This window comes from Astatotilapia calliptera, chromosome 10 (genome assembly GCF_900246225.1).
Source record: "Astatotilapia calliptera chromosome 10, fAstCal1.2, whole genome shotgun sequence".
NCBI classification, from domain to species: Eukaryota; Metazoa; Chordata; class Actinopteri; order Cichliformes; family Cichlidae; genus Astatotilapia; species Astatotilapia calliptera.
This window is the reverse complement of record NC_039311.1, coordinates 32102385-32173420: the sequence shown is the minus strand read 5'-3', so window position 1 is coordinate 32173420 and position 71036 is coordinate 32102385. Positions and strand designations below refer to the sequence as shown.

The window sequence follows — 71036 nt, the reverse complement described above, 5'->3', positions numbered from 1 at the left end:
ATGGAGGCCATTGCCTCCACCTCCTCCGCCGCTGCCGTTACTGCCGGTGGGAGGGGTTGGCGTAGTGGTTGAGGAAGCCGGCTGTTGGAGTTTCTTCTTGTTGATCTTGCGCTCCTTTGCTCGCCGGTTCTGAAACCAAATCTTTACCTGGGATAGAAAAAAGGTCGGACATTGTTTACAGATTAACATGAATTATTCAAACACTTCCAACTACTGCACGTTTTTTTCAGTAACATATTATTGTTTCTGCACGATCAGTAAGAATTTGAACTAATTTGAGATCTAACTTATAATTAGTGACAGCAGTCTGAGCTCTGAAACCTAAGATTACGTTTGGGAAAAAACAAACAGTTCTTCAGTCTTTGTTCTCTGATTGCAGACACTCTACGAGCATCGCAATTGAGGACTTTAACAGTGTTAAAGGCTTCGTTCTTTTTGCTTAACCCTGGAGAACCCATGGGGTCAAATTTGACCCCATGGGTTCTCCAGGGTTAAAGGAACTCGTCTAACGTCTAAGCTACAGGAGATGCCAGAATTAAAAAAAACAAAACACCCCCCACCCAAAAAAACCTGCCCAATGGTCAGAAGCCTCTCTGAGTGTCTCTACATCCATACTGCTTTTGAAAACTGCAGTTTTTTTCCTTTTTAAATTGGATCCAGTCTGACTAATTAATCACCGAATGTATGCAGATGATACAGTCGGTTTTGTGTATATCAGTTCTGAACAATAAGCATTATTTACAGGCTAAAGATCCAGATGTGACACCTTACTTGTGTTTGCCTTAGTGTCAAGAAATGAAGAAGTGCATTAATAAATCCCCTCCTACCCAGTATCCTCCCAGTGCCGAGATAAATGCGAGGGTTTATTGACTTCACCTTTAAGTTGTGCAGTTAAAACAAAGGAGAATCTCAATTGTTTTCTTCATACTTGACAAAATCTATATTTTGACATAATGTCAGTGCAAAAAATCATCGTGTTAGTTTAAAAGGACAATCAAATATTTCAGTGGTCTTTCTCAGTAACAGGACAAAACATTTAGCTTTTGTGTACCTGTCTCTCTGACAGACTGAGTGCCGTGGCAAGCTCCGCCTTCCTTCTGATGGTGATGTATTTGCTGTAGTGAAACTCCTTCTCGAGCTCGAGCCGCTGGTGGTCGGTGTAAACCACTCGGTATTTGTCTTTAGTTCGTGTCTTTCCATCTGTAAAACAGAAACAAAACATTTTTTAAAACTTTTTATATGAAAAGCTTAAGTCTCTTCTGCAGGATGCGCCCCCTGCAGGTAATCACTGCAAAGTTAAAGGGGGCTCACGTCAGTTTAACTTTTCTCGCTGCATCACTCAGCTCATGCTGGATTTGTGCAATGTCAGCTGAATTTCTGAAGCAGTTTTAGCAGAAAGATGAATAATTTAGCTACAATTAGCCAAGCTACAACATATATTTACTTGTCAAGTAATCACATTACAACTACTCCAAGTCCCATAAAAGCATATTACTCTGTTAGAGGCTATTCCTCTACATAAGCAGTGTGCACTGAAGTCATAATTTATATGGCTTCAGTGCACACAGGACATCTCACACCTCCATGTTTAATCATCTGCTTCAGCTACACAAAAATCACACCATCTATTAGTGTGTAAAAGTGTGAATGAAGCGTATGTAGTGGAAGCATTTTATATTATGTGCTATAAACCTGTGAGACAAACTGCTGTAACCCTGATGGAGCTGCGTGTTCTTACCATGACTCCTGCATTCAAATTGACTCCCCGCCTCGGCTGCATTTGCATAAAACAGAGCCCTATCTGCTTTTATTCCTTTATGGTCCCGGAGTTCGTGTGTTACTGTGAATGCTGAAAATGAAACGAGCTGTTCAAACATTCAGTTAAATATTAAACTTTGAAAATTGGTTGTATACTACACTGTTCCCCCACCTTAACTCAGGTGCCTACATTACCCACAATGCAAGTGGACTCCCAAAACACCCAAGAGCTTAAAGAGTGCTTTTAACCAATAAGTCAATGGATCCCATGAATAACTCACACAGTTAGCTTATTTATTTGCAAACACTTCATATTATGCAATGCATTATTTATGTTATTATTTTCAAAAAAGAAAAAGAAAAAACCCCTGAAATGATTCACTCTTATGTAAAAAGATTACACAACACAATAGTTGTTGATGTGTCTCAGAATCAGGACAAAAAGATCAAAGGTTTGAGTTTTGTATGTCGACCTCGAACACCTCGTGACACCTGCTGTGAGAAAAGCACAGTGAAATGTAATCAGTCGTGTTTAGGCAGTAAAGCCTGGTTCCTTTTAGTCAACACAAATATACTCTGTTACCTACATTTGTTACTTTGTTACTTTAACTGTCAAGAAATACATAAATCTTAAGGTCGTGCTGTCTGTTATGAAAAATGATGTATTCATATCTAGGAACTGTGGTGGAGGGGGAAAGAAAAAGAAATCAAACATTTTCATTGATGGATTTTGAGAGAATGGGCCCTGACGGAGGGTGAAAAACAAAAGCCCCCAAACCTCCTGAAGATTAAACCAGAGACTGAAAGTCATGCCAAAGACAGATTAGAATTTGTCTCTTTGCGATTTTCCATTTCTATGTGAATGTATGTGTGCACATAACAGCAAGACGGTTGTGTTAAAGTTAATTAAAAAGGCCTTCATGGCTCTTTAACACGCTCTGATTCAATATTAACACTAAACACACAACAGCTCAATAAGCAGCGTGCCACCCCCGTCTGTGCTCTAATCGCTCACCGGGGCGAATTAAAACTCAAACATTTTAGTTTGAGAGGGAACATCTGTCTGAACTTTAGAGTTTCTGCTTCATTTGTTGGAAAGTAAAAACCAACAGTTTGATTCTCCTTCAGCTGATAAAGAGCCGAGAGAGCGGAGACGCTAATGAAGGAGCGTAAATCAAAAAGACAGAGAGGTTTACTCACGGCACAGACTGAGCCAAAGATGGGCTTTCAGAGGCACCGACAGCTAAAACTGATGAGCAAATACAAGAAAAATAAGGACTTTTTGCTCATTTCCTAATTTCTGCTTTAACGAAACCTGGTTCTGATTCCATGTGTGCTTCTTGTGGATGTTAACTCACAGTTATGAGACGTTGTATCTACAACAGGGAAACTGATATGACTCTAAACAATATGGAAATGTTGGAAAAAGCAAACGAGTCCAGGTCTGTTTTTGAAGGACAATCCACACAAACACTAAACATTCACTCTAAACTTACAGCCAATAAGAGAAAAGTACTGCATTTTATTTTACAGCTTCTATTGCAGAGTTACAGCTGATTACCAGGAGTAAATGTGCAGCTCTTTACTGTATTCTTACATCTTATTATTAACAGTAAATTCCTGCAAATGATGACCTCATCGTTAAATGCTCTAATGCGTGTTTTCCCATGTAGCAGTTTACTATAAAACTACAGCTGAATACAGCTCAGATTTCACTCCAAACACCCGTCGAGACTCCGTGGATGTAAACCACTATTTTATTGTCATAAAAGTCAACATGCATACAGAAGAGTCTTGCGTTTAAGCGCCGCACGCAGCCGTAAAACATGAAAATACAAAGAGTACGGGAATAAAACAGCTCCCCAAGTCTCACCCAATAAAAACAGAAGCAGTAAATTATAATAATAAGAGTACAAAACTAAGTATTCACATCCACAATAGAGTAGAAGATGAAATTAACTTAACCAGTACCTGAGGAAAGTAGTTCATATACTCAGAGAATGAAATGAGATCTAGTGGAGGAATGTAAGATTCACCTGACTGTTTGTTATCCCCTCTCTGTCACTGGCAGAGTCGAAGCGTGAGGTCATTTTTAGTGGTTTCTCCTGTATGTCATGTGCACCTCCAGTTTTGGGATGTTCTTACTGACAAAAATGTTGACTCTTGCAGGATGGCGGTTAATCAGATGTTAGTCTCACTGATGATTTTAGCTTTAAATACATCTGAAAACAGCATCATCTGCATCAAACTACTGTTCTTTGGGCTTTTTTTAGCTTTTGAAAAAAGCCCAAAGTTACTTGCCAACAGCTGCAACTCTCACTCGCCTAAATCTTTCTTTACCGACCTGCACAGCTGCAGACTTCCTGCGGTGGCGGCAGGTCGACAGAGGCCGACTGTTACCTTTGAGTTGGCTTCATGTTCAGAAACACCTGATAGTCCGGCTCTAGCTCCCCAAAGAAAGATGCTTTATCCTCTAACATTACTTATTTATTTCTCATTTATATGTAAAATGAAAAACACATATTTAAGTTAAAAGATAATAGAGACTATAATTATTAATTTTTTTTACCAGAATCTATCAAAATCAGAGAGCTGTGTTCAGGCTTTTCTTTGTGATGTCTCTAAACCTCTATATTAACAGGACCCTTTACGATAAAGAGTTTTTAAAAGGCTGCAAAACAATTATCCAATATAAAGTAATAAATGATGTTTAAAGTCTGTTGCAGTGCCACTTTTCATGTATATGAAATAGGGAATCGGGCTCCCTACAGAACATTTTCTACACCAGATTCATGCATTTTTTATTAAACATTTTAATCACCTGTGGCCCCCGCCTCCCCCGTTCTGTGCCACCCTGCTGTAAAATTCCTGGATACACCCCTGCTTAAAATGGACGGTGGTTAACCTCTTACTGACCTCTCATCTCTGCAGGTTTCTAACAAATCCTTTTTCATGTCCATCACAAATGCAACTTCAGGTCATTTCAGGGAAATAAAGCTGAAGGTAGTTTTTAGCAGGTGTGTGAAACACAGGGCGTATCCCAAACACTCAGGCAGATCTTACTGACCCTGTATTATTTTATATTAGGAAGTAAGATTAAAAAAAGAAAAGGAAACTCCTCCCGTGCACCAGTCAATCCTGCTGTTCAGTTTGATTCACTGATTTTATTGCTTTTAATTATTATCACTAAAAAACGCATTATGAAGCAAGGCTGAAGTTATTTAACAATCATTTCTTTAGAGCTGATAAGATGTTTTGTGACATGTAAGAGCTGCAGAAACCGCGGAGCCTGAGCCAAATTCACACTTCCCACTTCAAAGTGGGAACTATCTTGTCGGCTCTTGTTTTCTCCGCCCAGGGACAAGCGGAGGACAAAGGCCGAGCTCAGCCTGCCCGGAGTCACGACCAGCGGGGCGCATTTACATTACAAGGCTTCAAACCGGCTTCACACGTTTGATCCGGAGACAGGCCGGGACCCGGTGGGAACGCTTCAGCCGTCATGTCCTGACAGCTGCACCAACTCATTCTGCAGGTTCAAACCTCCACGACGAATAAACATCGAGTACCAGTCAAAATCGGTGCAAAGAAGTGAAACGTGAAGAAAAGGTTTCAAAAATAGTCTGAATGGGACGAATGGAAATATTGGGCAAGAAATTTAAAATAAAATAGCGGCAGGAAATCAAATTAAGCCGAACTGAGGTGAAGCTGCGTGACATGGTGATATATGGAGCTTTTAATCTGAAAGTCTGAAGGAAACCAAATCATTAAAATAATGACAGCGGTTTAAAATAAATACATAAATAGAGCGTCAGTGATGAGGTTCAAATTTAAATTAATTAAATTAAGTTCCAAAGTGACGACGATTACATCCAGATAATAAAATAAAAAACAATCTGGGAAATTATTCAGGAATAAATCTGCATAAGTAAAAGGGGAAAACGGAATTTAAGTAAATATGAAATGTAAGCCTTACAAACGTCAATTATGCGGATTAATAACGTTTAAATCATTTTTTACTGTGAGCACGAGTGGCTACATGCAGCTTATTTAGAATATGTATAAAAGGAAAATCATCTCGTCATAAGGAAAAGAAACCATTATCAGGATCATTGCTGCTGAACTTTAAAGAGTCAAAAGGAGGGGCTCGTTTGTCGTTAACCAAACTTCATCTCAGGCCGATCAATCGATTATAAGCGTGTTTCGTGCCGGGCGGCCGCTATCTCCAACCTGAGTACACATGTGCAGACATTTGAGTATCACTGCGTCTCATATCAGCCTCATATTAAAATGTCAAACAGACTGTTGGAGCTCGGTTTGCTTCAGGAATAAAATAAACCACAAGCAGCTGAAAAGTGACGAGTAAGCGGTTAAAGGCGAAACCATGAGCGGGTTAAAGGTAAAAACCTGGCTATTGTTGGGGTGTTCGTTAGCAGGTACATCAGCGGCATTAAGAGGGAACAGGTGTGGGGGTCTTACTGGGGTTGCTGGGCGGCGCGGAGGTGCGGATCCACTCGTACGGGGTCCTCCTCCGCGGGGAGCCGGGGGACAGTGGCCCCGCGGAGGCGTTCAGGGAGGCGGGGATCAGCGCAGGCGGCTGGCCGGGGAACTCCGTGGGCCCGAATCCGAGGGTGGTGCCCACCGCACCGGTCACGGAGGAGGCCGCGGGAGGCGCGTAGGGATGCGAGGACCAGTCGTCCCGCGCGGGCGGAGGAGGCGGGTATGCCGGGCTCCAGCCACCGGCCGCCGGCGGGGCTTGCTGGGCCGGGTGTTGCTCGTTGCCGATGCCGTGGTGGTGGTGGTGGTAGGAGGCGAAGTCCGGGTACTGCGGGGGGGCGGGCACCGAGAAGTTCTGCGGGCTGAGACTCAGGCCCGGGTGGCGCGTGACCGGGTTCTGGTGCGGGTACATGGCGGGGTCCTTGTCCAGCTGCAGGTAGCTCACGTACATCTTTCCAGGTGAGGGGACTCCCTCAGCATACTGCGGATCCAGCCTGCCTCTCTCACCTGGTCTGCAGGTAAACTTCAATCTCTGAGTGCGCGCGTGTCTACCTGTCCACACCTCCACCTGCTCTCGCGCGCTCTCTCTCTCTCTGTGCCGTCTCCATCAGCTGCCCGTTAAAAACTGCAGCAGTCACATGTTCACTTTTATTGCTCTTATCTCCCTCCCTCACCTCTCCTCACCACCCTTACACGCTGCCTCTCTTCCTCTCGCGCTCTTCTTCCTCTCTTCACTTCCACCCACTCCTGCTCTTCCTCCTCACATCATCCTCGTTATTTTAAAACTAAAACCTCTTTCTGAATTAAACCCTGATAAAAACTGAGACTCCACAGCAGGTTTTTCCCACACTCACCTCCGCCTCCTCCCGTCCCAGGCTCCTCTCTATCGGCCTCCATTTGCATGACAGTCCGCTGCTGGACTTCAAAGGCCTCCATCAAAGGGACGGAGACCATCCGACAAAATGATAGAAAACAGCTAATATGTCCTCAGAGAGACGGCAGACCGAGCCATCCATCATTTTTTAATCATCACACTTTCAATATGATCTTTTCTTCAGACACGTTTATTTAGCGAGCTTGAATTTCTTTTTCAAAAAGCTGAAATTTAAATGGAAGAAATCTTAAAATGTGAACTCGAACTGAGAAAAAAAATCTGATATCAAAGTGTTTATAATTAAAATGCATGCAATTACAATCTAAACATATTAAATATCAAATAAATAAACTCATTAAAGGTTTAACAAACAAAAGACTTTGTAAATCATCAGGCTTTAAACGTTTTTGTAAAAATGATCCATTTCTTGATGAATTCTACATTTAAGGGGAAACTTTTTCTTCATGTGGACAAAACGTATAAAGATCATGAACGAAGCATTTCAATTTTGGATTCCTATTTTGTTTAATCCGTATGAAGAGAGTGTAAATAAAACATCATCTGTGTTCATCAAAGTATTTAAAGGGTTAAACTATTTATCTTGAGTAATCAGCTGATCTGTTAGGAGGTTAATATTGATCATGTTCCTCTGATGCCTGTCAGTGAGACACATTTCCCTCATTTTAGTCTCCAGATTTAATGTTTTCTAATAAATGATTCAAATCTGAGTATTTCACAGGCAGATGAACAGAAGCAGCTTTTCGCTTTAGGTTAATAATTTTTTTCTCTGTCAAAGTTCATATAGTGTTTATTTGTGCAGCATCATTCAAATATAATAACTAAAATAAAACTGTGTTTAAAAAGAGGATAACTGGACGAAAAATAAAATAACTAATATTTACAGGTCAAACACATTTTTCCTTTGTTTTATTTATTTATTTATTTATTTATTTATTATTCTCAAATTTGTGTTTTTAGATGTTTTCATCTACCGTATATTTTAATGAATTACTCATATTAATATTATACCTTTGAACTTAAGAAATTATCTGTTGCAGTTCATGTAAAATATGAAATGAAATGTGGAAAAGATTAAAAAACTTTTTACTGTTTTTTAAAAACGTTACTTTTTACTTCAAAGTACAAATAAAGTTAAAATAAAATGAATCCCAATCTGTCAAATTTTGTAAGAAACCGTTTCATATTAAAATCAAGTATTTTTTTCATTTTGTTTTTTCAATTTAGTTTAATTTAACATGGTTTTATAAATATAAATAATATAAAAGCAGATTAAATATATTTTACTCCATTTAATCTCAAACAGAGAATAAAAAAATAGAAACAAGAATCTTAAATGTATAAAAATAAAAAAAATGCAGCTGTGGAGGAAAACGGGGTCGATAAAGGACACATCCAGGACAAAGGAAGGAGGAAGGTCGAGTGGAGGTCAGCAGCAGCTTCGTCTCCTTCCTGATCTGAAAGTAAAAAGAGGGCTCGACCGTTTCACAGCACGCTGACAGAAGCTAATGCGAGGCTTCAGTGGGTTTAAATATCTTATAACATTAAAGTTTGGATGATTTGTGGAGCTGCAGTGTAGGAGAGGAGGAGAAACTCTTCGCTCATTTTACCCTGGAGACGGTGACGATGTTTGATCAAATAGATTTATATGTTTATTGAATTATTGTAGCCTGTATACAAAAGAAAGAGAGGGGCGTAGCCACGGTGACAGCACTCGCTGTCACATTTTGAGGCGTCAGCGTTGCTGTTTTCGATGCTGCCATGTTTGATTTTTGGAGTTAGAGGTTGAGCATATTTGGATGAGAGGGTGGACTGCGAGTGTATCCCTGCTAATATGAAAGCTACATCAAAGTGATCTACATTTTAACGAATCAGTCACTATGATAAAAAAAAACCATGTACGTCATTCTGCACGATGAGTATTTTTACTTTAGGTACTTAAGATCGATTTGGATGCTACAACTTTGAGTGAGAGTCTGAATAGTTACTTTGTCACTTTATAAAACAGTTATTTCATACAAAATGATGCTTAATTATTCCATAAAAATAAAATTATACTAAGAAAAACTTTTCTTTGGAATTATATTAGAATCTGTTGTTTTAAAAGAAATAACAATAAAATTAATGTAAGGCCATTATTAAAAATAGAAGTTGTCATGAAATGTAAGAAAAAAAAAAGAAGAGCTGCATGAACCCACAGACACTCTGAGAGATAAACGTAAACACTGTGTAGATACTTTTGTACTATTACGAGTTATTAGCATGTCCTGAATAATCCTCCCGAGTCTGAGAGTTATTTGCTTTACTTATTATAATCAACCTGACATGAAATGACAGCGTGAGTCCAAAAACTCGTCAGGCCTCTTTATTAGGTACACATTGCTGGTGCCGGTTTAGCCCCCCCCCCCCCTCCCAGGAGCTTCCTAAACTCTGCATGTTTCAGATTCAATAATTCCGAGAATTGGGCTGTGTTGATGTGATGGCGTCCCACGGTCGATGTGTTTTACCATCCACATGATCAGTTTTACTCTAAATTTTCATCATTTATGAATTCATGTTTTGATTGTTGGGAAGTCAAATATATATTTTAGAAACTTCTAAAATCTTCTGTGTCTTGTATTTAATATATTCCTTGAGAGGATTGCATGAACTCATTATGAAAGTGTAAAGACTCCAGGGATCATGTGACCAGGTGCATTTGACCCGGCAGGGACAATCAAAAGAAGCAGAGTGAGGGGAAAAAACACAGTAAGAAAACACTGAGGCCATCCAGTGAGGGCATTACATGTAAAAAAAAAAAAATAAATAAAAAAGGAAGAAGAAGGAAAAGTCAGTTATTTATATCCATTATTAATGCTGATAATTGAACACCTCACCATGAGGCTCAGATCCCCGCTGTCCTGCGCTGAACAGCAGCTCCACTTTTTTAGCAGCTGAACTGATCAGAGCGGCCTGATCAGCTGACAGGCCCCGTTTACACCAACACCTAGCACCAGCATACAGTCAGCTGTGAACAGAAATCTGATGTTTTCATCACAATTTTTATTATTTGAGCTACACATCTGTCTCTGTTTCTTATTCTTCATTGGGCTGAGAATCAGCGCCACCTGCTGTTTGTCTTGTGAACCAAATCCAGATGTTTACAGAACAGAAAACAGAATTCTGGATTAATTTTTAATATTATTTTGAGGATTTTCTGGAAACGTATGTAAAGGTGTGTGACATTTGAACGAAAACATACTTAGACATGTTTCATGTAAAAAGAAATCTATGTAAGCATCATGTGGGGTGCTAAAAAAGTACAAATGTGCTCTGAAAAGATTACTTTGAATGAAAAATACAACTAAAGTTAAACATTTTACTATTTTTTGTTATCATTTATGATCTCCAATGCTTTTCCTTTTCCAGAGAACTGCATTTGTCATTATTAACAATTTACATATAAATATGCTACTGATTTAAAATGTAAATATCTATTTAAGTATTAATCAGGAACTTTTATTACTCTTCAAACCTTTTAATTATTTAAATTTGATTTCAAACCTCTTTTAAACATTTTAAACAAATCTGCAAATAAACAGATTTTGGTCCCTGCCTTGCTCATCAGAACTGTGCAGCAGGGATTTAAACCAGCAACCCTGCAGCAGAAGCCGCCCTCCTCCCTGTCCTCCGATCGCCCCTCCGCTGCCCTCCTGAAGAGGAATTATCTGCGTCTTTATGGATTTATGGGAGATTTATTGTTTTACGCTGATGAGTATTTAGTTTAGTCTGCTGCAGTAAAAATCACATAAAAGCCACAATAATTCACACCAGCATTCATGTTTTCAAGTGTTTGATAGTTCTTATATCGATATCGTGTCATGTGAGGAGCTTCTGATTAAACTGCTTCTGTATTTAGAACATGAATATTTGTTTTCTCTCTCTCATATATATATATATATATATGTATATATATATGTATATGTGTATGTATGTGTGTGTATATATATATATATATACATGTGTATATATATATATATATACATATATATATATATATATATACATATATATATATATATATACATATATATATATATATATATATATATATATATATATATATATCTGTGTGTGTGTATATATATATATATATATATATATATATATATATATATATATATATACACACACACACATATATATATATATATATACACACACACACATATATATATATATATACACACACACACACATATATATATATGTATGTAAAATAGAAGGCAGACAAATCTCATTATCTAAATATAAACATTCCCTAATTTGTGATACTTATTATCGGGGCCTTTTCATGCTAAGATGCTGACAGTGAATGATGAACATAAACATAAAGCAAAGGTCAGTAAATCACCTGATTAATTAAATGGAATATGACATAAACACATTTACAGAACTTTGGGTAAAATTTTACTTTCTCGAAAAAAGAGGAATAATAAAAAAATCTTATGAATTATTAGCATGTTGCACATTTTCAAACATTTCTGACGATGCTAATGTTTGTTGTAAAAGCAGCTACCAGCAATAAACACTGGTGTTTGTAATATTATAGCCAGTTTTATCAAATTAATTGAGGCAGTGTGTAGTAATGAATAAGATAAAAATATAGAACAGCAACAAACAACAATATTTTATATTTAATTGAATGTACCTAAAATAAGAAGAAACTGTGACCCTCAGCGCTTCATCCTGTGTCTATAATAGTTTTCCTTTCGTAGGTTGGTATTAATCTCCCACGTATGATTTCACTCCTATTGTACAGCTGTAAAACTGCAGACTAATCTCAGGACGGACAGGTTGGTTAATGACCTCTCACAGAATGAGCACATCCAGACTCGAAGGTGATCTTTCTTTAGGTCAAAGCCTCTGTGAGGTCAAAGAGCTTTTTTCTGAGCAAAGATGGAAACTTTAATAATGTAAAAACACAGCAAACAAACAAACTGAGGGACGAGTTTAAAAATCATCACGATCTCCACGAGCTTTATGTTCTTCTAAAGACAAAAACAAAATGAGAGACAACAAAGAAGAATTACAGAAAGAAACAAGCGAGAAGATAAGATGTATGTGTGAACTCTCTTCCATTTTCTTTCTGTTTCCCACTGTCACCTGTCTCCAGGTAAACCATTAACCAGCAAACAGCCATAAAACTCCACTTTATGGAAAGTTTGATGATGGTGGTTGTAAACAGCAAAGACTTTTATTGCCTCGCTGGCTGTTGTTGCTCACCTTGACACAGTTTGCATGGAAGAAAGAAATGCAGACGAAGGTCGGGCTGAACCCCACCCACGGCCTAAAAGTAGCTGCTGCTTCCCGTCAGGTTTATGTCTTATTAAAACAAATTGCTTCTAAAATGCCTTAAAATGAGCTAGAATGTGGTTCTAGCTCTGCCTGTTTAAAGCCCACTTCCTCCTGACTGGCCGGCTATATCCACAGTGTTACTGGATAATGAGGTTATTGCTTTAATGTTGCAGCTGGAGGTGATTTTAATGCTGGCAGATTTATCTGTAAGAACACAGAATGTTTATATCAAAAGTCTGTAATGTAAGAAATAATCGAAATAAAGGTTTTGGGTATTAAATCCAGAATATAGCAGCGGGTGGAGGAGAATGGATGGCCTTTTTTGTAATTAAAGTTTTTTTTTTAACATTTAAACAAGCATAACAACACAAACCAGACTGAGTGAGGAAGAAAGACGAGGAAAACGGGGGGCATTATAAATAAAGTGTTGTACACACAAGACCCTCTCAATTCAGACTGTATCTCACATTGTCATCATGCTGTAGACTCATAAAACTGTCACATTGTTCTGTTAGAGTCTGTCTTGCTGCTCAGTCTTCCCAGCATTTTCTCCTTCCACATGTTAGGGTTGGAGTCCGAGGCGCTTTCCAAAGTGTTAAAATAAGACAAACACACGTCACAAGCCCAGTGTTTAACACTCTGAAGCAGGGGCGATTTTAGCCCAAAGTGAATCAAAGCACCCCCACAGATTTCTTACTTTTTTTGACAATATTTGCTGTTTGTGTGACACACTACTAAAAATATAAAAAGCATACAGTACTTTACTTGTTTGAGACGTAACATTTTAACAACAAAAGTATAGATACCCCCCCGCCTCCCAAAGTGGTTTGTTCCAGCTCCCCCCTGCTCTGGCTCTAGCGCTCTGTCTGCCAGAGCGATGGTGGCTGAGACGCAGCGGAGCAGAGGTGGAAGTGTCTGGCTTAAAACAGGACATGTTGGCTGCATTTAACCTTCAGTTACTCTTTATATAGTTGGTAGGAAAAACATTACACCAGGTAACCTGCAGTGTTGAAAACGTGTTTCCTGACGATGTTTGCTGCCCTACAATCCGTCCTGCTCTGTAAAATCAGCCACATCTGACCGTCCTGTTGCTCCCATTGAAATGTTTACAGCCTGTTTAAAATCTAAGACTTATAATTGTCCGTAGCTGCTGTTGTTACCACCGTCCTGTTAGAAATGGATGCTAACTGACCTGGTGTGTGTGTGTGTGTGTGTGTGTGTGTGTGTGTGTGTGTGTGTCTGTGTGTGTGTGTGTGTGTGTGTCTGTGTGTGTGTGTGTGTGTGTGTGTGTGTGTGTGTGTGTCTGTGTGTGTGTGTGTGTGTGTGTGTGTGTGTGTACAGACAGCCAGGTTCATAATGGATATGAGGAAGTTTTTTCAAAAAAGGAGCCACGTCAGGTAAAAGTGTAAAATCAAATGATCCATCAATCAGGAATAATGTTGGATCAGTGTTTCAATGTTTATCTTTTATTAGATGTTCGTGTGGTTTGGTTATTTGCCTTTTGGTTGAAAGTACACTGAGAGGACTTTTTATTAGTGATCTTAATAGTATTTTTTCATATTAATGTAATTTTTCATCTAATTGAATCTATTTGTGTATGATTGTCAGTCCAAAGAGGGAACGTGAGGAGAAAGTACGAGGTGAGGAAGAAGCAGGTAAGCTAACAGACAGGGAGCAGTGACAGGCAGAAACTGTTAACCTGACAAAGAGGAAAACCTGATTTTACTCACAGTCTGGAAGTTGTGTCCTCCCTGTATTAAAGCTGCTAAACAGAATCTGCTAAACAAACTGGGCTGAAACATTTTGACCCTCTTTAACAACATCCCAACATAACATTATCATTGATCGGGGAGAGTAAAATGAATGATATATTTGTATGTGGTTCAGCCACAGCTTTACTGAAACCTCTGTAAAGCTGTAAAGAGAAGCAGATGCTCTGTTTCTACAAATGTTTTAAGCTTGTTTCAAAGATTCTGTACTGCAGCTTTAAATGTTTTCCAAAAGCACACACACACTTATCAGTGATTCTCACACTTGTTACAGTGTGGACCACCTGATAAAAGGTCAAGCTCTCCCAAGCACCACTATGAAAGCATGAAAGTCATAAAAGATCCACCACCATCATCAAGTTTGCTGACGACACCGTCGTGGTGGGCCTGATCTCTGATAACAACGAGACGGCCTACCTGAAGGAGATTAGGAATCTGGAGAACTGGTGCCAGAGGAACAACCTCCTTCTAAACGTCAGTAAGACAAAGGAGCTGATAGTGGACTTCAGCACTAAGCAGGAGAGGAACTACCAGACCCCCGTCATCAACGAGTGCCCAGTGGAGAGAGTGGACAGCTTCAAATACCTCGGAGTTCACATCACGCAGGACCTGTCATGGTCCTGTCACATCAACACCGTGGTGAAAAAGGCCCGACAGCGTCTCTACCACCTCAGACGCTTGAGAGACTTCCAACTGCCCTCCAAGGTGCTCAGGAACTTTTACTCGTGCACCATAGAGAGCATCCTGGCGGGAAACATCTTAACCTGGTTCGGGAACAGCACCATGCAGGACAGACGAGCTCTACAGAGGGTTGTGCGGTCAGCTGAGCGCACCATCCGCTCCGAGCTCCCTGACCTGCACTCAATCTACAGCAGGCGGTGCTGGACCAAGGCCAGGAAGATCGTGAAGGACCTCAGCCATCCCAACAACAGACTGTTCTCTCTGCTGAGGTCAGGAAAGCGATTCCGCTCCCTGAAGACCAACACAGAGAGACTGAGGAGGAGCTTCTTCCCGCAGGCGATACGGTCTCTCAATCACACCACCACACAGTACTGACCCACACATATGGTTCTTACACACACACTGGACTTTCTGGACATTGTTTTCACTTCATTACTTAAATCACGCTGCTGTTATTGTGTATATATTTATTTATATTTAGATTTCTTCATACATTCTTATATAGTTCTATATTGTGTATTTTGTTGTACAGTTATTTTATTTTCAACTTTAATTTATATATTTTATCTTATTCTTCCCAGTTAAATTTACCCTTCATTCTAATTTGTGTTGTACAGTTATTTCATTTTTAACCTTAATTTATATTTTATTCCTTCCTAGTTAAATTTACCCTTTTTAATTTTTCATATTTATTTCCTATCTTATTCATAGCCTTTTCCTTTTTTGTTTTCTTTAGGTCACGAGCAGTTGTCCAAGCATTTCACTACATATCGTACTGTGTATGACTGTGTACGTGACAAATAAAATTTGAATTTGAGATTTTTTCATGCATGGTATACATTCTACCACAGGCTGTTGCCTCCAGTTTTATAGTTTTTATTAATATTTTGTAATAATTTCTTCTGTTTCGGGAGTGTTTTTATGTATCTGTATTATATTACACACACACACACACACACACATTAAAAGTGAATCTCTGTCCAAAAAATGCTCTCAGTTTACTTTTCACTCACTGTGAGCATCATTCATTATTCTCCCAGTAATGAAGGTTAGGATATGTATTTTTATTTTTATTCCAATCCATTCTTCTTTTGCAGCATTTAAATAACCTTGATCAGATTTGATGGTTTTGTTACAGACTTTAAAAAAAGTGTTTTGCTTTTCTTTCACAAATGTGGGATTAAATTGTGTTAAAATGTACAAAACAGTGATGTCACGCACCCAATGCAAAGCTTCTTCAAGCTGCTGCCGTCAGGGAGGAGACTGCGGAGTCTCCAGGCCAGGACCAGCAGACTGAAGGACAGCTTCATCCATCAGGCTGTCAGGAAGCTTAACTCCCTCCCGATTCTGCCCCCCTCTCCCCTCTTCTCCTCCATGGTCTCACTGAACTCTGTCACACACACACACACACACACACACACACACACACACACACACACACACACACACACACACACACACACACTCTGACTCACTCACTGGCCTGCACCAGTTACCAGTCACTTTGTGGAGCATTGGACTGCCACTACCTCATAAGACTTTGTTGTTATACTATCTCTTACTGTACATTACTAAATCTCCATTTGCACTATTTGCCTATTTGCACTACTCTGCCTGGTTTACACTTAATGTCATTTACCCTTACCTGAATATTGTATATTGTATATTGTATAGCTTTCTTGTTAAGTTGTATTGTATTTATTTAAATTTTTACTTTTTAATTATTTTATTTGCATTTTTTAATCACTCTCTTATATTTAAATGTTCATTGCTATTTCATCTAGGGTTTGAGAGTAACGAAATTTCTATTCTCTGTATGTCCTGTACATGTGGCAGAATTGACAAATAAAGTTGACTTTGACTTTGACTTTGATGTCATGTTTTGTGACGAGGACCCAGGCACAGAGAGACTTGATGAATTTAAGAATCTTATGATTTAATAAAGAAATTTGCAGACTTGCACAGAGATGGTAAAATTATGATGACTGATAACAGAGACGAAGACAACAGACGGTGAGGACAGGGAGGAGCAGGGGTTTAAATGCACCGAGGAGACATTCAGAGACAACTCGGGACAACATTTAAGGACGCAGGGACTGACAGAGACGGGGAAGACGTCTTATCGTGACGTGTAAAGTTTATCTTGCCTGGCTGGGCAGCTCTCTGGGTGCTCAGCACCCCTAAAGCTCTGATCCTAGAATCGCCCCTGCTCTGAAGCCTGCTTTGTAACTGTGACACCTCACCTCTGTCCCCCAATAGGCACAATCTCGGTGAGCTAGGTAATTTAAATTTCACCCATCCCTCCATATATTTTAAAACATTTTCCCATGTTGGGGAGACCAGTAGTGATGGGATTTCCGGCTCTCTTTGGAGAACCGGCTCTTTCGGCTCCCAACCGGCTCTTCAGGTTGTTTTGTTGCTTTAATTAATTTATTATTAACAATAATATAAAATTATGCACAAAAGGAATTACTAATGTAAAAAAAAGTGGTTTTATTTATATGTTTATATATAAATATATGTGGTGGCCCCTCAAGACAAAGCACGTACAAACTCCAAAAAACATTTCTAGTGTTAACTGAACTTCCAAACAGAGCTACCTAGATCACTTAAATTACACAATTGAAAGCATGTGTGTATTGTTTGTGTATTTATACACAAGCACTCATATATATTCAAAACTTTAAAAAAAAATGTTCATTTACCTGTTACTACCACACACCAAATCTGGTCGTTGGTACTTCTTGGCTTGTGTAGCCACGAGGTAACAAAAGCTCAACACTGCCCCCTAGCATCGTGGAGCACCTCCGTTGTGTTTGTACGTGCTTTGTCTCTAGAGGCCACCGTAAATATACTTTTATTTATTCACTCCATATAAAATGTAATAAATAAATCATATAATACAAAAGCCAACTATTCACATTACTGTTACTATCTGTCCCTGAAAGTGTGACGTCAGTGAACGGTTTTACGTCTCTCCGTAAAGACGGTTGCAATTTGAAAAACATGGGCGGGGCCTTGTTAAAATTCGCCCTTTTTTCTCTGTTACGTCCGGAGATGGGACACAAATAAACAGCCTCTGCCAAGCAAGCCCTGTTCAACTTTGTTCGGTCAAAGAAACTATAACCATGAGTGGAAGGGGCAAGGGAGGCAAAGGACTCGGAAAGGGAGGCGCCAAGCGTCACCGTAAAGTTCTCCGCGATAACATCCAGGGAATCACCAAACCCGCCATCCGCCGTCTTGCTCGTCGTGGCGGAGTGAAGCGTATCTCGGGTCTGATCTACGAGGAGACCCGCGGTGTGCTGAAGGTGTTCCTGGAGAACGTGATCCGTGACGCCGTCACTTACACCGAGCACGCCAAGAGGAAGACCGTGACCGCCATGGACGTGGTGTACGCTCTGAAGAGACAGGGCCGCACTCTGTACGGCTTCGGCGGTTAAACTCATTCACACCAACTGAAAGAACTCAACGGCTCTTTTAAGAGCCACACACCTCCCTTTAAGAGCTTTGGTTGTAGATGTTGTAACCTTTGATTATATGGGTTTATGTTCTTTTGCTCTGGACATATATGCTGACATACATTTTAGATGGTGGAAGGCTTTATGTTACGATAACGCATGGCTCTATTAAATAACAGCTCTTGTTTTAATTGGTGTTCAGAGCTATAATATGAAATCTGAGTAGGTGAATAAGGTAACTACACTGTTCTCTAATAGTGTCCGACTCTGGAGGTTATTCCTGGTTGTGAGGCAGGGTTCATCCTGGACAGGTTTTCCATTTCAGGGGTAACATGGTCTCAATTTTATTTGCCAAAACACTGGAGTGGAACAAACTTGGCGAAGCGAAGTGGCAATAGTGATGTGTTCACATTAACAGACATTATGGCTGAATACACAATAAGTAAATATTACATAGAGCAATCACTGGAATAACTATTGTCAAATACAGGATTTACATTTATGTTGAATTATGTAATGCATGTTTAAGTAAAAACCTGTTTATATGCTAGGACTATAAAGTCCTTCAATAGTAAAAACGATGCATGTGATTTAAAAAAAATGTCTAGTTTGGTTGCTCCAATAAGAAATATTACATGATGTTTTCAGTTTGATATCAAGAAGAACATCAATACATTTCTGAGAACAATCATCTATGATATGAGGCATCACTAACTGTAGAAGCACAGATTCTTTAAATTCTTATTTCTTCCAAATATCTCATAAGTTTCACTTTAACGTGCGCATTTCAATCTACTTTCTTTAACTAATGCCACAATCCCGACGTGTCGCGTTGTGAATGTTAAATATAGTCCAGTGAATGAAAGCTGAAGGTCATGTTTTTTTTTCCATTGTGAGACTGCGCAGTAGCAATTTACCCACCAAAGAAAGGGAGCAACAGCTCGACCAATGACAGGCGGGGATCTGCACAGCCTTATTTGCATACAGCGGAAATAAAAGAGAGTCGCTCTGCGCTGACGGGCACATTCTCTGCTGTGAAGTAGCGACGAAGGAAAATGCCTGAACCCGCAAAGTCCGCGCCCAAGAAGGGCTCCAAGAAAGCCGTGACCAAAACCGCCGGCAAGGGCGGCAAGAAGAAGAGAAAGACAAGGAAGGAGAGCTACGCCATCTACGTGTACAAGGTGCTGAAGCAGGTGCACCCCGACACCGGCATCTCCTCCAAGGCCATGAGCATCATGAACTCGTTCGTCAACGACATCTTCGAGCGCATCGCCTCTGAGGCCTCCCGCCTGGCTCACTACAACAAGCGCTCCACCATCACCTCCAGGGAGATCCAGACCGCCGTGCGCCTCCTGCTGCCCGGTGAGCTGGCCAAGCACGCCGTGTCCGAGGGCACAAAGGCCGTGACCAAGTACACCAGCTCCAAGTAAACTGCAGCTCTGCCGCATCCACCCAACGGCTCTTTTCAGAGCCACCCACCTCTGCCGAGGAGCACATGTCCTGAGATTTTCCACTGTAGTTGTTTGATGATGATGATGATGACAAATCTTACACACTGTTTGCCTCATAATTAAATGCAGTCTTGAATCTACAAATGACAGATGTGGTGAGCTAGCATCATCATACCCTGCGTTCTGCAGGGTATGATGATGCTAGCTCACCACAGCAGTCAACACCGTTTTTTCTTTAGACTGTTCCCCAAGGCTCTTGGGGCTCTCCACTGGAGTGAATGTTAAAATTCTCACCGGCTGCTTTCATTTACATGTTTTCATATGACACTGTTGGATACTACTATATTCTATGTGGAATTTTTAGAAAATACTCCATAATTCTAAGACAAAGCCATCATTAAAAAAAAAAAACAAAAAAAACCAAAACAACTTTCTACGACAGTTTTGCCCATTTCTGTTAATTTTGTTGTAAGTATTCCATGTCATAATATTCCTCTTGTTCTCCCGAGAAGGAACTGTAACCACATAATTTCCTTTGGGGTTAATAACATATTCTGATTAGGAATTTCTGAAAAAAATATTACATTAAAACACTGTTTTAACAAATTACTTTTTAAAAGACAAGCTTTTTGATAAAACTGCATTCTGCCCAATAATCACCTAAAGCTGGATTCATGGATGAAGAGAGCCGTACGGAAGATAAGGAAAGTCAAAGGACATGTCTGCTTTTGAGCATAGGTAGGGCCAAAATGGCAGCATTCACTACGCCCATTATGTGTAAAAAGTAATGTGTAAACTTGACCTGGGAAAGGAATAATCTGCTCATCTACACAGGTCTCAGCAGACTGAAGCTTTCTTGCACTCTGACAAGAGACGAGCTCATTTGTTAACATGATGAATCTTGAAGAATCTGTCATGAGTTATTTCATTGGCTATAATGAGATCAACTGAGCAGCTGATTTTGTTTCATGTAAAAAATAATTTCAACCCAGATTCAAAAGGGTTGAAATTGGATTGAGATAGAGCAAAGTAATGTGGTTTAGTGCACTTCTAGCAAATATACATCAGTCTGCTGAGATCATGGAAAGCCTGTGTAGATTGAGCAGATGTATTTCAGCTGTGCAAGAGAAACCAAATCCCCCAGTGTAAAAGATCGAGCTTTCACATTACTTCTAATCCATAGTGGATTGTGGGTGTTGTTACTTCGTCCCTAATCCGGCTCCTTGAAAGCTGGTTTACTGATTTACTCGTCCTCAAACATGTCACCTTCCTGCTGCAATGCCTGGATCTGCTCCACCTCATCTCCCAAAAGCTCAAAGTCTAACCCTCCTTCCACAAACTTGAATCAAATCCTTTCTAGCTCTTTCAGCCCTCAGCTTTTTGAAGTATTAAAAATGGAGGTTTTAAGTCCTGCTGTCCACCACAAAGGACAATGAATAAGTTTTATTGTGAAAGGGTTAAACTTATTGTACATCTATGACATCTTAATAAACCAAATTGAAGATTGTAATGTGGAAGAAACAATTTCATCTTTAAGAGAAACAATCTCTGAAAACAGTTATCACGTAACCTCCCTGATTGCCATAGAATGTGGAAGCTGCAGTGCCTGCCATTTTGACAAAAAGTTAATGTTCTCTGTTTCTGTTATTGTAAATGAATGACATTGCAAGAATGTGTACTGCGAATTTTTTCAGTGTATCTGTTTATATTTATATCTACTTACATTTTGGGTTTTAAAGCAGTAAAGACAGCAGGAATATTGTACGAGTTTTAAAGATGCATTTTCATTTGCAGTAAGTGCTTCAAGAACAAAATAAAATGAAAAATGCTAGTTGTTTGAAAACAAAACAGACTTTGCTCAGACATCATGAGGAGGCTTTGGTGTGAGTCTTTATGATAGATGTGTTGATAGTTCACTGGTCTCCACATTTGATTTAGGCCAGGTGTTTAGACTGGATATCATCTTTGATGGAACCCTGTCAGGGATTTGTGTCCGACCTCGAATCATGTGTTAGACTAATGAGTTAATCACTATATTAAATCTTATTAAAAACAAATAAAGCTGAAATCGGTTCAGGTCCACACTGGGGCAGGAAGGTGGACGGGGCTCATGAAATTTGATTCACCAAAAAAAGAAAAAAAAGGCAGCGGTCTTCTATTACGTCCGCCACTCAGAGATAAGACTAGAGAGCTCGCGTGGGAGGTTATTCAACTTTGTTCGGTCAAAGAAACAGTAACCATGAGTGGAAGGGGCAAGGGAGGCAAAGGACTCGGAAAAGGAGGCGCCAAGCGTCACCGTAAAGTTCTCCGCGATAACATCCAGGGAATCACCAAACCCGCCATCCGCCGTCTTGCTCGTCGTGGCGGAGTGAAGCGTATCTCGGGTCTGATCTACGAGGAGACCCGCGGTGTGCTGAAGGTGTTCCTGGAGAATGTGATCCGTGACGCCGTCACTTACACCGAGCACGCCAAGAGGAAGACCGTGACCGCCATGGACGTGGTGTACGCTCTGAAGAGACAGGGCCGCACTCTGTACGGCTTCGGCGGTTAAACTCATTCACACCAACTGAAAGAACTCAACGGCTCTTTTAAGAGCCACACACCTCCCTTTAAGAGCTTCGTTCTTTGATGTTTCTTATCTTGCTAATCTTCTGATTCCCAACTATGACAATTAAAAGGCATTTGATTTAATTAGTCTCACTAGTAAGGCATGTGGTAGTTACAAAGATTATCAAGGGGTCATTTGGCATGGTTGTCTCTGAACCTTCAGCCTTTTCAGTATGAAAAACGCTGGTGTAACATGGAAAAAATGCAAGCAGTGACATGTTTTTCTCTAATAAGCCACACACCACGGAAGTATAGCTTCAGTGTGTTGTCTGCTAAAACTGATTAGTTCAAAATGCCATCATGAAAATTGTTGTCACGTGTTTTGTGGCTTTATTAAAGGATAGAATCAGAGGGACTTTGTTTATTCCCATGGGGGCAATTAAGAAACAACAGAGCAGCATAGCGTTGAAGATAGACCTGGCATAAACAGGCAGTAAGAGTGAGATAATAAATACTAGTGGTGTGCGGATCGATACTGAAATAAGGATTCTTCCGATACCAGCAATTTATGTTCTAGAATCGATTCTCATATTATAATATCAATATTTTAGTACTCTGGGGTAAGTTTGTTGTTTTTCCATTAAAATGAACGCAGTGGAAAGAAACTATACCATTCGGATCGTCTAATTTGGAAGGAACAACTTCCTCTTACGCCTTTCATAGTCATATGCGAAATACGGCTGTATAACTGTGTGGCAGCCCCTGGCGTGCACACTCACAACAATGGCTGAGCGCAAACAGAGTCATGTGTGGACGCGTTTTACCTCCACAAACAGCCCAGGCGTGGTTTGTGATGTATGTGGCAAGACCACTGACCTCGTCAAACACCTCGGAGTAAATCACATCACAGAATATGATGAGCTTATGTTGAGGAACTGAAGAGGAGGACAGTAGTTTATGTATATGGGTGTAGGGAAATGGTCTTAATCTGCTGGAGTTAAAAAGCAGAGTGGCTTTGGGGACAAAGGTGGCTCTCCTCCTTTCAGTCTTGCAGGAAATGCAGAGGTGTCACCCAGAGGGGAGCCATTGAAATGCGGGGTGAAGAATGTGAGAGGGGTCGTTGATGATTTTGGCTGCCTTTCTAAGGGCCTATTGGCTGAAAACCTGTGCCAGAGTTCTGACAGGCAGGCCAATGATTTTAGAGCACACTGCTGCCGGGTGCTGCAGTCTGTTCCTGTATGAAGGCTGAGGGAGTGGAACCAGCAGGTAATGGATGGTCATGATGCTTTCCAGGAAGGCGTAGTAAAAAAGTCATCATGATGGGTGTGCTGACTCCAAAGGAGCTGAGTTTCCCAAGGAGGTATAGCTGTTGGTGGCACTTCTCGAGAATCTCCTCAGTGTTGGCAGAGAATTTCAGAAGGTTATCAAAGATGGTCCCCAGGTATTTGTAACTCAACTACCTCCACTGGCTTCCCGTGGATGGTGGTGGTGACTGAAGCAGCCAGATCCCTCTGCCTACTGGAGAAGGTCACCACCATCTCTTTGGTTTTGCTCACGTTCAATTCAATTTTGGTGCTGTCACACCACTCTACAAACTCCTGCAGAGCGGCCCGTGGTGTTGTGAGGGGATACACAATTAAAGCATATATAGAATAATTAAACAACAATGATCTCTGGTTCAAATTCACAAAGATGGTGGTGGCACTTAAGTTGTTGCTGGAAATTCAAAGGATACTCATTTTGAGGCAGCATCTTAACCGTCACAGTTGTTGAAAGATGTTTTTTTTAAGCCTTTATTTTCAAGTTACATGGCAATTTACATCAAAGCACATGTCAAGACATAACAATTTGCAACACACACACAGAAAGAATAGAGATAAAAAAATACTCAAAATTATTTATCTATTCATATGTTTAAAAGATCCCAAGGTAAAGGACTATTGTTCTTCTGTTTTCTCCTCCTCAGATCTGGAAAAATGTTTTTACCAACAGCCTCATTACTAATCATTTTTTTGTTTCCCAACCACTTTAGTTCTTGTTTTCCAAATGTGGGTATTAACAATACACATGATTAACCAGAAAAGCCATCTTTTACTATCAAACATTTTTCTTACTTTATAGCTTTTATGTTGTTATCAATGTCAAATCCCACCCTAGCCATTTGTTGTCTAATTACTGTTCTATAACAAGATCACAGCAGATGTTCCAACGTTTCATCCCCAGCACACTGTGACTTTGGACATTCCTTAGTAGTAACGTAGAAGCTTCAATGGACTACTGCTCCAAAGCAGTGAAAGAGCAAAGAAAGAGCAACCCTGATACACCTTAAATATATGAATACATAATCTTTTAGGACGTGTTGCGTTGCAGCAAGTAAAGTAAAGGATTATATTTGTACTTTTTTTTTCTCTGATTAGAAATTGTACTACACATTTCTTTCAGTTTGATTTCCAATTAAAGCTGGACACAAACATATGTGGTTTGAGAAATCAGAACATGAACAAGTAACAGTGAAGCAGCACAAATTCTCTTATGTCCCAAATACCTCTCTGTTTCCCTAAAACACTGCATAAATGTCATGAAACCTGCTTTCTCAGCATCACTGAAAGAGGCGAGCCGCATTTCATAGGTTAAATTAAACAGAGGGCTGTTGCCGAGGTTTCCTTTACTTTACATTGTGCGACTGCCAGTAACTTTTCACCCACTAAAGAAAGGGAGCAACAGCTCGACCAATGACAGGCGGGGATCTGCACAGCCTTATTTGCATACAGCGGAAATAAAAGAGAGTCGCTCTGTGCTGACGGGCACATTCTCTGCTGTGAAGTAGCGACGAAGGAAAATGCCTGAACCCGCAAAGTCCGCGCCCAAGAAGGGCTCCAAGAAAGCCGTGACCAAAACCGCCGGCAAGGGCGGCAAGAAGAAGAGAAAGACCAGGAAGGAGAGCTACGCCATCTACGTGTACAAGGTGCTGAAGCAGGTGCACCCCGACACCGGCATCTCCTCCAAGGCCATGAGCATCATGAACTCGTTCGTCAACGACATCTTCGAGCGCATCGCCTCTGAGGCCTCCCGCCTGGCTCACTACAACAAGCGCTCCACCATCACCTCCAGGGAGATCCAGACCGCCGTGCGCCTCCTGCTGCCCGGTGAGCTGGCCAAGCACGCCGTGTCCGAGGGCACAAAGGCCGTGACCAAGTACACCAGCTCCAAGTAAACTGCAGCTCTGCTGCATCCACCCAACGGCTCTTTTCAGAGCCACCCACTTCTTCTGAAGAGCACCTCCTTGTGGCCTTAAATGTAAAATAAGCTTGACAATCATCTACTCAATCGCAACTGTCGAATCGCCATTAAAACGTTGTGTTGCTACAGTATATAACTGTCTTCCCACATACATCGCACACAGCATCATTTCTATGCTGAATGTAAATACATGATCTGTGAACAAAGTCAAGTTTGCGTGTTTTCTGTCTTGGCTTCTTATTGGCTGCACTCTTGCGGAGGAGTAGCACACATGAATAGGAGGCAGAAGGCAATTGTAGTCCCTATTAACAGGGTACTGCCCACTATCCTGCTAAGTAGTGTTTACTTTTATCTGTATGTCGCCTTTACGATTAAAAATAAATGTAATCAAATTAGATATTTATTTTTTCATATGGGAATTGATCTTGCAACATGAAACTACGGTATTGGAAGTATTGATATTTCAGGATCGCTCCTCATGCCTCAGCCAGTGAGTGAGACGGTAGACAACGGTGAGAAGGAGAGTCGTGCCACAAGAGCCGGCTTTCTGAAAACAGCCGAACTTTCCATCAGTAGTCGCAACTGTGGCTTACTGTTTTCCAAGTGCGTTAAATAATCCACATGGCAAACAAGAACAAACTTTTACTGTAAGTAAAATGCCTTCAGAATGTAAGACATGAACATGTCAACTTGTATCAAGTTAGAACAACAGGAAAAACTGGGCTTTGGCAGTAAAACCGGTTTGACTCGGATCGCATTTAAAACCAAAGCAGGATCCACTTCATCTAAACAACAAACCCTTTCTGCAGGATTATTAATCTGATTAAGTTATAAAACAATTGAAGATATTTACTGTATGAAGAAAATTGCACATAAAAATAGCTGGACTGATGTCTACATTTCTTAACCTATCAAGATAAGCCTATCACTTTATTTTTCTTTACACTGGTTTGAATATCACTGTAGTGATATGTTGTTTCCGTGACATAAAAGTATTATATTTTACAATAATATATTATTATATAATATTTATTATTATAAAATTACACATGTAAGACATGAATCCTTACAATAACTACGTTATACAGAAGCCCAATAAAGGATTTTAAACAAAGGTCCATCCAGGCTGTGTTTATATTATTAACTAAACTAATTAATAATGACGACCGTTGTATTTTATTGTTCTAAAATTAGTCTTTAATCTTTTTTAAACGTACTTTTAATCTCGTATCCATAAAGGCGCACATTTCAACCGCCTTGAAGGGAGTGGTTTCCTTTAAATTTTCAAATTCTCTTGGTCCAATAGCTGGGCTGATCCCGAACACGCGGGATACTTGTCTGAACCAATCAGCGCTACCCTAGCGCTGCCTGTTCCTATATAAGCGCGCGAGTCACTCCGCTGAAGTATTCGTCTTTTGCTGAGAAGACAAGTGACTGCATAAGGAAGAAAATGGCCAGGACCAAGCAGACTGCCCGAAAATCCACCGGAGGAAAAGCTCCCAGGAAGCAGCTCGCCACCAAGGCTGCCCGTAAAAGCGCCCCGGCTACCGGAGGCGTGAAGAAGCCCCACCGTTACAGGCCTGGTACCGTTGCTCTCAGGGAGATCCGCCGCTACCAGAAATCCACCGAGCTGCTGATCCGTAAGCTGCCCTTCCAGCGCCTGGTCAGGGAGATCGCTCAGGACTTTAAGACCGACCTGCGCTTCCAGAGCTCCGCCGTCATGGCTCTGCAGGAAGCTAGCGAGGCTTACCTGGTCGGTCTGTTCGAGGACACCAACCTGTGCGCCATCCACGCCAAGAGGGTCACCATCATGCCCAAAGACATCCAGCTGGCCCGCCGCATCCGCGGAGAGAGGGCTTAAGCTGATCTGAGATCAGTTTACACAAAACACAACGGCTCTTTTAAGAGCCACACATCTTCAGTAAGAGAAAAGGTTCGGTTTTTTTTTTTTTTTTTTTTTTTTTAAATTTAAAACTGCACTGGGTTATAACGAAGTGTTTGGGGAAAACACTTCATCAGATTGCCTGAAGCCTTATGTCACCCAGTGGGAGGCAATTGAAATTAATTACATAAGTGAAATTTCCATTACTTAAAATTGTTTTGTGATTGATGCTTATGACAAATATCTTAAGATGGCCAAGAAAAAAGGTTGGGTGTTTGTAGTGTTTAAGAACCAGACCTAGTCAAGTTAATTTGTTAGTACTTTACTGCAAAGGATGATCCTGCAGGAAGGGTGCTAAATGAAAAGGGGAAGTCTAAGATGCAAGTGGCAGGGAGTCTGTCAGAAGTTGCCCCACAAGATGTTTGTTTTTGTTGAATATGATGGAACGAAGAATTGCACTTTTTACCTCGTGGGATAACATAATTGAATAATACAAAATAAGCTCTCAAGTAAGACGGTGTGCATGCAGTTATCATTTCTTCCAAAAAATGCTAAAATAAAGAGAACACTAAAACAAATTGCACACAGTGTGTACAAATTTCCTGCTCCGTCTTGGTCTCAGGATGTATAGAGGCAAGAATCAGGTGCACCCAAAGGGAATAAGTGCATTAGCACTTATTAGCTGAGCACGAAGAGGGAGCGTGAGAGACTAACAGAGCTGCAGTAGAGCATCACATATGGTCAATGGTAACTTTATTGTCCCCAGTAGGAAATTGATTTGCAGTCTGTCTGTACAGAGAGACAAAAACAGCCCAAATTTTATCATCAAAAATGTGCAGTGGCAACACCCTTATGGTTTAGTACAACAGCAGCTGGTATAAAGAGACACTCTTTGTCTTCACTGCAGGCACTTTACACCAACGACCTGAGGGAAGCAGCTGAAAATCAATCAAGAGAGGACGCTCTGAGCATAATATGACAGAGGTTGCCTTCCTCAGCACCTTTAGCAACTTGCAAGACCAAGATTATTGTTACAACATAAATGTAAAAGTTTTAGAAACCCATGGTTTTTATTCTAAGTTAATAAACTGTTGCAACCAGCAGAGCATATAAGCAATAATTTTATATCTCTACAAAGTCAGCTTCAGGTGTTCCTTCATCTCACCAGGTGTATCAATTAGCAGATGAATTGAGGTAACGCCTGAAGAGTATTTCATTGACGCCGACATGCAGGGGTTGCACAAGATCATAACACTATTACAGGGGTATGGGCTCAAAATGTGGTCATAAATATTTTGTACTTGTAAATCGGTGGCACGGTGGTTAGCACTGTTGCCGCACAGCAAGAAGGTCCTGAGTTCAATTCCACCATCAGGCCGGGGTCTTTCTGTGTGGAGTTTGCATGTTCTCCCCGTGTTTGCGTGGGTTCTCTCCGGGTACTCCGGCTTCCTCCCACCGTTCAAAGACATGCAGCTTGTGGGGATAGGTTAATTGGATAATCCAAATTGTCACTAGTAGTGAATGTGAGTGTGAATGGTTGTCTGTCCCTGTGTGTTGGCCCTGCGACAGACTGGCGACCTGTCCAGGGTGCACCCCGCCTTTCGCCCTATGACAGCTGGGATAGGCTCCAGCGCCCCCCGCGACCCTGAAAAGGATAAGCAGAAGCGAATGGATGGATGGAAATTGGTTTTGTATGTGTAAAAAAAATAAAAAAATAAATAAAAATAATAAAAAAATTTGTGTATGTGTAAAAAAGATTTGTATGTGAACTTAGCCAACCCCCCCCCCTGCAAGTTACAAGTACGAATTTTGACCCTATTTTTCTTCCTTTTGTCCGATTGGTCAATGTCATGTCAATCACAAATGTAACAATCCAATCAGAGAACAGATGGGTTTGGCTGTCGGAGGGGCGCTTTTTTTGAACTGCAGTCAAACACTGAGCTTCAGTACAGATTCAAGTTGCAGCTATTTATGTCTTATCACCTTAAATCTCCACTCAAAGACACTCAAGTATCTTTGACAGTGTGTATATAGATGTATCATAAATAAGAGACAAATGTTGTTCCTTCAGTATGTTGGCATCACTAAATTTGGTTCAATGCTTACATATATGTATAAAAAAACAAAATGTACGAGCTGTGATAACTGTGTCTGATAGAATGAAGAGTAGACTGATATATGAAATATTCCTTTATTGGGTGAGAAAATCAGACCATGTCATAACTGCTTTAAGTCACACAGAATAGACATCAGAGCCTTAAACAGGCTGACGTCTGCTAAATGGGTCAAACTGGGCAGAAAGTCTACAAACACATAACATCCTTATAGAATATGATGTAACACTATAGATCAACTTAGCTCAGAATATATAAAGCATATAAACAATTACAGCAATATGATGCAACAAACACAGCAGCTACTGATCCAAAATACTCAAAGCTTCATAGAACTGAAACCAACATTTATTTTAGCTCCATTCTGCTGCTGATACAGACTTTAGGTTTCTGAACATTAAACTTGTTGCTGCCTTTCATAGTGTGTAGCTTGAAGGCCCTGAGTACTCTGAGTACTTTCTCCCACACTGGAAACACTGGGATGATCACATTATTTGAACATTACCTAATAAGACTGATTCAGCACAGACAGTTATGTTAAACTTTCCTAGCAGTCCTTCACAAACAGGGAACAGTCTGTCTATTCTCTCCATCTGTCAGCTGCTGCTGGCTCTTCCTCCTCCTCTTCCTCACACACTGCTGAGTTTGTCCTGGTGGATCATCAGGGCTGCAAAGCCTCACAGATGATGTGCAGCAGTGGGTCCCTCAGTCTGTCCTCACTCTGGACACTTGCAGTCGTCACACATGGAAATCAAATGTGTGATAAGCTGCAGGATTCAAACACAAGTGTAACTTATAAACACATGTTCATACTTTTATTCCACAATCAGAGAGAAAGAAACAGAGAGAGAGTGCAGGACAGACAGACAGGTGGCAGTCTCAGGTGTACACACTGCTACACAACAGCACCAGAGAAGCAGGATTTAGTGTTTGTGTCATTACGAGTGTAAACAAGAAGAGTTCCAGATGGTGCAGTGGACACATGTGTGACTGCTGTGATTAAAGCATCTTTCTTTCAGCTTAACGAGTGAACCGTCAGCTCGTTCAAACACACGTTAAAGTCCGTTTGGCTCGACACCACCGAACAGAGGCAGCAATATAACATAGCTAACATTAACAGTGCAGTGAATCCTGCTTGTGCCGTGATGTTCAGGACTGCAAACTGAGCAGCATCACTGACTTTCAGCTTGTTGTGTTTGTGGATATATGACTGACTTTAATTATCCATAAAATCATCACATTCTCTGTAAGATTAAGGTCGACTATTGTAATATTATATTTTAAAGGCTTTAAAACCAAATTAATGCTGAACGTACAAACATCGCTAATGGCAAATAACTTAACCGACATGTGGCCAACAGTACTGTTTTAATGTTCCTCATTATTAAACATTTGCACATAAATAAGTGACATAATATTCAGTACTTAATTTTATCAGTTTACTCTTCGGCCGCTCCGCTTCTGCCGTCTGCGGCAAAATTATCCACACCGACTGCCGCGCTATGAATTGTGGGATATGTTGGGCCACGAAGTCTGCACCGCCACATCCTTAAAATTCAGGGAAATGAAGGACGCATGTGAGGGCCGCATTTCGAGCAGCCTTTGAATTGGGACAGCCTTCGGCGCGCCGCTGTGACGTAATCGGCCTTAAAATGCGGCCTTTAAGGCTGCAGACCCTGAATAGGGATACAGCCTTCAAGACATGTTGAGGAGGCCATTTAGCCATTTCAATCAGCTGTGTTGGATCAAGGACACATCCAAAACCTGCAGGACATTGGCCTTCGAGGCCTGGAGTTCGAGACCTGTGTATTAGAGCATAAGAACAAACTTAAACCTCCCATTATCCTTATTGTATTGTATTTAGTTAGCACAAGTTGGGAATGTTTTATTTAAACATCATTTATTTGGACTTTACATGGAAACCTGGTAACCTGCACAGTTTATTGTTGTTTTTAAGACTACCAATATAAGAGTCAGAGAGAGTCAATATGACTTAAGGGGAACAGATTTCTTAAAAAACAAACAAGATAAGGACAAATATAAAGCAGAGATGTGTTTCTGTTAGAGGAGTTAACCTGTGGAATAGTTCTGACAGTGATTAAAAAAGGTGTAGTTCATTTTCCTTGTTTAAAAATATGTTTAAAAATAGAGTAATAGAAAAATATATATATCAAGAATGAAAAGAGCAAAAAAACAAAACAAACCCCCCCCCCAAAAAACCCCTCTTGATTCTTTTGCTTTGATGTAGTTACTTATCTAAGGTGGAAATTTTTTTTTCTTGTTTGTTTTGATTTTGCTTTGTTTTATTATTTGTTTCGAGCCCTGTGTACAGGAGCTGCATGCAGAAAGATCTTTTGTGAAAAGGTTTGGCGTAATAAGCAAATGCTTCAGCCAATACCTTTTGATTAGCCTTGTCTCATGCTTTCTTGCTTTGTGGTAGATCTTTGTTCTGTCTTCACTGAGATATTTGAATGCTAATCAATAAAATCAAATTAAAAAAAAATAAATCAAGACAGAACACAGTGTCTGTCTATCTATAGATAGATAGATATAGATAAATATTCTCACACAGGCTCAAACACCTGTTAAAGTGAGATAATATTGAATGCCTGATATGAGGTACTGAGATACAAATTTAAAACCTTTGTTGGTTTGATGTTATCATTGACTCCTTGATGCTATTTTAGGTCATGGTGATAAATAATGTGTGTGATCTAAATGATGAGATTCAGTGTTAGGAATTTTAAAAATACACTGTAATAAATGTGAATGTTCAGAGCTGTTTTCGAGCTAGAATATAACAGAAGAGAAAAAAAATAATATGCTTTCTGGTCCCTCATTGGGGAGATTCCAGTTTTCCAACTGCAAAGTAAGATGAAGAGTCCAGTTTCATACACAAGTAAAGAATATGTGTGTGTGTGTGTATATATATATATATATATATATATATATATATATATATATATATATATATATATATATATATATATATATATATATATATACTGTTATATATTTCAGTATTTCCAGGGTGAATTACTAAAATCGTTTATAGCATATCAGTTCGTACAGTATAAAACGGAAGTTAAATGTGAGGTTTGACGTCATCTCTAATCTGATTGGACGCTGTTTCTCACGATCCCTATAACCAATGAGCGAACACCTGAAGTAGTATATAAGGCTGGTATTGAAGGCGTGTTAGTTATACTTTTTTCCTGTCAAGAAAAGAGAAAACAAACAAGATGTCGGGACGTGGAAAAACCGGAAAAGCGAAAGCGAAGCCGAAAACTCGTTCCAGCCGCGCTGGATTGCAGTTTCCCGTTGGTCGTGTCCACAGGCTGCTGAGGAAGGGTAACTATGCTCAGCGTGTTGGTGCCGGCGCCCCGGTGTACCTCGCGGCTGTGCTGGAGTATCTGACGGCTGAGATCCTGGAGCTGGCCGGAAACGCCGCCCGCGACAACAAGAAGACCAGGATCATCCCCCGCCACCTGCAGCTGGCCGTCCGCAACGACGAGGAGCTGAACAAGCTGCTGGGCGGAGTGACGATCGCTCAGGGCGGCGTGCTGCCCAACATCCAGGCCGTGCTGCTGCCCAAGAAGACTGAGAAGGCCAAATAAAATCCCACGACCACCTTTAATAAACTAAAGGCTCTTTTAAGAGCCACTCACAACCTCAAAGAGCAGCGTTTTCTTAGATTTTAGTAGTACAACAACGGTGTTTTCAGTTTGGCACTGCCAAATTGTTCATGTGAGTTTGATAACTTGGATTTTAAAGCCACAATATGTATACATATTGTGATGTGCTCACGCTGGTGTACGACTTTAGCATAAAAGCTAATGAAACCCCACTCGGTCAGCATAGGCTGACTTGCGAGTTTGCTTGCACCCGTGGTCAGGGGTTTTCTATTACGTCCGCAGATCACTTGTAAAGACAGAGTCCGCTGCTGTGACTTTCATTCGACGTTATTCGTTCGAGGAAGAAACAGTAACCATGAGTGGAAGGGGCAAGGGAGGCAAAGGACTCGGAAAGGGAGGCGCCAAGCGTCACCGTAAAGTTCTCCGCGATAACATCCAGGGAATCACCAAACCCGCCATCCGCCGTCTTGCTCGTCGTGGCGGAGTGAAGCGTATCTCGGGTCTGATCTACGAGGAGACCCGCGGTGTGCTGAAGGTGTTCCTGGAGAACGTGATCCGTGACGCCGTCACTTACACAGAGCACGCCAAGAGGAAGACCGTGACCGCCATGGACGTGGTGTACGCTCTGAAGAGACAGGGCCGCACTCTGTACGGCTTCGGCGGTTAAACTCATTCACACCAACTGAAAGAACTCAACGGCTCTTTTAAGAGCCACACACTTTTTTTTTTAAGAGCTTCGTTCTAATACGATGTACTAGTTATAATATGGCAACAGTAGAAATCTCACATTTCGGGCATAGTCTTGATTTGCTGAACAAAGTATGTTAAACTATAACTGGTTCAGACACTTGCATTTTGTTTGTCTGTAAGCTGTAGCATTACATAATCGTTTAATCCAGTCAAAAAGGGATCTTGGGAATTTGTGTGTTCATCAGCATCATCCTCTGAAGGAGATATTCCCCTTCATGTCATAGAAGGGAATCATCAAAGAGCCAAGGGGTTTAGTTTCTCCCTCTTCCCTTTGATAAAAATACTTGTTACATTGTATACTACATCACAATAGAACATGTACAACAATTAAATACCTCATATGACCATGTATGAGTTGGATTTCTTTACCAGAATTCTCTTTAGGAACCATCCAGTGCTCTGTAACTCCTTAACCTCTTAAGCCCCAAGAGGGTTTCTGAGCTTCCTGCTCAAAAATGTAATGCCCAAATTTAGTTGATTATTTCTCTGCAATTACAAACTGTCCTTACAATCTTGGTATCAAAATAAAGCTAACACTTGGGAAATTTCATCAGAGATGTAAATATTGAAGCAGATATTACTATGTATTACTGGAACACAGAAAAAGTAGATTTTTATTCTCGCCTAATTTATTTTTAGCATATAACCCTTTGAATAATATGCCTCAGATCACATTTGGTTCCAGAAATTCAGTAACCAACATATAAACATAATCTGTGCAAAGATTCATGTTTCTAAAGTGAAACAGTGAAAAATTACAGCCCTGTCAAGACATGAATATCCAGACGTTGTACAAAAATGTCCAATTTCGGCACACAATTGGACACCATGCCAGTTGATTTTTTTAGGTATTTAAAGAGCAGAAATTAATAAAATTTATTAACAGACCTAAAAATGCTTTTTTTAAAATATATTTTTGAAGAATTAACCACACATTTACATGGTAATGGCCCTTTTCTGCCGTGTGCATAGAGCATTCAATTGGCCTCTGGCCCTTTAAACTCCGAGGGCCTGTAACTTTGGTTTCTTTTGGTCAATTAGCATGATTGACACCTCTTTTTAATCGTTTGAGCCAATAGATTCATACTAACGATGCTACGTTCACGTCACTTCAACCAATCAGACGTTGTGATGCTAAAACCCACGTGGGCCCAAATTTACTGCATGTGACGTCTGCTCAGTCACGTGTCTGTAGGTGGGTCTAAAATGGAGGTTGTTGACGGAAAACTGCTCTGATGTGGTTGGGTAGGCATTGTAACTACTGTTAGTCATGTGGCTACAGGCTACCAGCGAAAATACCTGAGGAAATCGGGAAGGTAAGCCAATTTCTGTCTTAGCGCATTTGCGCCGCTGTGTGTTTTTGTGGTCTTCTTTTGCGGCTCATTCAGTGAATTTTGGTCTGATCGTGGTGAAACTTGGTGTGTGGAGTCAGTGATAGCCCTGGAAGCTAACCAACCTATCTTTAGCCGGTTACACAAAGTCTGAAGAATTTCTGGTTCGGTTTTGTTTGTTTAGCGGACGTCTGCGCATTTACGAAACTGCTCGTTTAATCACGGCTTGTTTTCTGTGTGTTTGGTGTTTGTAGAAATGGTTTATATGACATTTTAGCTGAGATTCTGAGGTTTCTGTGGATACCACACATGTCTGGATTTATATTTCTCAACCCGCGTTATAACCGATTAAACGTGATCTCCTCCTTTTTGCCCTCTACCGGGGCGTGGGGCTTATTAAATAATAATAACTGGACGTCCATTATAGAAAAAAAATAACAGAGACACTATATTCATAAATCTGGAAAAACTCAATGGAAAAAAGCAGCTACATTTTAGTTATTATTATTATTATTAGTAGTAGTAGTAATATTAAATATGCTTATTATATACCTGTGATATTTATATTTAAATGTGAATAGAATAGAATTCAACTTTATTGTCATTGCACATGTCACAGGTACAGGGCAACGAAATGCAGTTTGCATCCATCCAGAAGTGCTTTAGCCGTGATATAGATATATTACAATATATATTAGCAATAATATAGATATGTAAGTATATTACAGAAATGGGTCTATTATGGTATGTTATAATGTACACGGTATGAGGGTATGTTATGAATATGCTATAACTATGTATGTAGGCTGTAGTGAGTATAAACTATGTACAGGCTATGAACAGGATATAAATTAAAAAAAACTATACAGAAATATGAGATATACAGCTATACAGAAATGTGAACTATGCAAGTTCTAAACAGCTGTAGAATTAAAAATGATCGTATGTACAGAATGATTATTTACACATAATTATACAGTAGTGCAAGATAAGTGAGATATGTGGATAGTTTCTAGAGAGGCTGTATAAAGTGCTGGTGGTTGTGAGTGGTGGTTCAGTCCATGTTATTATTGTGTGTTTGAGGGTACAGTTGTCCATTGTGTGTATGTGTAGGTCGTTGTGGGTGTGTGTATGTGGATAGTCATTGCTTCATAACATGTACTATTAGGTACATAAGCATCACCTCTGTGGCTAAAATTATCAGTGCAAGTCTGAAGCTCATCAGGTTTTTGAAACTCGAAAAGGAATGAGAATACAAAGAAAACTTAGACATAGATGAAAATATATGTTGGCTTCTAAAACAGAGAATGGGATACAGAGGGACCTTCAAATGCCTGCCTTCAAGTTGGAGCATCAAATGGCTATTTTTTTCTGTAATTTGTAACATTTCTTTCTGTCATTGCCTCTCTCCACACATTTTCTTTCTTTCTTGTTTTCTTATGAAGCAGAAAGTTGAAAGAGCCCTATAAACCGGCCTGTCTTCTTTAAACCGTCACAACTTCCAATAGGCTTCCAATGTCTTCAAATCGCGGACTCAACAAGGCTCCGAGGGGCTCTTAATAATACAATTGTGTGTTATAATCCCCTGTAATGTTCAGTATTTCTCTCAATTCGTGATAAATGTTCTTAGCAAAAGAAACTTTTAAAGCGAACAGCTCCGGTATGAAGCCTGGCTGTCACCAGCCTCCACCTTCATTAGTGTGTTTGCTGCAGTCACAATATCTTCATTTTATTCCAAACTGACTGCCAGCAGGTGGATGTTTTCACTTTGAATGTGTAAAAGAACATGTGGCTCAGCTGGAAAAGTGATTTTGGTGCAGGTTTACTTGATTTGAAGTCCTTTTATGGGATAAAAGAAGGGGCGAAGCCGCTAAGCTCCGCTGTGACTCGCCGAGGTTTCGGAGTTTCAGGGAAAAACTGCAATAAGCACCGGGGCTCAGCATGGGCTAAATTTGAAGACACTCGTGCCCGCTTGTCAGCTGCTTTACTGTCAGTCCGCATCGTTGCCTCTTGAGCTACTTTTTAACGTGTTTATCTGGAAGAGAAAACACAGAACACGTTCACTCGGGCTGCAAGCGAGAGCGGCGCGCTGGATTGAGTCTCCACGGTTCTCATGTTGCATTGAAAAGGCGACTCCTGCTGCGAGTTTCTCATCTCGTCTCTCGGACTCCAGTTGGATCGCGAGAGCAGCAAAGAAAACAAAAGAAGGAAAAATGGCAGAAGTAGCACCAGCGCCAGCCGCCGCTCCCGCTAAACCAGCGAAGAAAAAGGCTTCCAAGCCCAAGAAGACCGGCCCTAGCGTCAGCGACCAAATCCTTAAAGTAGTGACCGCTTCCAAAGAAAGGAAAGGGGTGTCACTAGCTGCCCTGAAGAAGGCTCTGGCTGCCGGAGGATATGATGTGGAGAAGAACAACGCCCGCGTTAAGATCGCCATCAAAAGCCTGGTTTCTAAGGGCACTCTGGTTCAGACTAAGGGCACCGGCGCTTCTGGTTCTTTTAAGCTAGGCAAGAAAACCGCTGAGACCAAGCCTAAGAAGCCAGCGAAGAAGGCTGCTCCTAAAGCCAAGAAGCCTGCCGCTGCCAAAAAACCTGCGGCAGCGAAGAAGGCTAAGGCAGTAAAGAAGCCCGCAGCCGCGAAAAAGTCTCCGAAGAAGGCTAAGAAACCAGCTGCTGCCAAGAAACCCGCCAAGAAAGCCGTGAAGAGCCCGAAGAAGGTCGCCAAAAGCCCGAAGAAGGTGGTCAAGAAGGCGCCCGCAGCCAAGAAATCCCCGGCAAAGAAGGCTGCCAAGCCTAAAGCGAAAAAGACCGCAGCCAAGAAGAAGTAAGCTGTCATCGCTGTTACGTTTGAACTCAAAGGCTCTTTTAAGAGCCACCACAATCTTACAAGAGCCTGTTCCTAAAGCCATCCATCAGTTATACAACTTTATTGCGAGGCATGTATAGCAGACAGAGCCTAGAGAGGAAGCAAATCTCTTCACATCTGCTATTATATTAATTAACGTTTTTAATTTAATTATTACTTGCACATACCAGCTAGCATCCTAGTAAAGATTATGTAGTACATCCGGTTTTTAATGCCAGCTTTGAAAAATGCAGAAACTGCATGTAAAACTTGCACCATAAAAGCAGCTTCTAGAAATTTAAGCATCCCCAAAAAATTAGATCCACTTAAGTGCTTACACAAAATATTTTTGGTATGTGTTTATGCATGTGCGCGCGCTGTAAAGTCATTAAAAAGCTCCATGGCATGCTAGACTCCAGGAAAGTGGCCTCTTGGCTCTGCCCAATTTTAAAAACTGCTGTCAAGGGCTTTCTATTACGTCCGCACATCAGACAGCGAGTGGTAAGACCTTTATTTGACTTGTTATTGAAACAACTGAGCAAGATGAAAAGAGGTGTGCTGTGATGCGTAACATGGAATCACGTCCCTATTCTACAGAGAGTAAAGAGTAATACGAGTTAAAGGCAGTTAAGTATAATGAACGTGAATTAGAAAATATTAGCTACAGGTATAATGAATAATGTTTGATGGTGGGCACCAAAGTGAACTAAATAAATACACCTTTAAATAATTGGGTCAAAATATATATTTCATTAAAATAGGAAATCAATACATTTACTTATTATGTGTGCTGGGGATATACGATAAATTTTCAATAAAACAAATGTCCATTAAGTGATACATTGGCTTTCCATACAGAACCAGTGTCCAGGCTTGGTTCCTCTGAACAGTCCCATGTTCATTGACTTCCTGAGCTACATTGAGTCCTAATAATCAAATACGACAAACTTTTCTTTCCACCCCCCAAAATACATGTTCAAACCACCTTATCAATATCGCAGAGAATTGTCACATGATATCAAATACAGTGTATCAACTCAGCTGTGCAGAGGCAAACATAATGAAGTAGTTCATTTCAAGTTGTACATTCATGCGCCTCTTCATATTTTTGTCCACCAGAGGGCAGAAAAGCGTTAAAAAGCTTAGAGTAACTAACCCTTCTTCAATACAAGCTTCACTGCTTCGAATACCTTAATTTGGCCACCACTACGCTTAATAATGATGGCAATATTTTGAGCAAACCTTTTAATATTACCTTTTAATAGTGTCCTTTAATGGTTAAACTACAACAAATTCATTAAGACTGTTGTCTTCTTATCTCCAAAAGTTGATTCTGTTCATCTGGACGTAGCATTTTGTTGGAGAAACATTTCGTCACTCATCCAAGTGACTTCTTCAGTCTCAGCTGACTGCAGGTTCTTCGCCATCTTACAATGCTGTGATTGCAGCCATTCCCCAACTCTCTGTGAATGGTACTCATGGCTATTGATCAGTGGTCATGAGAATTTGCATAATTAAGATTGAGGAGCTGACCTCCCAGCCCATTGTTCCTTCACTGGGCTGGTTTCAGTCATTATGCAAATGTGCTGTTTATAAAATTTGGAGAAACCTGCAGTCAGCTGAGACTGAAGAAGTCACTTGGATGAGTGACAAAACGTTTCTCCCACAAAACGCTACGTCCAGATGAACAGAATCAACTTTTGGAGATATATTTACCTGGATGATTGAGCATCATCAATATGTTTTCTTCTTAATGTGTTTTAATGCTTTGTGTTTTAAATAGTGCTTTATATCCCTAAAATAGTCAGGGATCACTGTCAGCATCTCTGGGTTTTTATTAGAGATTTATTAGCATGTTTTAAAGCTCAGTTTTTAAGAATCTTATGATGTAACTACTGCCAATAAGCCAGACACAAAAGAGTCAGAAAAGAATCACTCTGAGGTCAACAAAGATTTGAATGGGCATGCGAAGCTGAGGATCAGCAGTTCTCATAGCTAGTAATCAAAATCAAATATTTAAGAAAAATTCAAGTGGGAATTTACAGGATGATATCTATATATAGTTTAAAATAGACATTATATGTGTGTGTGTGTGTGTGTGTGTGTGTGTGTGTGTGTGTGTGTGTGTGTGTGTATGTATCTATCTACCACCACTATGTCCGGTTGGTTAGCCACCAACCTAGTGCTCCGATTACCACGGGGACCACATAGTGGTGGTAGACAAACAGAAGAAGACGGCCGTAGTGATCGATGTAGCGGTTCCGAATGACAGCAACATCAGGAAGAAGGAACACGAGAAGCTGGAGAAATACCAAGGGCTCAGAAAAGAGCTCGAGAGGATGTGGAGGGTGAAGGTAACGGTGGTCCCCGTGGTAATCGGAGCACTAGGTGCGGTGACTCCCAAGCTAGGCGAGTGGCTCCAGCAGATCCCGGGAATAACATCGGAGATCTCTGTCCAGAAGAGCGCAGTCCTGGGAACAGCTAAGATACTGCAGGACCCTCAAGCTCCCAGGCCTCTGGTAGAGGACCCGAGCTTGAAGGATAAACCGCCCACAGGGGCGTGCTGGGTGTTTTTTTATATATATATATATATATATATATATATATATATACATACACACATACACACACACACACACATACAGTGACCTCCTTGGTTGTTTTCTGAACACCGTTGGCTATGGTGCTGGTATCCCTATCTGTAGTTACAGAGACCAGTGGTGTTATCCACAGACTTCACACATGGATTTGGTGAATGCATGGATTATTGTTCCTATAGCATTAATCAAAGCAGTACTTGAAATATCGTGATTTGCAATGTTGCCTCACAGGATGTTTCTGAGTTTTAATCCAGCTGCCTGCTGCTTTTCTTTCAGCAATTGCATGTTCTCCCTGTTGTTGCGTCCTGCAGTCCAAACACTGGTTAGTTTAATTGGTGATTCTAGATTGACTGTAGCTGTGAATGAGGGTGTCTGTTTCTCTGTGTCAGCTGTGCAGCTCCCCCACAAAGAATAAATGTACAGATTCAGTGAGTGCTGTTCTTCAATCTGCAAAAGCCATTCATTCATTCTCAGCTATCACACCTCAGACAAAGAAACCCTGGTCAAGGTGTTGGTCTGTCTCAGGATGGGGCTACAGATTGTGTGGAACTAAGTTTAAACGTATGTTTATTTGAGTTGTTTATAATGCTTATGACAATGCTGAAGCTCGGAACTGGGAATCAAACCAGAACGCTAGAGGTTACTTGATGCTTTCATCTTCTTTCCTCTGGTCCCTTCTTCAGAGCAAATATACAGCAGTAACAGTATCAGTGGCACAGGTTTACATTTTTTTATTTATGTATTTGTTTATTTATATTAAAAGACTGAGAATCAACCTTTGCATTGTCATGCACAGGACGTAAAATGTTCAACAAATGTTTAACACTTGATGATGAGATCATATGCAAACTATAAGCTTTCAAAATTAATAGAAATTAAATATTTATGACAGGGCGCCACATTTAACTGATTAATTGAACTGATTGAAGGGGGAGGGGGACTGACGCCGACAGGAACTTCCAGCTTTCCTTTTTGGTCTTCCGTGTTTACACGGCACGCCCAATCTTTCGACCAAAGGCAGAGCCTCGACCAATGACAGGCGGGGATCTGCACAGCCTTATTTGCATACAGCGGAAATAAAAGGGAGCTGCTCTGCGCTGACAGGCACATTCTCTGCTGTGAAGTAGCGACGAAGAAAAATGCCTGAACCCGCAAAGTCCGCGCCCAAGAAGGGCTCCAAGAAAGCCGTGACTAAAACCGCCGGCAAGGGCGGCAAGAAGAAGAGAAAGACCAGGAAGGAGAGCTACGCCATCTACGTGTACAAGGTGCTGAAGCAGGTGCACCCCGACACCGGCATCTCCTCCAAGGCCATGAGCATCATGAACTCGTTCGTCAACGACATCTTCGAGCGCATCGCCTCTGAGGCCTCCCGCCTGGCTCACTACAACAAGCGCTCCACCATCACCTCCAGGGAGATCCAGACCGCCGTGCGCCTCCTGCTGCCCGGTGAGCTGGCCAAGCACGCCGTGTCCGAGGGCACAAAGGCCGTGACCAAGTACACCAGCTCCAAGTAAACTGCAGCTCTGCTGCATCCACCCAACGGCTCTTCTCAGAGCCACCCACTTCTTCTAAAGAGCACATGTCCACACAAAATTTTAAAGTAACACGAACTGTTGAAAACTGTGTAGTACTTCAAAGTCAAAAGCAAACAGACAAAATCAAGTATTTGTTTTATGTTGTAAAACAGCGCGATTATATCGTGTGTGTGTGTGCGCGCGCGCGTTTTCTCCCCTCCCTTCAGTTGCGTTATACATACACAATGTACATTGTGCTTGACCACAAAGCACATCTAATGTTTTGTTATCCCAAACTGAGCGAATTACAGACTAGTGCACTTCATATATATATTTTTCGAACTACCTAATATACTTTGAAAAAAAACTTGGCGTTTTACAGTTGATCAGAGTGTTTAATATGAACTAAAGATTCTAGTGATCATGTGGTGTTTTTTTTTTTTTTTTTTTTTTTTTTTTAAAGTGAACTAGATTAAAATGTCAACATTTGGACAACCGAAGAGTGGGCGGAGCCACAGAGCTTCGATCCGCCCAGCGAAACTCGTTCGTACCGTTTTCTTTTACGTCCTCAGAGCACACATAAAGACACAGGACCTGTGTCACTGACTTTCATTCGTCTTTGTTCGGTCAAAGAAACTATAACCATGAGTGGAAGGGGCAAGGGAGGCAAAGGACTCGGAAAGGGAGGCGCCAAGCGTCACCGTAAAGTTCTCCGCGATAACATCCAGGGAATCACCAAACCCGCCATCCGCCGTCTTGCTCGTCGTGGCGGAGTGAAGCGTATCTCGGGTCTGATCTACGAGGAGACCCGCGGTGTGCTGAAGGTGTTCCTGGAGAACGTGATCCGTGACGCCGTCACTTACACCGAGCACGCCAAGAGGAAGACCGTGACCGCCATGGACGTGGTGTACGCTCTGAAGAGACAGGGCCGCACTCTGTACGGCTTCGGTGGTTAAACTCATTCACACCAACTGAAAGAACTCAACGGCTCTTTTAAGAGCCACACACCTCCCTTTAAGAGCTTTGGTTGTAGATGTTGTAACCTTTGATTATATGGTTTTATGTTCTTTTGCTCTGGACATATATGCTGACATACATTTTAGATGGTGGAAGGCTTTATGTTACGATAACGCATGGCTCTATTAAATAACAGCTCTTGTTTTAATTGGTGTTCAGAGCTATAATATGAAATCTGAGTAGGTGAATAAGGTAACTACACTGTTCTTTAATAGTGTCCGACTCTGGAGGTTATTCCTGGTTGTGAGGCAGGGTTCATCCTGGACTGGCACTGCATCATTCCATGTTTGGCACTGATCACCACCTGCACTCATGTATATATCTATCTACTTAGCACTTTTAATTCTTATTCTCATGTTTATTTTCAGGTCTATTTAAGCTTAATTTATAACAGTATGTTTGCACTGAAGCACCGCAGCAATTTCCTAATGTTGTAATGTAGTGTTTCTACACGGCTTCGAGAAAATGAGTGGACGCAGCAAAGGTGGCAAGGGTTATTAGTATTGTAACCATGCCCCCGTATGCCCCATTACCTTTTGCTTCAAACTTCAGCAATTTATGGGTGAGACTTAAATTCATCGGAGACGGGGATCCCCCGACCCGTGATTATGTTGCTGAAGAGCTGTTATTACAAACATCTTGGCTGAATGTGCAGGACATATACTCTTTCATTGCTCTGCCCAATAAACGGGACTTTGAGCTGTGTTTCACCCAAGAGGCGCCCTTACGTCGCTTCTTGGAGATCTCTTTTTCCAACGCTTCACATCCGAAATGGAAAGACTGGCAAGTGGAGTCTTCTGTCCAGGTCGAGGTAGTGACTCTTGTTGTTAAATTCTGGACTGGAAGGATTCCAGACCAAGATATCGAGCTATATCTTAAAAGGTATTGCGAGATTCTTCAACCCCCAGTCAAGCCAGTAGATAAATTCGGATTCTGGTATGGAGTCCAAAAATACAAAGTTCGGATGCGTAGAGATGAAGTTGGACATATAATCTCCATCCCTAATTCCATCTCGTTGGGCCCCTACAATGGCAGGATTATTTATCCTGGCCAATCGGCAAGGTGCTTTATCTGCCAAGGTCCAGACCATCAGGCGAGAGAATGCCCCACTATCAGATGTTGGAAATGTGGTGAGTTGGGCCACAAGGCTAACATTTGCCAAAATAAAAGTGAGTGCTCACTCTGTGGTGCGAAAGGACACACTTTCTTTAAATGTTCCAAATCCTTTGCAAATATGACTAAAGCTTCCCAGCAGCCCTCCACGAGTGCTTTTCGCACGAACTTTCCAACCACCTCAGCGCTGTCAGTGGCTTCAAATCCAGCCCCACTACAGGAAAGGCCCACACATGGAAATGTGTCCTTGATAAATCCTTTGGCTGTCTCAGATGTTGCCTCAGGACAAGAACCAGGCAGTTGTAACACAACAAATCTTCCGGGAGTAACAGAGCCGCAGACACACAATAACAACATAAAGGAGGATTTGACGCCTTCAAGACAACCCGAAGAAATGGCAGTTGGAGGTGGAGAGGAACCGGGAGACCAATCCTTCTCACAGACCTCAGATGTGGAATGTGAGAGCAATGACGAGCGACGGAAAAGCGAGGATGAATATTCGTCAGAAAGCTACCTAAGTGCAAGTGATAGTGAAGAATCACCCATTTCGACTCCTGTGGAGATTTCTCCTACGGATGATCCTGCAGGACAAGATGATGTGGATCCACAAATAGGGATCTTTCTTAACAAACAGCATCCTGCGATGGAGGAATTGGTCAATGAAACAACGACAGGAGGAAGGAAAAGAAGTGTCTCGATGGCGTCTTATGGCAGAGATAAGAGAAAAGACGATCGATCCAGCCCTCCGCAAGGTAATGTTGAATCTACAATGTTCCCTCCCTCTACCGAATAACCTCCTATTACATAAATATGAGTACTCTTAAAATAATAACATGGAATGTTAGAGGGTTACAATCAGAAAGACTAAGGAAGAAGAAAGTGCTTTTTCTGCAAAAACTGGACTATGACATATTATGCCTACAAGAATTAAGATTGAAAACCAAGGAAGATATTGAAGAACTGATTAAATTATGGGGTCCAAGCCACTCAGTAGTCTCAATAGGGGAAGATAGTGCAGACGGGGTGGGCTTTTTCTTCAAAAACACTCATGTGAACATCATAAAGAAAAGAGATATAATACCAGGACGGCTTTTACTTGTTGATTGCCATTATGGTGGACAAAAATTTCGGTTAATTAATGTGTATACCGCACCAGAAAGAACAAAGAAAATGCAATAACTAAAGAAAATGAGACATTTGTTGGAATGTGGGTTTAATACTGTTTTATGTGGGGATTTTAATATGGTTACGGAAGAGAATGATAGGATTGCTAGTACGATTTTCAAAGAGTCCAGGGAAGGCAAACTACTTACACAAATATGTAATGACGCATCTCTTAGGGATTTATATAGGATCTTAAATCCTCAGACAATTCATTTTACAAGGTTTGACTCATTCTCTAAAACTAGAATAGATAGGATTTATATATCTTCCGAGATTGTAGCTTTAAGATATAATGATTTCGTAACTGATTTCTCTGATCATAAGGTAGTCAGAGCTACGATTTTGTGTGGCACTGACCCCCCTTCCACTAATTGGAAATTAAATACGAGCTGTCTAAGTGACGGGGCACTAGTTTTGGCATTAAAGGTAGAAATTGAGAAAGTTTTGCAACTTAAAAAACTCACAACATCTGATGTACAATTGTGGGAGATACTGAAAGAACGGATGCAAAACTTTTTAAAATTTAAATGTAGAGAAATAAATTATGCAAAAAATATAAAGTATAACGAACAAGTAAATCAATACATATTGTTGAAGAATAAAAAATTTAGAAAAGAGGATGAAGAGAACCAGACTGAAGAACTTAGAGTTAGTATTGAAAAAGTAAATAATGAAATATTATTTAACATACAAAAAACAATGGGAGGTGATATAAATGGTAATAAAGATTATATGATTGGTGCTAACCAAAAGAAACGTAATAATGATTTCATTTCTTCTATAAGAGATGAGGGAGGAAACTCCTTCGTAAAAGAAGTAGATAAAAGGAGAGTTATCAGAAGGCTATGTGCCCATATGTTCTCTCCGTTATCTACAAAAACAAGTGCAGTAAAATATTTGTTAAGTAAAATAGAGCCTCTGGACTCCATCCAATATACCTCACTTTTAGGAAATATTACTAAAGAGGAGGTAGAATGTGCGATCAGTCAGTTAAACATAAACAAAACCCCTGGTTTAGATGGGCTTCCGTCCGAATTTTATAAAATAGTTGTGAATGAAATATCCAAATTTTTAGCCACTGTTTTTAATGAAGGCATGCATGAGGGAACTTTGGGTGACTCCTTTTATAATGGATTAATGTGTTTGCTATATAAGAAAGGGGAAAGAGATAATATAAATAATTATAGACAATTGACAATAATGAATGTTGATTACAAAATATTTGCTAAAATAATTATGAATAGGTTTGAAGAGGTATTAGATAAAATTATAGAAAAAGAGCAAACATGTGCAATAAAAGGTCGTCTGATGTGGGATAATTTATGTACTCTGCGTGAAATAATTTACAGTAGAAAAGACACAGAATTTTTTATTTTAAGTCTCGACCAAAGGAAAGCTTTTGATTACATCTCCCACTCTTATTTGTAGGAAGTAATGAAAGCATATAATATGCCTGAAACCTTCATCTCCATGATTAAAGTATTATATAAAAAAATCCCTTGTCCAGATTAAAGTAAACGGAAGACTGACCAAACCCTTCCATGTCGAATGTGGAGTGAAACAAGGATGTCCTTTAAGCGCAGCCTTATATGTTCTAGCAATAAATCCATTACTTAAAACAATCAATAGTGATAGCCGTTTTACTGGATACATCCTAAATGACACCTACAAGGTGACAGCCCTTGCTTATGCGGATGATGTCTCTGTAATTATTAAAGATCAAAAGGAGATATCAATACTTAAGGATTTGCTAACAAAATACGAACAAGCTTCTGGTGCTAAGCTAAACCAGGAAAAGACCGAAGGAGTTTGGTTTGGACAAAACTTAAAAGAACCTGTAATTGATTTAAAAACTAACAAGGAGATGAAGATTTTAGGTATTTGGATTACTAAAAATGATCCATGTCTTTTGAATTGGAAAAAGAAAGAGAGTGAAATAGAAAACGAAGTAGCTAAATGGGACAATAAAAATACAAACTATAAAGCGCGTGTGAATATCGTGAAAACACACGTAGTCTCAAAGATGTTGTTTCTGGCTACTGTCTTTCCCCCTCCTCACAAAACTGTTATTAAATTAAGTAAATTGTGTACCAAATTGATTTGGGGGACAAACCGCGAAGTAACACAGAGGAAATTAATGTATAAAGGAAAAGAAAATGGAGGATTAGGAGCGCCAGATCTTAGCGTTATTTTGATGATTCCTTTTCTAAAAAATGTATATAGCGCATTTGAGCGAAGCACCCACTGGATCCAAGGGAAGGAATCTTTGTGGAAAAAAAATGAAAGGGAGAGCCCGAACGGGAGTGCCATACTTTAAACTTGTGTTTGGGGATCTTGTGGATCAGTGGAAATTGGATGGCTTAAATATTTTACAATTAAACTCAAAACAGATATAAAATAAAATCAATCTAAAAAAAAATGAAGGTATGATACAATATAAGGCTGTGGAAAAAGAAGAAAATCAGAAAATAGTTAAACATATGATAAAGTAATATCCAGGAACATGAGAGATACAGTGTGGCTTATCTCTGTCGGACGTCTCCCAGTAAGAGCTGTGGTTCTGTGGAGTTGCTTCGTTATTACTAAGAAATGCCCTATGGAGAATTGTGATGAAGACGAAAGTCTTGATCATCTATTGATATCGTGTTACAGGACGGTTGAAATAAGGAGGATGGAAAAACTAGGTTTTAATATTGAAAATAATATAAAATCAGTAAGATATGGTTTGTTTAAAGAAAAGATGAGTGAAAATAAAAGAAGATTATTTTGGCTGGTGATGTGTATTATGAATGTACACATATGGAAAACAAGAGCTAAAGGTGTCATAGAACAAAAAAATAAGTAGTTTCTTCTTTTTTGATTTATATTTTTTTATTAAGGTTTCAAAAACAGGCATTCACAGTATGTACATCATGTAAGCATACTTCTTGCTTAGGTTATCTGCCTGAGATACCAAAATAGTATTTTAATTTACATCCAAGTCATAAAGAAAGAATATTTACAACTATAGAAGCAATTGAAACAATCACATAATCCGAAATAAGAAAACAAACAAAACCAACAAACAAAACAAAACAACACAACAACAAAACAAAAAACAAAACGGATGTGTTGGTAGGGGGTGATCCTATAAATATATACTCTCATACATCAGTTATTGGTTTGTAAAAATAAAATCTGGCCTATGAGGTGTGATATATTTGACCCAGTTTTCCCAGTATGATGTAAATTTCTCCAGCTTGTGGTTAACAGAAGCTGTTATCTTTTCCATGTTATAGATTTCCATTGTGATTTCCATCCATGTACTTATGTTTGGACTCTCCGGGGATAACCATTTTCTGGTGATACTCTTTTTACAGGCCACCAGTAGAATATTTACTAAATGTTTATCATATTTAGGCCATTCCTGAGGTATATATCCAAAGAACATAATCTTACTCTCGAGGGGTATTTCACATTTAAAGATATCCTGTAAGGCATTATGTAAAATAAGTAGTTTCACCGTATGTAAAAACATTGCAACTGAGCTGAGAAGAAGAAAAACGAGAGATATGATATTAGGAAATGACTTGCCGTGGGAGCTTTTACTATTGTAATATGTAAAATAAGATGTGAATAATTTGTGCATAGTGCTTGTATTATGTGTATTTGTGGCAACGTCACCTGAGTTTATCCCTTCCCTTCTGCTTGTAGCCCTTGTGTGTTTAAGCTGTGTGCTTCCTGAAGTCCACAATAATCTCCACTGTCTTCTGGGCATTCAGCACCAGGTTGTTGTGGCTGCACCAGGACACCAGACGTTCAACCTGGTATGGTACGGAGTAAGAAAATTCAAAGTACGAATGCGGAGAGATGGAGCAGGTCATATTGTTTCCATCCCTAACTCCATCTCTTTGGGCCCTTTTAATGGGCGTGTCATATATCCTGGACAGGCAAACAGATGTTTCGTCTGCCAAGCTCTAGACCATCAAGTAAGAGACTGTCCTACCTTTAAGTGCTGGAAATGCGAGGAGTTGGGTCATAAAGCTAAAGAATGCCAAAATGACAGCGAGTGTTCCCTGTGCGGACTGAAGGGACACACCTTCTTTAAATGTCCCAAATCCTTCGCCAATATAACTAAAGCTTCCCAGCAGCCCTCCACGAGTGCTTTTCGAACGAACCTTCCAACCACTTCAGTGCTGCCAGTAGCTTCAAATCCAGCCCCGCTACAAGAAAGGCTTACATATGGAAATGTGTCCCTAATAAATCCATTGGCTGTCCCTGATGCTGCTTCAGGACAAGAACCCGGTAATCGTACCACAACAAATCTTCCAGGAGTAACAGAGCCGCAGACAGACAATAACAACATAGAGGAGGATTTGATGCTCTCAAGACAACTTTAAGAAATAACAGTAAAAAGTGGAGAAGAACCGGGAGACCAATCCTTCTCACAAACCTCTGATGTGGAATGTGAGAGCGATGACAAGCGAAGGGAAAGAGAGGAAGAAAATTCATCAGAAAGCTACTTAAGTGCAAGTGATAGTGAAGAATCACCCATTTTGACTCCTGTGGAGATTTCTCCTACGGATGATCCTGCAGGACAAGATGATGTGGATCCACAAACAGGGATTTTTCTTAACAAACAGCATCCTGCGATGGAGGAATTGGTCAATGAAACAACGAAAGGAGGAAGGAAAAGAAGTGTCTCGATGGCGTCTTATGGCAGAGATAAGAGAAAAGACGATCGATCCAGCCCTCCGCAAGGTAATATTGAATCTACAATGTTCCCTCCCTCTACCGAATAACCTCCTATTACATAAATATGAGTACTCTTAAAATAATAACGTGGAATGTTAGAGGGTTACAATCAGAAAGACTAAGAAAAAGGAAAGTTGAAAATTTATCAAAACTAAATTATGATATTCTCTGTCTACAAGAGATGAGACTGAAAAGTGACAATGATATATCTGCACCAACTCAAATGTGGTGTCCGGGGCACTCAATAATTAGTTAAAACCCATATAGTATCTAAACTTCTCTTCCTTGCCACGGTTTTTCCTCCTCAGAAATCACTTTTACTTTTAAACAAATTGTGTGTTAAATTAATATGGGGAACAAACCGTGAGGTAACGAAACGAACCTTAATGTATAAAGACAAAGAGTGTGGTGGATTGGGTGCGCCAGATCTCCACATCACTTTGAGAATTCCTTTTATTAAAAATGTTTTTAGCGCTCTTAATAGGGGAACTCCGTGGATTAGAGGTAACGAAGCACAATGGGGAAAACTAAAAGGTAGGGCTAGATCCAATATACCTTATTATAAGCTCCTTTTTGGTGACACTACGGAACAGTGGAAAGACTTGAGCATTAACTGGACACAAGTATGCACTAAACAAGTATACAATATAATTAATAGTAAAAATAAAGGACAGATAAAATATAAGGGCGTGGGCGTAGAAGAATACCTGTTAGTAGTTAAAAATATATATATATGACAAATTAATCTCTGAAAATATGAGAGACACGGTGTGGTTGATTTCTGTTGGATGTCTCCCTGTTAGAGCGGTGGTGCAGTGGAGCTGTTATGTTACCACCAAAGAATGCCCAATGCCACGATGTGTCGAAGATGAAACCCTTGAACATTTACTGTTATCCTGTTATAGAACAGTAGAAATCAGACAGATGACTAAAATGGGTTTTGAAATTGATAACAACATACAAGCTATAAAATATGGTCTGTTTAAAGAAAAAATGTATGACAGTAAAAGACGCCTCTTTTGGCTTATTATGTGTGTCATTAACACCCACATTTGGAAAACTAGAGCCAAGGTGGTCATTGAGCAAAAAATGATAGATAGTGTTGCTGTGTGCAAAAATATCCTTACAGACCTGAGAAGGAGGAAGACTTTAGAACAAAAGAAGGAGGAGCTAGTACGGGTGCAGCGACAGGCAGTGCCTCAGCCGGCCTGGACACCGGAGCAGGGACCAGGTGGACCTCAGCCTCCCCCACCCGAAGCACTGAAACAGGTGCAGGGGAATGCTGGGCCTGAGCTGCACTGGGAGCAGGAACACAACGGGGTGAAGGAGCAGGCTCAGCAAACAGACTCATCTAAAAATGCTTGTTAGCTTCCTACCACCACCACGTCTAGCAGTCTCAGTCTTTGATTTAACAGTTTTCAGTCTCAGACTTTGTGGCCAGGTTTAGAAAAAAAAAAAACAGACTTGGCAAAAGTGGGCTTTAGCTTATTTCCACCACGATGAACAGTATTAGGACTAAAAATCTCAGAGGAATGCATATTGTCATTAACTAGCTCGTGAGGCGCTAACCAAAACTGGCCTTCCAATCCAAATCATCATCGCGAGAAGAGATCCCGAAGGTGTCTGAGGTGAGATTATAGTCCTTTCTGTTTATTGGCTCAGGAGTGTGGGCAAGGTAGTCATTTCAACTCACCACCACAAGTTGCTCAGAATTGTCCATATGACGGTGGCGTGGGCGCCGCTTTCCTCGGGAGGAGCAACGCTGTGGCTCCAGCAAGAAATGTGTGTCTGAAGTTAAACGAAGACCTCCCACTTGTAGTGTAGGTAGCACAAGTGCAGGCGAAGCAGCATGGCAACTCTGGGGACCCCCCCAGAGCTAAACGAGTCCCATGAAAAAATGTGCCCGTAGTCGGGGGTGAGCCATGGCCTCCACCGGAGCTCCTCCTCTAGCTGGGAGAGAGCTACCTGCCGGCGCTTGTGCAGTTCAACATCTGCTGGGTCCATGTTCTGGTCGCAATCTTCTGTCAAGTGTCGCTGTGTGCAGGCAGGAGTAGTGGACCCAAAGTGCAGACTCACAGCAGGCAAAAGTGTACTTCAAACTGAGCTTTTATTGCTGGATGGCAAAACATAACAGAAATGCCAATAAACTTAGAAACAAGCAGGCAGCCCACACAGCATAAATGAGGGTCGATCATGACACCGACAAACTGAAACACAGGGCTTAAATACACAGAGGGAGCAATCAGGGAATGGACAACAGGAGGGAAACACAGCTGGGGCAAATCAGGCCTAACGAAACTGGGTAAGCAAAACCAGATACATTAACATGAGACATGGACCTTCAAAATAAAACAGGAAACATAACACAGACTGAACTTACAGACACAGACTCACAGGCAGGCACTACAACAGAGGGAACAGAGACGTGGGACCAGGGCAGACAGACACTGACTGGACACGGGGATATAGCAGACAGGGGAGACAGCAACTAAGGATTACACAGAGACATAAACCATAAGACATGACTCTAACAAAGAAACCAAAGACTAGAAATGATAAATAATATAATAAACTCAAAAACCCTGGGTCAACGACCCAGGCATCCTAACATTAACCCTCGGTTAATGTGGTGATAGTACTATGAGCGGGGCCCTGGGTACGTCACTTAATTTTACTGGTAAACAGGAGAAACAATAATTAACCAGTTTTAACCTTTGTACTTAGAAGTTTTAATATTGGTGGTGCCTCCACTCAGTGGAAACAGTGAGTTCTGTTTAGATAAATCCATTATTCTTAGTGAAGATTAATGTGTTAAGCCCCTTTTCACTTTTTAGTAACCGTTACCACTTATAAACTCTGTAAATAATAATTATGACACAACACAAAACTTTAAATTCAAAATGTCAAATTTAGTCAAATAAAATATGATTTAAATAAAATAAATACAATATTTCAAGTTCTAAACTGTTTCCTTACAATTAAATTGGGTGTTTTTTTCTTCACAACTCACATTCAATGTTTTAGAAAACGCATTTATCCAAATTACTCCCCTTTAAGTTCCGTTCAAATTTGTAACCTTTGTGAGCTCATATACTGAAACCGTTGCAGACCTGGTCGTTGCTTGGGCTCGTTGGGATCAGAAAACACATAAATGGCTGCTTCACTTGTTAAACAAGCAGAAAATAAAATGCCCTTGCTCAAGTCTACTCACAAATCCTTTGGGCTAACTGCGAAGGCAAGTTGAGGGGCAGGCTCGGTCTGTGACCATGCGGCCTCCACTCGGCAACGTGGTTGGAATTAGCTGCATGGCCGGGTTGCTGAGGACACTCAGTTCAGTTCAGTTCAGTTCATTTTTATTTCAAACATTTCAAACATGTGCCTTCACAATCATTACAAAATATCATTCCATTATTTGTTTGAAAAGGAGTAGGCTGAAGTATTTACTTATTTGTCCCTACTCGGACGAAACCACGGAAATCCTATCCACAGCAGAAGGGTCCAGAGAATTCCTCTCGGTCCATCATCACAGGGTAAAACAGTCCATAACAGGAACGTAGACTCTGCATCCACGGCTATTGTTGAACTATTCTCCCGTTAGCTCTGGTATACAACCTCCTCCGCTAATGTGCAGCTGCCGACTCTCACCAGCTTAGTTAGTGTTGTTTTTTTTTTTCTTTCGCCTCACTTAGATCACACCTTACTTACATCTGATTGAACAATAGGTTTACATCAACCAATGGGATAAAAGAAAATATAAGATTGACAACCCAAAATTTACTTGTAAAACAACTTGCAGCAAATATGCCAAGTTGATCAATTACTGATTCCACTTCCTCTCTTTTAATTTCCCCAACCAAGGTTTCATAAATAACAGAATTTAATGGTTCAACCTCACTTAGAAGGTTGTTAACAGCGTCACTGTTTGTAACTATGGGTGAAAAAATCTCTGAACAATAGTCCCTAATAACTTGTCTTTTCCCTTCTTCTTTAAAAACTGACTTTCCATGTTTGTCCTTAATTGAGACAATGAAATCATTTCCACGTTTCTTTTGATTATTTAGAATCATATAGTTGTTATTCCCATAAAATTCAGTACATCTCAAGATATTAAATAAAACTTCTCTATTGACTCGATCAGTACTCTCCTTAAGAGATATCATTTGATTTTCCTCCTCTCCTTGTTTCTCCTTCTTATTTCTTATATATATATATATATATATCTACTTACTTCTTCATTGTATTTCATATTCTTAGCATGATTTAATTCTCTCGCTTTAAATATAAAAAATTTACACATGCGTCGTTCAAGAAGTTCCCGAAGTTCCAAGAAAGAGGCAGTAAAAATCTTACGATGTAATATTTTCTTAATTTCAGATTTAACTTCAGACACAAGCAGCCTGTCTGCTAACAAAGATGTATTCAGTTTCCAATAGTTCAAAAATTCATGGGAGCAACAGGAAATTTGAACCAACAATTTACTTTCTCGCCGCGATTCTCTAAACTCAACATTGGATATCCTGTCAGTCGCTTCAGTAACAATATTAAAATCTCCACATAAAATAATATTAAAACCAATCTCTAACAAATACATTTTTTTCAGCAATTGCATCTTTTTCGTTCGATCGGGTGCATTATATACATTAATAAAACGCAGCTTTTTCTGATTTTCATCTTTTTCAGCAAACGTATATCGTATCATACCTTCATTTTTTCTTCCAGATTGATTTTATTATATATTTGTTTTGAGTTTAATTGTAAAAGATTTAAACCACACACTGATCTACAAAATCCCCGAACACAAGTTTAAAGTATGACACTCCCGTTCGGGCTCTCCCTTTCATGTTTTCCCCTTGGATCCAGTGGGTGCTTCGCTCTAATGCGCTATATATATTTTTCAAAAAGGGAATCATCAAAATGATACCCCAAAATGAGATCTGGTGCTCCTAATCCTCCATTTTCTTTGCCTTTGTACATTAATTTCCTCTGTGTTACTTCGCGGTTTGTCCACCAAATCAATTTAGTACACAATTTACTTAATTTAATAACAGTTTTCTGAGGAGGGGGAAAGACAGTAGCTAGGAAAAGTAACTTTGAGACTACATATGTTTTTACAATATTCACACGCACTTTATAGTTTGTATTTTTGTTGTCCCATTCAGCTATTTTATTCTCTATTTCACTCTCTTTCTTTTTCCAATTCAAAAGACATGGATCATTTTTAGTAATCCAGGATCCTCCAGCAGCCACCAGGCCCAGGCTCTTCCAGCAGCCACCAGGCCCAGGATCCTCCAGCAGCCACCAGGCCCAGGCTCTTCCAGCAGCCACTAGGCCCAGGATCCTACTGCTCCACCAGGCCCAGGATCCTCCAGCAGCCACTGGGCCCAGGATCCTCTAGCAAGGCACCAACAAGTAAATCAACAGTGACAAGACGGTGAACGGAGCGAGCAAGACAACAAGCTCAATGGGGCCTAAGAGAACACCGAACGCCGATGAAATTGAGGACATCAAAAAGTCATTGGACTTTCTAACTGAGGAAACATCGGCTATCAAGCTACAACAGAAATATATCCTAGACTTAGTCGAGGAAATAAGGTCGCTACGTAACCAGAATGCAGAGAAGGAGAAACGGATCGTCTATCTGGAGAGCAGGGTCGCGGACCTGGAGCAATATACCAGAATGAACGACGTGATCATCACAGGGCTGTACATAAAACCCTGGTCATATGCTCGGGCTGTGACTGCTGGCAGTAAAGAGGAGCAAGGAGATCTGGATGGGAGCTCTGCGGAGCAACAAGTAGCTGGTTTCTTGCAGTCGAAAGGGATCGACCTGGACTGTAATAACATCGAGGCATGCCACCCCTTGCCCAGGAGAAATGCTAGTGATAAACCAGCTATCATCATAAGATTTGTAAACAGGAAACACAAGAATGCACTGCTGAAGCAGGGGAGGAAACTAAAAGGATCGAGCGTCTACATGAATGACCATCTAACCAAATCCAATGCTGACATAGCGAAGAAAGCACGATACCTAAAGAAACTGGGTAAAATTCAGAACACCTGGACTGCAAACTGTAAAATATTTATAAAGCTCAACGGTACACCGGAGGAAGCCAAGGTGCTGGTCATCAAATGCATCCAGGATCTGGAAAAATATTAACAGGTCACTTGACTACAAAGGCAAGGAGCGGGACAAACAATCTACAGTCATCAAAGCAGGTAATAGAAGACAACAACGCAAGCTAAAGCGTAACATATTCAAGGATGAAACAATCAATTAATTCATTATCTGGGAATTATACATTGCTACCACAAAGGATTGCTAATCAGGAGATAAATTCACCAGTAAACACGGAATACAAAACACACTTCACAGAGCAGGACATTGATGCAGAACTGAACTTTTTTAACATCAAAAATACCTGCTACTATCATACTGAAGAACAATTCAACAAAACTGTCAAGGTCGACGGCAAAATATCTATAATCCACTTTAATAGTAGAAGTTTATATGCAAATTTTCACAAAATAAGGGAATAGTTAAGCAAATTTACACATCCATTCAGTGTGATTGCAGTATCTGAAACATGGATTAATAAACAGAAAGGAGAGGACTTTGTAATAGATGGATATGAATTAAATCTTACAAATAGAAAGAATAAGAATGGCGGTGGTGTGGCCTTGTTTGTGGATAAAAATTTAAAATACAAGATGGTAGAAAAAATGACGATGGCGGTAGATAATATATTAGAGTGTGTAACAATAGAAATTAGTATGGGAAAAGAGAAAAATGTCATTGTAAGCTGTATATATAGAACACCAGGTTCTAATATTGAAATTTTTAAGGAGTGGGTAGATAAAACATCATTAGGACAAATCAAAAAGTCATGTTCATTTGTGGGGATTTTAACATAGATCTACTAAATCCAAACAAGCAGAGAGCGACAGAGGAATTTATTAATACAATGTATAGCTTGGGACTTTTTCCAGTGATCACTAAGCCCAGCAGGATTACAGCACAGTCGGCAACCCTAAATCAGCGACCACTGTTGACCTCCCTCGGCTTTTATTACCGCTAATCATTTATTTAAGCTCAGTTTTTAAAACCTTAGGATGTAACTACAGCCCAGCCCATGCAGCAGTATATGAATGACTAACCTCGTATTGTGGATGGATTATCTCAGTTGTTCTCCTGGCTGAAGTTTGGTCCTTTTACAGCATCCTGCCATGCGATTACATTTGTTCCTGACCACCGAGAACACTCACGTTAACTTTTATCAAGTGGAAAAAAAGTTAGCTTGTTTATATTATGCTAACATAGCTGTGTCGCTAGCGGTCACGTAGCACATCATTATATACCAGCTAGCCCAACTTCAGTAACCCTACAAACGTCACTGCTGTTTAGTTTTCTGTCTTCATTTATGCTGGAAGTGATAGCAGAGCTGTACGTTTTAATTTGTTTCCAAAACCCCGCAGTCAGGACATGCTATATTGCATTTAGATAGAAGCTAGCGAGCTAACTCCCTGCTAACTTCTAATATATACTATGAAATAGAAAATAGAACCATAAGTGGTCTCCTAATTAATGACATCAGTGATCATCTACCTGTTTTTATAGTGTATAACAGCAATTACAGGAAGGTTAAACAGCAAAACACAATAAAATACAAATGAGTGAGAACAGAAGAGTCAATAAACGCATTCAAAAGTGATTTACTCAAGCAAGAATGGGAGATGCTGTATAAGGAAAAAAATATTGATAAAGCTTATGAGATTTTTTTAGGAAAATTTAAACTGTTATATAATAGTCATTGCCCAGTAAAGAAATATAGTAAAAAACAAAAATATGCAGAGTGCCCATGGATTACAAAAGGATTGCAAAATGCATGTAAGAAGAAAAATACCTTATACAGAGAATTTATAATGAACAGAAGTACAGAAGCTGAAAATAAATACAAGAAATATAAAAATAAATTAATGAGTATTTTAAGGTCATGTAAAAAGGAATACTATGAAAAATTACTGATTATGAATAAAAATAATATTAAAGGGATCTGGAAAACATTAAATACCATCATCAAAAAGGGCTCGGGGCAGGCAGACTATCCTTCGTATTTCGCAAATAATGATAGAAATATTACTAATATGAGAGATGTGGTAAATGAGTTCAATAAATTCTTTGTAAGTGTTGGGCCAGACTTGGCTGAAACAATTCCTGATATAACAGATTCTGTAGAGAAAGAAACTAGACTCATTGACCGCAATCCTCATTCAATGTTCTTAACGGTGGTGGAAGAAATGGAAATCATTGATATTGTTGGGAAATCACAAACAAAAAACTCTACAGACTCTGACGACATTGATATGGAAATCGTTAAGAGAGTGATAGAGGGCATTTCCAAACCCTTAACACACATTTGCAATTTGTCCTTACAAACTGGTACATTCCCAAAACAAATGAAAACAGCTAAAGTAACACCACTGTTTAAAAATGGTGACAGACACCAATTCACAAATTATAGGCCTGTCTCTCTACTTTCTCAATTTTCAAAAATACTGGAAAAAGTCTTTAGTAATAGACTTGACAAATTTATAGATAAACACAAAATAATAATGGATAGTCAGTATGGTTTCAGATCAAATAGATCAACATCATTGGCATTAATGGAACTGATCGAAAATATCACCAACAATATAGATAAAAGACAATGTATAGTTAGTGTATTCATTGACCTAAAAAAAGCTTTTGACACAATTAATCATGACATATTACTTGATAAACTGGAGTACTACGGCATTAGAGGAGTGGTGTTAGAATGGGTAAAGAGTTATTTGAGAGACAGGCAGCAATTTGTGAAAATTGGGGAATATCAATCAGAGTGTATGGACATTGTTTGTGGAGTTCCGCAGGGGTCAGTATTGGGACCAAAGCTGTTTATCCTCTATATCAATGATATATGCAGAACATCAGATATACTACAGTTTATTCTATTTGCAGATGATACAAATATTTTTTGTGCTGGAGAGAACTTACAGCAGCTTTTGGAAATTGATGATTAAATGATTAAACTGAAAACATGGTTTGATAGAAATAAGCTATCATTAAATTTGGAAAAAACTACATTTATGTTATTCGGAAATTGTAAAAAAGATGCAGGAGCAAAATTATTAGTAAACAATGTTGAAATAGAGCAAGTTGCGGATACAAAATTTCTGGGTGTGATAATAGATAACAAAATCTGCTGGAAACCTCACATAAAGCATATACAAGCCAAACTGTCAAGAAGCATCTCCGTACTAAGTAAAGTTAAATATTTTTTGCCTTCCAAATCACTCCGGGTACTTTATTGTTCACTTATATTGCCATATTTGGAATACTGTGTGGAAATTTGGGGAAACACATATAAAACTGCACTTCAACCAATATGTAAAATTAAAAAAAAAGCAATCAGGATGATTAATAAAGCAGGATTTAGAGACCATACTAACATCATGTTTTTGAAATTAAAAATACTGAAGTTTATGGATCTTATAAAATATAAAACTGCAAAAATTATGTACAAGGCCAGATACAATATGTTACCAGGAAATATACAGAGGATGTTCTATGACAGAGAAGGAGACTATGAATTGAGGGGGAAATTGAATCTAAGGATTCTTAAAGCACGGTCAAAGGTTAAAACCTTTTGTGTCACTATTTATGGGGTAAAACTGTGGAATAGTTTTACTATAGATCTACAGCAATGCTCAGGAATTAGTAAGTTCATGAAAATACTTCGAAAACTGATTTTGGAAGAATATGATACCGATAAAGATGATCACCCATTGTATGTATAAAAATATCAAATTATATCCAAATTATATCAATCACGGTAGCCAAGTTTATATAGGTTCTCCTCGTGTATCGTGTGGAGTATGTGATGATGGGAATTAGGTGAATTATGTGGGATCAATAAGATGTTGAGCAGGGGTAGGAATTAATAAGTATGTTCATACTTCTTCCTACTCCTTTTCAGACCAAACATTGTTACATTATGTCAGACGATTTTGTTTTATTTCATTATATATTTTTTGTTTATCTGAACACATACGTGTGTGTGTGTATATCTACATATATATTCGTATCTGTAAATGAAAATATATGTAGTGTGTATATATTGTTTTTTGTTTTATATGTCTGAAACAAATAAAGATACAATACAATACAATACAATCCAAATACCTATATTCTTCATCTCTTTGTTAGCGTTTAAATCAATTACAGGTTCTTTTGAGTTTTGTCACGGTTTGCAAGCCGTGTGGAATTATTTAGGACCAGGACGCGGCAGCTCTGGTGCAGGTGAGTATTTATTAATGAAGGAAATACAAACAACAAAGGCACTGGGAACATGAAACTGGAACCTAAACTGGGTAAAACTAACAAAACAAACCAGAAACGAAGATGCAGGGAGGTCCGGGGAAATACACATGGAGAGCTGCAGGGAGACCGAGGGAAAACAACACAGACGAACCAGCAACGACTATGACAGAAGACACAACTTAAATACACTCAGAGAACACAGGGAGATTACACACAGGTGGGGGACACAGCTGGGAGTGATTAACGTGACGAGACTAGGGAGGCAACTGAAAACACTCACATAAGACGCAGACCTTCACAATAAAACAGGAACTTACACATGAAAGGACACAAACTAAGAAACGCGGACTAGATACAGGAACACATGGGCAGAACAGAGTAAACACTAACCAGAGGAAGAACAGAACCACAATCACAAGAAGAGAAAACACAAAACGCTGGGTCAAAAGGACCCAGGATCATGACAAGTTTTGTCCAAACCACACTCCTTCAGTCTTTTCCTGGTTTAACTTGGCACCGGAGGCTTGTTCATATTTTGTTAACAACTCCTTGAGTATTAATAGCTCCTTTTGGTCTTTAATAATTACTGAGACATCATCCGCATAAGCAAGGGCTGTCACCTTGCATAAGTCGTTTAGGACGTATCCAGTAAAACGGCTATCACAATTGATTATCTTGAGTAACGGATTTATTGCTAAAACATATAGAGCTGCACTTTTCACAATGATAAAGTCTCCCACGGCAAACCGTTACATAATATCATATTTCTAGTTTTCCTCCTCAGGTCCACTATAATGTGTTTACATACTACAGAGCCACTTATCTTTGTCTTATAACCTCTTTAGCCCTTCTTTTCCATATGTGTACATTTATAATGCACATCACCAACCAAGACTATCTTCTTTTATTTTCACTCATCTTTCTCTAAATATACCATATCTTACTGCTTTTATGCTGTTTTTTTTTTTTATATCAAAACCTAATTTTTCCACATTCTGTCGTATTTCCACCGTTCTATAACAGTGTATTAGCAGGTGATCCAAGGTTTCACCATCCTCACACATATCCATAGGGCATTTCTTAGTCGTCACAAAACAACTCCACCTTATAACACCTCTTACAGGGAGACGCCGACCGAAATTAACTCCACTCTCTACATTTATTTGTTCAGTCAACCTTCCATTAACTTTGATCTGAACACATGATTTTTTGTATAATACTTTAATCCTGATCCTGCCGATACTACTCTACGGATCCGAAACGTGGACGGTGCTCAAAGCGGACCTCAACAAACTCAGTTTTCCAGATGTGCTGCCTTCGGCAGATAGTATCACTTCGAGACTGCCTTCGAAAAGAGGGCATCCGATGGAGATCCGACAACCAACCGCCAATCGAGGGGAAAATTCATAAATGCCGATTGCGATGGTTTGGCCATGTGTGTAGAATGGATGTGAGCAGACTACCACATCAACTCCTCTGGCGTAAACGACCCACCCAGTGGAGAATCCACCGAATGACACCGAAGAAAACATGGGTAAAACAGGTCAAAGATGACAGGGATCGCAGAATAAATCTCGACGAGGCCAGGACAATCGCCAACGATCGCTATGCATGGCAACGAGTTGTGAAGGAAATTTGACAACCATTGGCACCCACAGCAGCGTATGGGCTTAGGAGTCGATCCAGACCCAACGCCGGGTAGGGATCAAAGAAGAAGAAGAAAGAAGGAGCATTTGCTTTCATTTTGACATTCTTTTGCTTCTGGACCCAATCCTCCGCACTTCCAACACTTAAAGGTGGGGCAATCTCTCACTTGATGGTCTTGCGCTTGACAAATGAAACACCTATTTACTTGTCTGGGATATATAATTCGTCCATGGTAGGGTCCTAGTGAAATTGACCTAGGTATGACAACCATGTTGCCAGCTTCATCTCTCCTCATCTGCACCTTAAATTTCCTCACTCCATACCAAAGGCCAAACTTATCGACTGGTTTAACAGGTGGTTGTAGGATTTCACAATATCTTTGCAGATATAGTTCAATATCTTGGTCTGAGACTCTTCCTGTACCATCCTGTACCCCAATTTCTATGTATTTATGCCAAGTCGTCGTGTTTCAGGTTTCTCATGACAGGTTTCCATCTCCCTGTTCGTGTTCATGTTTTTTATGTTTTGCTTTAGTTCTCCCAGTTTAGGTTATTGCTTAGTTTCACACTTGCCCTTTTGATACTGTTTAAACCAGCCTTAATAAACGGCTCACATTCTGTTAAAATGAAGTTTTGTTTTCGTGTGTCTGCACTTGGGTCCACCTCCTCACTCCACACAGTCTGCTTCTGCAGATTGTGACTGTTCAGTCATTAAAGAAGTTAAAGAACTATTTGTTGCAAAGCAGAAAAGATGAGAAACATGCCCAGCATTATTCCTCTTAATCACACAGAGGCAGTCCACTAAAGTAGTATTATTCAGTACAGACACTGTAAAATCATGTTGCCACGCCACTGACCTGTATATGAAGTAATAGTTGTTTTTATATTAAAGTTCCTGAATTCATACAAACACTTCCTTTATTATGCCGACTCAGCAAAGAGCATCATGTACCCCAATTTCACGAGTGGAGAATAGATTTGTAGTCAATCACATCAATATGGTGACATCCATCCTGTTGGAGGCATGTTTAGAGTGAATCCTGTAAAATGCTGCCATTCATGTCAATATGCTCTGTTTACAATGTCCACTGGCATATCTTTAAATGTGCTACTAGAAAATACACAAAGCATAAAATACACGTAAAACTACTTTATTTTCTGCTCCCTTCTTCTTCCTATTCTCTGTCTTCATCCTGCTCTCTCCCTTATTCTCTCTCAGTCTTTGTGCCGTCACCCCAAAAAAGAGAAATGTTACAGTGTATAGAAGACATAAACTGATCCAGTTAGCTACAATATTTAAACTGAATACTGGCTACTGCTGGACACTGACAGGTAACATCAGTTTGACTTCCTATCACCTGGATCTGGAGCTGTATTGTAAACAAACACTGAAGCCCAATTTGACCAGAATAGGAACAGAATTTTTTAACAAACTAAAATGATAAAGTATATCAGCTTCTTAACTGGCAACTCACAATATCCCAGCAAACTAGTGGATTAGAAGGTTCAAATTAGCCAATAATCTCTAGTGATTTCAGCTACATTAGTTAATATTTTTGATGCTATTTAGAGAACAAATACTAATTAGCAGACTCTTTATAAGTCACAGTAATGTTCCAGCATTCCATTTTGTCATTAATAAAAAAGTTGGGAAAATAATACATTTGAAGATAATTCCAGAAAATAATACAAAAATACACTCACTACTATTACTATTGTTATTTTTAGGGGTGCTGTGATGAAATTTGGGGTGGTTGATTTCTAAAAGGGTCTAAACTCAACTATGGTTAATAATGGTTAATAATCTGTGTACTACCAATATAACTGAAATAACTTCACCATCTGCTAGGCTAGGTAAGTTCAGGTTAAAGAAATTGACCAACACACGAAAGCAGGATACATAAAAGGACATAAAAGGAAGTTAAACATTATCTGTGTCAGCAGAGGAGTGGTAGAAATCTAAACTAAACACAAAATAGATCAAATAGCTGATGACTCCTTCTTAGAAGTTATTCTAAGACGTATTTAAGCATTGCTACTTAAAGCTTCACCCATACAGGAAAGCTGAAACAGAAAGTTGTTCTGGAGTTCTTACACATCTCACACGGTGAAAAGCAAGTGACCACTGAAGTTGGTGTCATGATTAACACCATCAAAAATCCTGGCATGAGCCCAGAGACGCAAAGACACCTGATCTCCAGGTTCTAGAAGCAGTGAGGTACCACAAGAAGTGCTCACAGTACCAGATGCCTGCAGTTCAAATGCAAGAAAAATGTGTTCTCCATTCCTGAACAACACACCAGCTATAGGATGAGATTTGTATGCATGTCCATGTAGGTGCCACTCAAAGTGGTAGGCTCCTCTCACTGGAGCAATGAAGATACCTGTTCAATAGAAAATGAACTGTTAGAGCATCTACAACAGATCAGATTGACATCAACACATCAGGAACAAGATACACATTATTATTACCTGTTTGTGGGTTGTAGGCGTTTCCAATGTTTGTGATGACACGTCTGAAGACTAAAGTAATCTGTACATTAAAGGGTCCAGTATATCCATAGCCACCCTCCAACAGAGATGCTGAGAAAGCCACTTGTTTGACTGAGAGAGAAGGAAGGTGGATTGTTTTAAACTTTTGTTTTTGATTTAAACATTTTTCCTTCAATTGAGGATTTCTTTTTCATAGTTTAATGTTTTCTTTGTTAACACAGTGCAATGGGACTATTGTTTTTTTTTTCTGAGAATCAAAAACAATTTGCTGACATAAATGTTTTTGTTATGCAGTGATGTCGTCATGTCATGGTTGGTGCCTATTCACCAGCTAAATTTAATTAGATTAAGTGTTGGATACTAAATATGATGTTGTACTTTAAAAGAAACCTATAAGCTCCACAAAGTGATAAGACGTACAATAATCCAATGTGTGGTGACCTCCTTTATAATATCATAAATGCTAAATATTCTTCCAGTTACACCCCCCACGTTAGTGACCTGGATTCATGTTCTGCTTCTTTTAGGCTTTTATTTTTTCCTGTTTTAAGGTCTATCAGCTTATTTGTTTTAGCTTTATTATTTGAGAGTTGCTGAGGTTGTACAGTGGGGCAAAAAAGCATTTCAGATAATAAAACTATGGATTTGATCACCAACTATACGATTGTGTTTAAAAGCAGCAAACAGCAGACTAAGATAGTTACATTCGGGTCAAAGGATTACACTGAGATATTTAGGGGTTGTTCCTCTTTAACAACTGGAAAATATTTATGATGTGGGCATTCATAAGTTCACTGAAACAATCATAACTTAATTGATTACATTACCTTTTGATTGCTGCTTCAGATGTTCAATCTCAGCCTTCTGCCTCTCCAACTCAGTCATCTGCCTCTCTAGTTTTGTTACATGCTCTAAAAAACAACTTTATTTAGATCTTTGTTTGAAGATTACCTTGAAAAGCGCTATATAAATCCAATCCATCATTATGTCATTTTTGTCATTGTGAATATTTATGAAATGACACTGTGACACAAACGTTGGTCATAGGAAACACACACTACTGTACCTTGATTATCTTGTTTTAATGTCCTGATCTCAATCTTCTGTTCAGCCAGTGAGACTGCCATCTCTCTGAGCACAGCATGGATGTCCTGTTGACAGGGTTGTTGGTTTGAAATCTGCTGGTCAACAATTTCATTATCTGCCTCTGTCTGATTTGTGGAAACAGAGCAGACCAGAAGCAACAGCAAGAAAAACACCATGATCTCCATTCTGTCAGTGAAAACTCAACCGTATCTGTGTCATCTGCAAACCTGACTGACTTTTATATTACACAGTACAAAGATGACGTAGCCACCTTTCCTAAGATAACTGAGGACATTACTATGCCTTATAAATCACTGGCTATTGTAATGTTTATGAGTACCATTTAAAAGGCTACAAGGAAAACAAGTTACTGTGAACGATTGTCAGTCGGCAGTAAAATGGGTCAGTGCATGTGCTGTCTTTGGAAGTTTAATGTAAACAAGAAGAATATAAATGATTTCCATGAAATGACTTTCTACCAGTTTAGCCTCTTATTTCTCTATAATTTGCTTCCAAGCCAGACTATCTTTAAATGTTAGAAAATCATTTTGAGAAACAGTTCTCCACGTTTTCTGGAGGACTTCTCACAAGCTGTTGTTTTCAGTTCAGTATCTGTATCTGACCATTTTGAAGGGGGGGCACCTCTGCCCCCCAGAATTCCCAGTCAAAGTCTGCTTCTTTAATAATTCACCGCCACGTTCTCTGGGAACTCCCAGGCCTATCTCCCCTCACCACACTCCCTGCCGGTGACTGATGCCCTCAGGGGTCGGTGCATTGGTGGTTCTTGGTGTCCGGGGCTGGGCGCTCAGGTATGTACCAGCTCACTCCCGGTGGCTACCTGGCGGGGCCTGGTGCCTGTTGCTCGGTCAGGCCTCTTCCGGGGTGCGGGGGACCCTCGGGCCTCCGGCCTCTGGGCCTGCGGCTCGGTTCACTCTGGCACAGCTGGCTGCTGGCAGAGCCGGCGAGCACGCCGGTGCAGCCCCCTCTAGCTTCTGCTCGGTGGCTACTGGGTGACGCCTCGTCTGGGGATCCTCAGCCCTTCCCATGAGGGTGGCACGGATGCCCCTCCGGTGGTCCTCCTTGGGCTCTCGTGCTCTGGGAGCCTCTGGATGTCTGGGGCCTGGATCTCCTCCATGCCTGCTTCATACCCTGGGGGACGGGGCTATGGCTCGCTACATCCTCTTGCAGACCATTACATGTGGAAACCATTTGAATACAAGCGCGCTGATCCACACAGGTGTGCACGCGGGTGTTCACTGCTCGTAGACTTAAATTACACCTTTCTTGGCTGCTACTTCAAAGCACATTGTGCGCTGTCTGTCCTGCGTGCTGCACAACAACATTGAATATTTAGTATTTACTGCTGTTTACACTTAGCTAATTTAATGCGATGGTGTTGTGTTTAGTATGTTGCTTTGGTTTTTTTTGCTTGTTTTCTATTCTTCTTCTCTCAACAGGTGATCCAGGAGATTTTTATTTTTTTTTCCTTTCTCACTGTCCCTCTCCCCTTCTGTTTTTCCTTTCCTTCCTCTTTCTCTCTCCCTTTCCTATCCCTCACTCATGTCTGTCCCGTCTGTAACATCTGAAAATAAAATAAAATAAATAATAAAAACGAAGGTCGATCAAATGGACCGATACGGCAATGCCACGATGATCCATTTGGCAAAGTAAATCCATTGGGTCTCCTTCTTGGTCTTCAGACAACAATTCTGACAGCTAAAGAACCAAATGGGACAGGCAGAAAAAAAAAAAATAATAATAATAATTCACCGCCTGTAGGAGGTGTGGTCCTGTGGCTCTGCAGTGTGTGAGGTGGAGGCTGAGGGGACGTGGAGGAGACCACCGCTCAGTGTAGCATGAACAGAATGAGACTCACTTATCTTTTGGTGCACTGACTGTGTACATACCTGTGTTTTACTGACACAAGCAGCTTTTACACAGGATGTGTTGGGGGCAGTGTGGGTGTGTGTTTGAGAGGTGGTGCAGTGACCTCCTCATTTATGTTATAAAAAGCTTCACTTTGGAGACAGTACAGTTGCACAGCAGTTATCCAGCGACAGAATGGAGATCATCATGTTTTTCCTGCCGTTGCTTCTGGTCTGCTCTATTTCAGCAGATCAGCCTGAGACTCCACTCCAGCCACCCTGTCCACAGGACATCCATGCTGTGCTGAGAGAGATGACCGCCTCACTGACCGAACAGAAAGTGGAGATCAGATCCTTAAAAGAACATAACAAAGGTAAAATATTACCTTTGGGAATTACAGAAGTACCAGTATCACAGCATGTAGCTCCACGGATGGTCTTCCTGACACAGCATCCAAAATATTTGCATCTCCTCCTGGGACACAGAATCTTTGTGTTTCTAAGGTGAATCACTACATCACGGGCCACTAAACTTAAATGTAAAGTTGTTTATAATTTGTTTTTCAGAACTTGTTGCAAAACTGAAAGAAGCAGAGAGTCAAAAGACTGAGATTGATAAGCTGAAGCAGCAGCTGCAAGGTAATCATCCCACACAGGCAAACACACCAGCTCCAAGCAACACCAACGACTCTCAGCTGGTTAATATTACACAAATATTAATGTTGTGTCTAGAGAAAATGATAAACTTTTTCCTTTACTCATTTTATTCAGATCATGCAGCAAAGCTGGAAGAGCTGGAGACTCACAAGTCTGAGGTTGTCGAGTTAAAGCAGGAGCTGAAAGGTACTGAAATCACCATGACTCTGACTGTTAATGTAAACATTTACAAGACACACTGACTGTGAAGTCTTCAATTGATTTATTTAGCAGATTGTTTCATGTTTTAAGTGCCTTCATATCTGCTAAATAAACCACAAACTGGCTTCGTGTCGACATGAAGATCTTCCTTTAATGCCTCTTAATGGCTCACAATGAGACAAGTGGTGGGTGGTCATGTACGTGTGACACATTTGGTTACAGCTCAAATGAATGCAAAGGTCTTTTCAGATATTTGGTCAGCACAACAATCATTTCCCATAAACACAGAAAACAGCTAATGTTTTTCTTTTTTGATTCTATGACAATAAAAACTGTAAATTGTTATTTTACTGCAAGTTGTGAATATTAATGACATTTCTCTCTCTCTCAGTCACACAGGTGGCTTTCTCAGCCTCTCTGCTGGATCAAGGTGAAGGATATACTGGACCCTTTAACACTCAGAGTACTCTGGTCTTCAATCATGTTGTCACAAACACTGGAAATGCTTACAACAAACACACAGGTAATAACACTGAATGTCACTTTTCAGCTATGTTGATGTCAGGCTGATGTTCCAGATGTTCTAACAGCTGATTTTCCTTTTAACAAAAACAAATGTCCCACAGGTATTTTACCTGTGGGACTACCACTTTGAGTGGCACATAGGTGCACATGGAGATGCTTCACATGCTGTATATGCTCTGTTGTTTAAAAATGGAGAGCGTATATTCACAGCATATGAAGTCCAGCCGTCCCATTATGTAACCACCTCTAATGGAGCCTCTCTGCTGCTGCAGGTTGGAGATCAGGTGCTTTTGCATCTCGCTACTAACGCGAAAATCTACGACAATCAAAATCATCTTTCCACCTTCAGCAGTCATCTGATTTTCACCATGTGAGACCGAAGCACTTCCTCATGTTGTTTTTGCTCAGCTGTTTGAGAATTATGTGTTAAGTGCATTCATGTCATTGATGGTAAATGTAAACCACCTGTCTTCTGTTTTTAAACCATTCACATTTTTAGATAAAGGCGATGATACAGTGTAACAGTTTGCAGTCATATTTCTACCAAAATAATAATTTTTTTTTCTTTTTTTGTTTGTGTCATGGTTCTGGGTCATTCGAACTCCATTCTGACTTTATGATGTTTTGTTCTGGTTTCTTTGTAATCTTTTTCTTGTCTATCATTTAGTTTATAGTCATGTTTTTTCCTGCTAAGTTGATTATACTCCCGGCCCGTGTGTTCTTGTCCCTGTGTCGTGTAGTTGTGTCTCTATCCTGTTTACATGTTCCCATGCTTGTGCTTCATTCTGTGGCTCCTCCGTCTGTGTTGTGCTTTCATGTGTGTTCTCCCAAGCCCATCATGTGCCCCTCTCCCTCTCTCTCTGTATCATCTCCGTTAACTGTTTCCACATTCCCCTCTCCTGGAAAACTACTCCCATTGTCTCCCAGCTCCTATGTCAAGTTGTGTGAATTAGTCTGGATCTCAGTGTTTCCTGTTTTACTTTGAAAGTGTCACGTCCTGTGTGCATTGTGTTTAGTTTTGCTTCCTGTGTGGTTAGGTATATTCGTCTCAGGTGTGTTCCCAGGTGTTCATTGTCAGGTCGTCTGATTGTCTCCCCGTGTTCCTGGTCTGAAGTTTTTTCCACGTTCTTTGTGTTTTGATCTTAGTTTATTTTCATCTGTCTCCTCTTTTGCCCTTTTTTTGAATGTTTTTTCCTGGCCTCAATAAACTGCTTGTTTTTCTGTTAAACCCGTTACCAGCCTCGAGCGGCTGTGTTTGGGTCCGCTTAATTAATGAGTTCTGCCCTTTGACACTCTGTTTGTATTTATTAAAGAATAATTGAAAGACATCTGTGGAGTTTTCCTGTTTGTATTTGTTTCAGATATGGACATCACCACAAAACGGTGATGTAACACATCCTACGTACAGATATTATACTCAGATCAAAGTAATGTAAACAGAGATCTTTGTTTCTGGGTGCAGATGTTTCCTCAGGACATGGACTATTTAAAACCTTTTTTTGTTTGTTAAACAATCCTTGGTCAGTCCTCTGTAGTCCCTGTAATCCCGTCAGTGATAAGGCCAACGATTGCTGAGTCAACAGAGAACTTTTGCATTAAGCAGTGTACTGTACTGCAGCGCAGCGTTGTAGAAGTCTGTGGTGTGTATGGTAAATATAAATGGAGCCAGGACTTTTCCCCATTGGGCGCCTGTACTGCAGACGACCCTGTCAGACACACAGTTCTGGATCCTTCCATGATCCACTCACACCTGTATACTCCAGGTTATCTCTCAGCATTGTGTGCATGATAGCACTGAAAGCACTTTCAAGATGAGCGAGGGATCGATGTAGGAGGTGGATCACAGCGTCATTAAAGCAGACAGCCATGTAGCTCGTTTCACA

The 71036-nt window shown here is 40.2% G+C and overlaps 9 protein-coding genes across 10 annotated transcripts in view; 8 read left to right on the top strand and 1 right to left on the bottom strand.

Annotated features, from left to right (window-relative positions):
• The window catches only part of LOC113030132 (homeobox protein CDX-1-like), a 7422-nt gene extending 536 nt beyond the window's left edge, over positions 1–6886 (bottom strand). The window contains exons 1-4 of one of the 2 annotated variants that reach the window (XM_026181295.1): positions 6235–6886; positions 1739–1849; positions 1052–1200; positions 1–147 (exon numbers count right to left, since the gene is read on the bottom strand). The exon at positions 1–147 is cut by the window's left edge and continues 536 nt beyond it. In XM_026181295.1, the coding sequence (XP_026037080.1) occupies positions 1–147; positions 1052–1200; positions 1739–1849; positions 6235–6703 (876 nt within the window). In that variant the 5' untranslated portion in view covers positions 6704–6886. The remainder of the gene's footprint in view (positions 148–1051; positions 1201–1738; positions 1850–6234) is intronic. The other variant, XM_026181296.1, reaches the window with a different exon arrangement.
• An 11121-nt stretch (positions 6887–18007) lies between these two features.
• LOC113030156 (uncharacterized) lies at positions 18008–33985 on the top strand. Its single transcript, XM_026181325.1, has 4 exons — positions 18008–18345; positions 20993–21029; positions 27071–27428; positions 33599–33985. Exons 1-4 carry the CDS (start codon positions 18060–18062, stop codon positions 33923–33925), a joined length of 1008 nt encoding a protein of 335 aa, XP_026037110.1. The 5' UTR covers positions 18008–18059; the 3' UTR covers positions 33926–33985.
• On the top strand, positions 19395–19869 carry LOC113030149 (histone H2B 1/2). The gene has a single exon (XM_026181320.1). It carries the CDS (start codon positions 19445–19447, stop codon positions 19817–19819), a length of 375 nt encoding a protein of 124 aa, XP_026037105.1. The 5' UTR covers positions 19395–19444; the 3' UTR covers positions 19820–19869.
• Positions 22059–22442, top strand: LOC113030155 (histone H4). The gene has a single exon (XM_026181324.1). It carries the CDS (start codon positions 22080–22082, stop codon positions 22389–22391), a length of 312 nt encoding a protein of 103 aa, XP_026037109.1. The 5' UTR covers positions 22059–22079; the 3' UTR covers positions 22392–22442.
• LOC113030147 (histone H2B 1/2) lies at positions 25196–25833 on the top strand. Its single transcript, XM_026181318.1, has one exon. The coding sequence runs from the start codon at positions 25227–25229 to the stop codon at positions 25599–25601; it is 375 nt and encodes a 124-aa protein (XP_026037103.1). The 5' UTR covers positions 25196–25226; the 3' UTR covers positions 25602–25833.
• On the top strand, positions 32825–33273 carry LOC113030150 (histone H2A-like). Its single transcript, XM_026181321.1, has one exon. It carries the CDS (start codon positions 32866–32868, stop codon positions 33238–33240), a length of 375 nt encoding a protein of 124 aa, XP_026037106.1. The 5' UTR covers positions 32825–32865; the 3' UTR covers positions 33241–33273.
• Positions 33986–37498: 3513 nt separating the features above from the next.
• Positions 37499–38194, top strand: LOC113030145 (histone H1-like). The gene has a single exon (XM_026181316.1). It carries the CDS (start codon positions 37553–37555, stop codon positions 38162–38164), a length of 612 nt encoding a protein of 203 aa, XP_026037101.1. The 5' UTR covers positions 37499–37552; the 3' UTR covers positions 38165–38194.
• Positions 38195–41901: 3707 nt separating this feature from the next.
• On the top strand, positions 41902–42340 carry LOC113030148 (histone H2B 1/2). The gene has a single exon (XM_026181319.1). The coding sequence runs from the start codon at positions 41921–41923 to the stop codon at positions 42293–42295; it is 375 nt and encodes a 124-aa protein (XP_026037104.1). The 5' UTR covers positions 41902–41920; the 3' UTR covers positions 42296–42340.
• A 563-nt stretch (positions 42341–42903) lies between these two features.
• On the top strand, positions 42904–43299 carry LOC113030154 (histone H4). The gene has a single exon (XM_026181323.1). It carries the CDS (start codon positions 42940–42942, stop codon positions 43249–43251), a length of 312 nt encoding a protein of 103 aa, XP_026037108.1. The 5' UTR covers positions 42904–42939; the 3' UTR covers positions 43252–43299.
• The last annotated feature ends 27737 nt before the right edge of the window (positions 43300–71036 follow it).

What these genes read in the sequence shown, in the direction of transcription:
- LOC113030156 (XM_026181325.1), top strand. Translation starts at nt 18,060, where the DNA reads ATGAGTGGAAGGGGCAAGGGAGGCAAAGGACTCGGAAAGGGAGGCGCC. An exon ending in CGCTCTGAAGAGACAGGGCC is followed by an intron (nt 18,346 to 20,992) that starts GCACTCTGTACG and finishes CCAGTGTAAAAG; the next exon opens with ATCGAGCTTTCACATTACTT. An exon ending in GCGCCATCCACGCCAAGAGG is followed by an intron (nt 27,429 to 33,598) that starts GTCACCATCATG and finishes TATTCGTTCGAG; the next exon opens with GAAGAAACAGTAACCATGAG.
- LOC113030149 (XM_026181320.1), top strand. Translation starts at nt 19,445, where the DNA reads ATGCCTGAACCCGCAAAGTCCGCGCCCAAGAAGGGCTCCAAGAAAGCC.
- LOC113030155 (XM_026181324.1), top strand. Translation starts at nt 22,080, where the DNA reads ATGAGTGGAAGGGGCAAGGGAGGCAAAGGACTCGGAAAAGGAGGCGCC.
- LOC113030147 (XM_026181318.1), top strand. Translation starts at nt 25,227, where the DNA reads ATGCCTGAACCCGCAAAGTCCGCGCCCAAGAAGGGCTCCAAGAAAGCC.
- LOC113030150 (XM_026181321.1), top strand. Translation starts at nt 32,866, where the DNA reads ATGTCGGGACGTGGAAAAACCGGAAAAGCGAAAGCGAAGCCGAAAACT.
- LOC113030145 (XM_026181316.1), top strand. Translation starts at nt 37,553, where the DNA reads ATGGCAGAAGTAGCACCAGCGCCAGCCGCCGCTCCCGCTAAACCAGCG.
- LOC113030148 (XM_026181319.1), top strand. Translation starts at nt 41,921, where the DNA reads ATGCCTGAACCCGCAAAGTCCGCGCCCAAGAAGGGCTCCAAGAAAGCC.
- LOC113030154 (XM_026181323.1), top strand. Translation starts at nt 42,940, where the DNA reads ATGAGTGGAAGGGGCAAGGGAGGCAAAGGACTCGGAAAGGGAGGCGCC.